The sequence below is a fragment of the Monodelphis domestica genome, chromosome 1 (genome assembly GCF_027887165.1).
Source record: "Monodelphis domestica isolate mMonDom1 chromosome 1, mMonDom1.pri, whole genome shotgun sequence".
NCBI classification, from domain to species: domain Eukaryota; kingdom Metazoa; phylum Chordata; class Mammalia; order Didelphimorphia; family Didelphidae; genus Monodelphis; species Monodelphis domestica.
Window position 1 is genome coordinate 408282361 of NC_077227.1, and position 55712 is coordinate 408338072.

General features: G+C 41.2%; 2 protein-coding genes across 8 annotated transcripts; one reads left to right on the forward strand and one right to left on the reverse strand.

Annotated features, from left to right (window-relative positions):
* Positions 1-20184: 20184 nt before the first annotated feature.
* Positions 20185-35890, reverse strand: POFUT1 (protein O-fucosyltransferase 1). 4 transcript variants are annotated; one of them, XR_008915235.1, is made up of 8 exons: positions 35659-35857; positions 34372-34493; positions 33458-33640; positions 32878-32990; positions 28969-29161; positions 27732-27974; positions 21826-22135; positions 20185-20712 (listed from the first exon to the last, which is right to left on the reverse strand). XR_008915235.1 is itself a non-coding variant. In XM_003339578.4 (7 exons), exons 1-7 carry the CDS (start codon positions 35771-35773, stop codon positions 21947-21949), a joined length of 1158 nt encoding a protein of 385 aa, XP_003339626.2. In that variant the 5' UTR covers positions 35774-35890; the 3' UTR covers positions 20185-21946. The 4 variants fall into 4 exon arrangements, 3 of the variants coding, with proteins under 3 accessions (XP_003339626.2, XP_056667938.1, XP_056667940.1); XM_003339578.4 differs by having other exon boundaries at positions 20185-22135; positions 35659-35890; XM_056811960.1 differs by having other exon boundaries at positions 20185-22135; positions 33458-33637; positions 35659-35860.
* Positions 27357-49278, forward strand: PLAGL2 (PLAG1 like zinc finger 2). Of its 4 annotated transcripts, none has more exons than XM_056811959.1 (3): positions 27357-27469; positions 42149-42518; positions 43859-49278. In XM_056811959.1, the coding sequence occupies exons 2-3, from the start codon at positions 42259-42261 to the stop codon at positions 45078-45080; spliced, it is 1482 nt and encodes a 493-aa protein (XP_056667937.1). In that variant the 5' UTR covers positions 27357-27469; positions 42149-42258; the 3' UTR covers positions 45081-49278. The 4 variants fall into 4 exon arrangements, with proteins under 4 accessions (XP_056667937.1, XP_007474518.1, XP_007474519.1 ...); XM_007474456.3 differs by lacking the exon at positions 27357-27469 and adding an exon at positions 35915-36043; XM_007474457.3 differs by lacking the exon at positions 27357-27469 and adding an exon at positions 38747-38833.
* The last annotated feature ends 6434 nt before the right edge of the window (positions 49279-55712 follow it).

Here is a 55712-nt window from a genome sequence, read left to right on the forward strand (position 1 = left end):
TATTATTTATTCTCATTTTACAGGGAAATAAACTGAAACAAACAGAGATTAAGTATAACCAGGGTAACACAACTATTGGGTCCGAGGTCATATTTGAACTCAGATCTTTCTGATTCTCAAGCCAGAATTCTCTCCCACTGTAACATTTAGCTTTGTCAAGTCTTGACTGACAAATATTAGCCATGTCATATCAATCAATTCACTGAAACTCTCAATGTACCAGGCAACTCTCTGAGATTCTCCATTCCAGATGAGTCACTTAGATACATGGGTAGAAGTTGCCTACCCAGAGTTCACTTGGTTGAAGTTCAGTTGTTTCAGTTCTATCTGACTCTTCATGACCTCATTTGGAGTTTTCTTGGCAAAGTTACTTCAGTGGTTTGCCATTTTCTTTTCAACTCATTTTACAGATAAAAAAAAAAAAAAACTGGCAAACAGGGTTAAGTGACTTGCCCAGAGTCACACAGCTAGTGTCTGAAACTGGATTTGAACTCAGGTCTTCCTGATACCAGGACTTGCACTCTGTCCGTTGTACCACCTAGCTACCCTCCTGCAATGAAATCACATGTCCAGAGCAAAAATAGTGTTCCAGGAATGGCACAGGCCACCAAAGCTGTGGGAAAGTTGAAGAGGGAGAGAGTCTGGGAGCTGTTGGTCAGGGAAAACCTCTAGAAGGAGGTGACATTTAAAGTGGGCTTCAAAGGAAAGGTTGGGAGATAGGTTATATAGAAAGCACCTTTTTCTCTAGTCATGCACTTTCCACAATCCTGTCATTTCTCTATCCAAAAAACCATCTAGAGGATCCCATTGTCTCCTAGATGAAGTGTCAATTCTCATTTCTGGAATTCAGTCCCTTGACAAATAATGCCTCCAACCCACCTTGTCAGACATCTTTTATGCTTTCCAACTACCTATGCCCCATTACTAGAATGCCCATCCACTCAGACGCGTCCCTCACCTTCCTCTGCCTGGTGAAGTCCTTCACATTTTTCAGGGCCCAGTTCAGATGCCACCTCATCCAAGAAGCCTTCTCTAACCCCGCCCCCCAATAAATGAATCAATGGTTCAGTTAATTAATCACAAGAAATGGGGAGGACGTTTGGAAGGGGCAGAGTCATTAGAAGCAAAAATGCTTCCTCCTTCCCAAGGCGGACTTCTTATCCCCACACTTCTTACACCTTCAGTGCCTTTCTGAGGACCTCTGCCAACTACGAGGCTTTCAAACCAGTTTGGGCCTATGACACCATGAGGTCAATTCTTTTTTTTTTTTTAAACCCTTCCCTTCCATCTTGGAGTCAATACTATGTATTGGCTCCAAGGCAGAAGAGTGGTAAGGGCTAGGCAATGGGGGTCAAGTGACTTGCCCAGGGTCACACAGCTGGGAAGGGTCTGAGGCCAGATTTTAACCTAGGACCTCCCATCTCTAGGCCTGGCTCTCAATCCACTGAGCCACCCAGCTGCCCCCCATGAGGTCAATTCTTTAAGAAAACAACACAAACCAACACCTTCCTTCTCCCCAACCCAGCAGTGGAATAGTTTGCCATTTTCTTCTTCAAACACGATGTGTTTGAATTGGAATCAAGGTGGTAAATTTCCCTTACAAATCCTCCCAGGGGGAGCTCTTATCACTGAAAAGAATTCTCATGCCTGAATTTGCCACTCTTAACCTAGGAAAATAGAGACATCAGTTCAATAAAGTAATATTACCTATTACCTATTCCTGACCTCTTACCTAGGCAGAAGAGAGGTAAGGGCCAGGCAATAGGGATTAAATGACTTTCTCAGAGTCACATAGCTAGGAAGTGTCTGAGGTCACATTTGAATTCAGGACTTCCTACTTCCAGGCATAGTTCTCTACCCACTGGGAAACCTTTGTAAATTTTTAAAGCCATGGAATCCTAGATTGTGCAGGAGTCAAAGATCTTGTATCTCAGAGCTAGAAGGTACCATACATGCTTATTATTCAGTCCGGCCCCTTGCCACAAGGATTTCTAATCCCATTTAGCAGATAATTATCCCATTTAGCAGACTTATTATCTTGAGTAATAGATTACAGACTATATGTGTTATCCCCACTTAATGCAGTCCTCTTTCCACTATATCTGCTGCCTCATGTATCTCCAAACCTTTTTTGACAAAGGAAGAAAGAGGTCCAGAAAGGTTAAGATACATTGCAGTATAATGGAAAGAGTTGGACACCCTAAGTTGGATCACTTAAGTTCCTCTTGTCCATGCCACTAGTTATATTACATTGAGCTTCTCCTCCCAAGCCCTCAATTAACTTGCTGTAAAATTTGTGGGGTTAGAAAAGATAGTCCCTAACATCCCCTGGTTTAGAAGACTCTATGAAAAAAGTTTTACTGATGCCTTTCTATACCATGATCATCATCATCATCATAATTTTCCCTTGTAACAAAGAAAAAACATTTAAGCAAAAATAAGATGCAGTGACAACACCTGACAATGAAAGCAAAACTCAGTCTTTGTGGCCCTCCAGCTCTCTGTAAAGAAGAGGTAGCTGTCTTTCCCTATCTGTTTAGGTGACTCTTTAGGATGCACAGTCAAAACGACTGGTTTAATTTGGAGAGTTGGTGGGCTGGTTTGGTTTGTCCCTAAGGAGACTGACTCTTCTTATACAGCTATAACCCCTAACTGTCTTCTACCTCATAGAAAGGAAGGTAGATCTAGAATGCATGGACTTTCATGGGCCCCATTTCAGCTTTGAAGTGACCCTAAAAACCAGGCCACAGAGAATCTCACAACTATAAACTGATGCAGGCTTTGGGTAGGCTGAAACTGTTGGTGTCCTAGAGAGACCCAAAAGGCTGAGGACTTTAATTCTCTTGGATTACTTTGTTGAGATATTTTCCTTTACTCCTTCAGGTCTTCTTTTCCCCATTAGTGGGTGGGGCTAGATGGAGAGAGAGCACTCCACCAGGAGACAAGTGATACTTGTCTTAGTCCCTCCTCTTTCTTTCCTGATGTTAGACAAGACACTTTATCAGTCAGTCAACAAGCATCTATTAAAGAGTTTTCAGGGGGAAGCTGGGTGGCTCAGTAGATTGAGAGCCAGGTCTAGAGACAGCGATCTTAGGTTCTGTGATGAAGAATGAATGGTTTGCAAAAAACTGAGAGGTTTTCCCAACATAACAGTTCAAATATGGCCTCAGATACTGTGATAGAGGCTGGCACTAGAGAAAAAGTGCCAGACTGAAGAGTGTATGAAATAGATCCTAGGGAGGGGCCCTGGGAGTGGATTCCTGAGGAGAGAAGACTCTGGTGAGGAGAGCAGTGAGGGTCTCTCTCGATCTTGAGACATCGAAGAGAGAAGGTGAAAAAAGACCTTCTCCTAAGGGTTACCGACTTTTCCTGCTGGTGACTGGAAAACTTTCCCCACAACACTTCCCAATTGAAGGGACTTTCTGAAGAGAAACCTGAGCAGACTTTATGTCAGCTCCTGTTGCCCAGGGGTGAGTCAACCTGACTTTCTCAGGGGAGCTCAGGCTGATTTTTTAAAGACAGTTGGCACCCCAGATTTAAAAGGACCCCATTTATTTTTTAAAAAAAGCTTTAGTTGCTACTGCTAGTATTTCTAGTACAATGTCAAATAATAGAGGTGATAATGGGCATCCTTGTTTCACTCCTGATCTTATTGGGAATGCATCTAGTTTATCCCCATTGCAGATGATATTAGCTGATGGTTTTAGATATATACTGTTTATTATTTTTAGGAAAGACCCTTCTATTCCTATGCTTTCTAGTGTTTTTAATAGGAATGAGTGTTGTATTTTATCAAAGGCCTTTTCTGCATCTATTGAAATAATCATGTGATTTTTGTTGGTTTGCTTGTTGATATGGTAAATTATGTGGATGATTTTCCTAATGTTGAACCAGCCTTGCATCCCTGGTATAATGATCATGGTGGATGACCTTTTTGATCACTTGCTGGAGTCTTTTTGCTAGTATCCTATTTAAGATTTTTGCATCTATATTCATTAGGGAGATTGGTCTATAGTTTTCTTTCTCTGTTTTTGATCTGCCTAGTTTTGGAATCAATACCATGTTTGTGTCATAAAAGGAGTTTGGTAGAACTCCCTCTTTGCTTATTATGTCAAATAGTTTGTATAGTATTGGGATTAACTGTTCTCTGAATGTTTGATAGAATTCACTGGTGAATCCATCAGGCCCTGGGGATTTTTTCTTAGGGAGTTCTTTGATGGCTTGTTGGATTTCTTTTTCTGATATGGGATTATTTAAGAATTCTATTTCTTCTTCTGTTAGTCTAGGTAGTTTGTATTTTTGTATATATTTGTCCATATCCCCTAGATTGGTATATTGATTGCCATATAATTGGGCAAAGTAATTTTTAATGATTGCCTTAATTTCCTCCTCGTTGGAGGTGATGTCCCCCTTTTCATCTTTGATGCTGTTAATTTGCTTTTCTTCTCTCCTTTTTTAAATTAGATTGACCAGTACTTTATCTATTTTGTTTGTTTTTTCAAAGTACCAGCTTCTAGTCTTATTTGTTAAATCAATAGTTCTATCACTTTTGATTTTATTAATTTCTCCCTTAATTTTTAGGATCTCTAGTTTGGTTTTCTTCTGGGGGGTTTTAATTTGATCACTTTCAAGTTTTTTTATTTGCATTTCCAATTCATTGATCTCTGCCCTCCCTAGTTTGTTCATATATGCACTCAGGAATATGAATTTACCTCTGATTACTGCTTTGGCTGCATCCCAAAAGGTTTTGAGAAATGAAGGCATCAAAATAGGCAAGGAGGAGACCAAGTTATCGCTCTTTGCAGTTGACAAAGAATCCTAGAGATTCAACCAAAAAGCTAATTGAAATAATCAACAACTTTAGCAAAGTTGCAGGATACAAAATAAACCCACATAAGTCATCAGCATTTCTATATATTTCCAACACAGCTCAGCAGCAAAAACTAGAAAGAGAAATCCCATTCAAAATCACCTTAGACAAAATAAAATACCTAGGAATCTATCTCCTGAGACAAACACAGGAACTATATGAACATAACTACAAAACACTCTCCACACAACTAAAACTAGACTTGAGCAATTGGAAAAACATTAACTGCTCATGGGTAGGACGAGCCAATATGATAAAAATGAACATCCTACCCAAACTTATTTATCTATTTAGTGCCATATCCATTGAACTTCCAAAAAATTTCTTTACTGATTTAGAAAAAACCATAACAAAGTTTATTTGGAAGAACAAAGGATCAAGGATATCCAGGGAAATAATGAAAAAAAAATACAAAGGAAGGGGGCCTTGCAGTCCCAGATCTCAAACTATATTACAAAGCAGCGGTCATCAAAACAATTTGGTACTGGCTAAGAGACAGAAAGGAAGATCAGTGGAATAGACTTGGGGCAAGTAACCTCAGCAAGACAGTATATGATAAACCCAAAGATCCCAGATTTTGGGACAAAAACCCACTATTCGATAAAAACTGCTGGGAAAATTGGAAGACAGTGTGGGAGAGATTAGGTTTGGATCAACACCTCACACCCTACACCAAGATAAATTGAAAATGGGTGAATGACTTGAACATAAAGAAACTATAAGTAAATTAGGTAAACACAGAATAGTATACATGTCAGACCTTTGGGAAGGGAAAGACTTTAAAACCAAGCAAGACATAGAAAGAGTTACAAAATGTAAAATAAATAATTCTGACTACATCAAATTAAAAAGTTTTTGTACAAACAAAACCAATGTAACCAAAATCAGAAGGGTAGCAACAAATTGGGAAACAATCTTCATAAAAACCTCTGACAAAGGTTTAATTACTCAAATTTACAAAGAGCTAAATCAATTGTACAAAAAATCAAGCCATTCTCCAATTGATAAATGGGCAAGGGACATGAATAGGCAGTTCTCAGCCAAAGAAATCAAAACTATTAATAAGCACATGAAAAAGTGCTCTACATCTCTTATAATCAGAGAGATGCAAATCAAAACAACTCACTTTATAACAGTTCACACAAGTCTTCCAAAAAAAAGTCTTCCCAGAATTTTTTGAACCATCCTGCTTGCCATTTCTTATAGCACAATAGTATTCCATCACAATCATGTTCCAGTTTGTTCAGCCAACTCCCCGCTTTATAAAAAACAAGTTACACAAATAATTTTCTTAGTTCATATTTTAATCAAATAAAACTAATTATTTAATATGTTTAATGTTAATAGCAGCACAGAATCTCACATGTACAATAACACACAAAGTACAAAAATAATTATTGATAGAATCTTGCAAAGTTTATATTTATGACATAAAACAATAACTATAATATAATCACTTACATGGCATCCATTTCACACACATAAGACAGACCTTAGTAAAATTTATATCAGCTTGTTTGATAAACCAGACAAATCATTTTACCTAAAGCTTTTGTTTCAATATATTAAATATACCTTTTTTAGATGGAATAAAACCAAATGTATCATATTTGTTTATGGCAAATATGGCAAAAAAATTCTTTTTTGTCCATATTTAGAAACATGTAGTTCTTTCTTATAATAATTCATTGCAGAGTTACGAATTGTAACACACTAAGTTGAGGTCTATCCAGTGGTCTACAGTTTAACATTTTCTGATGTTTGTGGTACTATTTTATTTTGGGATTGGTGGGTTTGTTTTTATGTTCTTTTGGGTCGAGATGTATCCATATACAAAGTTTGACAGAGAATACTCTGACTTTTTTTTGGTAGCATTTCAGTCTGCTAAATAAAGGAGCTGAATTGGTAGAGAAATAAATACTGAGGATTTTAAAACAAAAGGGGAAAAGCTTCTATAGATCAATCAAGTACTTTCTTCTATTTCATTTATGAGATAGGTGCTTTAAAAAATTAGAAACATAAAAATATCATTTTGTAAATTTATCTCCCATAGCACTTACCTGTCACGAATCTAGTTATTTATCTTTCTGAATCAGAGTATGAATTTGAGAATTCTGAACTGAATTATTTTAGAGCTCAAAAATCCACCAAATATCAAATTTCAACAGGAAATTTCTGTTATAAATAAATTTGTCTAATCTTTATTAAATATCACTAAGAAAAAAATAGCAATTTCTTCTTTTGGTTCAAATGCCCTTCAAAATACTTTAGCATGAAAAAGCCAATCTTTCTTTCTTTCTTTCTTTCTTTCTTTCTTTCTTTCTTTCTTTCTTTCTTTCTTTCTTTCTTTCTTTCTTTCTTTCTTTCTTTCTTTCTTTCTTTCTTTCTTTCTTTCTTTCTTCTTCTTTCTTTCTTTCTTTCTTTCTTTCTTTCTTTCTTCTCTTTCTTTCTTTCTTCCTTCCTTCCTTCTTTCTTCCTTCCTTCCTTCCTTCCTTTCCTTCCTTCCTTCTTCCTTCCTTCCTTTCCTTCCTTCCTTCCTTCCTTCCATCTTTCTCTCTTTCTCTCTCTTTCTCTCTTTCTCTCTTTCTTCTTCTTCTTTCTTTCTTTTCTTTCTTTCTTTCTTTCTTTCTTTCTTTCTTTCTTTCTTTCTTTCTTCTAGTTCTTTCTTTCTTTCTTTCTTTCTTTCTTTCTTTCTTTCTTTCTTTCTTTCTTTCTTTCTTTCTTTCTTTCTTTCTTTCTTTCTTTCTTTCTTCTTTCCCTCTTACTTTCTGTCCTGGTTAACAACTCTAAGACAGAAGGGTAAGAACTAGGCTTACAGGGTTAAGTGACTTGACCCAGGTCACACAGTTAGGAAGTGTCTGTGATCATATCTGAATCCAGATCCTCCTGGCTCCACTGACACTATCCACTAAGCTGCCTTGCTATCCCCACTGTTTTTCAATAGTATAAAAATGTTCTATACTCTGCCTGCGTATTTTCACAGAGTTTTGTAGAGAACCTTCCTTTTAATTGGTTATTTTTTAAATTAAATGATAAATTTTTAAAAATAGAATTGTTTTACCCTTATAAGATGATATGTAGCTCCTCATTTATTCATCTCTCTTGATACAAATGATTATCCCTCACAAATGATTGTGCTTTCCATGGGCTCCTGGCCCCAGACCACCCAGAAACTACATAGGCTGCTTGACTGCTCCAACGGCATGGATGAGATGAGAGTAAACAACTTTATTATTTCCAGTGAGATGAAAGATCACTAAGCCATCTGCCTTACTACTGCCTCCTAAGGGCTTCTAGGCTTTACCAGCCACTCTGCCAATGTACCTTGCAGTCTAGGACCCATCATTTGCCCTGCTTATTTAATCTAAAGAATATTGGGCATTTCTAACTGCCTTGCACCTGAAATTTTATGGATTATCTTCCCCAATTATAGTATGAGCTTCTTGAGAACAAGAACTATCTCATTTTTACTTTTTGTATATTTAGTTATTAGCATACAGTATTTTTTTTAATTCTATTTATTTTTTAAAGTATTTTCCATGGTTACATGGTTCATATTCTCTCTCTCCCCTCCCTGCTCCTGAAGCTGACAAGCAATCCCACTGAGTTATAAAAAACCAAAACCCAAATCATATACTCGTATAAACAAGTGATAAATCATATGTTTTTCTTCTGTGCTTCTACTCCCACAGTTCTTTCTCTGGATGTGGATAGTGATCTTTCTCATAAGTCCCTCAGAATTGTCCTGGATCATTGTATTCTTATTTGTAACAAAGTCTATCACATTTGATCATCCCACAATGTTTCAGTTTCTATGTTCAATGTTCTCCTGATTTTGCTCATTTCATTCCACATCAGTTCATGGAGGTCTTCCCAGTTCATATAGAAATCTAGAAATTCATCATTCCTGTTAGCACAATAGTATTCCATCACCATCAGATACCACAATTTGTTCAGTCATTCCCCAATCAAGAGATACCTCCTCATTTTCCAATTTTTTGCCACCACAAAAAGCACAGCTATAAATATTTTATACAGTAAGTTTTTAAGAAATGCCTTATCCATCACTCAAACATTCAAGCCAACTGTATATTTGTCCATCACAAAGGAATGTTTTTTACACTTTTAAAAAGTGAGTCAAAAAGTGTAAGACAGTTAAGTCAAAATTTTCAAGTAAATGACAAAAAATAAAAATGACAAATGCTAGGGAAGATATGGGAAAACAGATATATGAATATACTGTTGGTGGATCAATGAACTGTTCCAGATATTCTGGAAAGAAATTTGGAACTGTGCCCCAAAGCTGCTAAACTGCATTCCCTTTGACCCAGGGTTACCATTATTATGTCTATACCTCCAAAGAGGTCAAAGAAAGAAGAAAAAGATGTGTAAACAAAAATATTTATAGTAGCTCTTTTGGTGGTAGCAAAGAACTGGAACCTGAGAGAAAGCTCATCAACTGGAGAATGACTAAACAAATTATTATAAGAATGTGATAGAGTCCTGTTGTGCTATGAGAAATTATAAAGGGGATAGACTTGAGGACACTTGTATGAACTAATGAAGAGTGAAATAAATAGAATAAGGGGAACAATTTCTGTGATAGCAACAATATTGTAAAGACAAACAACTTTGAAAGACATAAGAACTCTGAAAATCACAATAACCAACCATGATTCCAGAGTACCCATGACAAAACATATTACCACCCTCCTGAGGAAGAGATAATAGACTCATTGAGCAGATTAAAATGTATGTATTTAGGTGGAAGGGCAGCTAGGTGTTCAGTGTTTAAAGAGTCAGACCTAAAGACAAGAGATCCTGGGTTCAAATATGACCTTATACTTCATTTCAGAAACAGACGCTTAAACCACCATTGCCTAGCCCTTACCATTCTTTTCCTTTGGAACCAATACAAGGTATTGATTCTAAGATGAAAGGTAAGGGTTGTTGTTGTTTTTTTTATGTATCTATTTGGGACTTGGCCAATGTGGAATTTATTTTGCTTGACTATGCATGCTTGTTGTTTTTTGTTTTTTTTAATGAGGTATTTGTAGAGGAGGTAGAAGGAAGAGAATGTAGATTTTGTTTGTTGAAAAAATAAAAAATTTCAAAAAGTAAAATTTTAATGAATTATTTTGAAACATTGAGTAATTAATTTTTTTTTAAGTTTCAGGCTTTTTAAAAATTAAAAAAAAAGTTTTTTAGGGGGTAGCTGGATAGCTCAGTGGATTGAGAGCCAAGCCTAGAGATGGGAGGTCTTGGGTTCAAATGTGGCCTCAGACACTACCTAGCTGTGTGACCCTGGGCAAGTCACTTATCTCTCATTGCCCAGTATTGATTCCAAGACAGAAGGTAAGGGTCTAAAAAATACAGTTTTTTAGATGATTAAATAAATGATGTTGAGAAATAGAACAGACATTCTGGTATTTTTAACTTCCACACAAAGATTGCTTAACTTGAACTTTACATACTTCAAGTTCAAACTCACCAAGGAACATAATAACACAACTCATCTGTGCCATGAGCCTATGCTGAAATGACTTTGGCCAAGGCAGAGCTCATTTGGGATTAATTCAAAGTTCTCAGAATTTATGTGAATCATAGGAAATAATGACTGCATTGCATTTATCCTATATTGGAAGTACTTCCTCTGGATTAGTCTTATTTGAATTGCTTTTGGATTGAATTTTATTTTCACTGAAAAAATTGGCTATATTTGTGTGGATATTGTACTTGAAAATATCCAATAATTTTGACAGTTGCTTTGTATCCCTGCCCCCACTCAGTCTTGCCCCCTTATAAAAGGGTGTCCTTACAGTTTGAAAAATTCCGGTCTAGTCCAACCCCAATAAGTATGGAAACTGAAACCCAGAAAGATTAATGAGTGTGTTCAAGGTCAGGTAGATAGTAGCAGATCTAGAATTTCTACCCTGTATTCTGATTCTAAATTCAATTTTTTAAAACCATACCAAGCATGCCAATGGATATACATGATTAGCAGCCTGGCAATTTTGATTTTTGCCAAGGTGTAAGCTCCTTAAGGCTAGTTTATTTACCTTTCTATCTTCTCCAACTCGAAGCACAGAGCTGGCCCTTAATTGAATGGTTGTTGAACAAATGAGTTTTGTTTATATGTTTGCCTTTGACCTCTGAAAATCCTGCAACCTTAGTTATACCGGTAGATTCCTTAATTCTGCCCAAGACTGGGCTTTGTTCCTCCTAGCTAATCAAATCTTTAAGTGCTGGGTGGGTACTGTTTGCTCATCCAGGGAGCAGTTAGAAGGATTTTCTTACTCTGTGCAAACAGTATTTTGAAAAAAACTTTTAAAAAGAGACCTTGGAATAGAAAACCAAATGAAAGAATACCAGAAGAAGGGACTTAGAACACAGAATATTAGAGTTGTAAGGGACTTTAAAACATAGAATGCAGAATGCTGGAACTGGAAGGGGCCTTAGTGCATAGGTCTTGGAATGGAAAGTTGCAAATGTCGTCAGACCCAATAGTTTTGTTAGTTGGTTTTGCTTAATTGTTTTTCTTTGAGCTTAGTGGAAGAAGAGCATATTGGAGGATGGCAGAAGTACCAAAACCAAAACAAAATCCTAAAGAATCAACAAAACTGGAGTAGCTAAACTCAGAACCAGTCCTGGAGACAGGAGATGTTGGATTCAAATTTGACCCCATGCACTTCCTTGCAGTGTGACTCTAGGCAAGTCATTTAACCCTAATTATTTAGCCCAGTGATGAGGAACCTTTTAGAGACCACTGTGCTGTGTCTCTCTCCTCCCTTCCCTGCATCCCTTGCATACAGTGACACACATTCCCTTAGGAAACACTGGGAAGGGAGAAATGGAGAAGAGTGATCACAGCACTTTGCTGAAGGGAGGGAGTAAGTGCTTCCTTTGGGCTGCTGGACAGAGGGGTAGAGAATCTTGGTGGAGAGGGGGAAGGGAGCAGCTCTATCTGAGTTCTTGCCTTTCTAGTAAATAACTCTGGTGAGCAATCGTGTGTATGCCTACAGAGAGGTCTGTATGTGCCATCTTTGGCATGTGTGACATAGGCTCACCAGCATGGGCTAACCCTTATTGCTCTTCTGCCTTGGAATGGATACTTAGTATTGTTAGAAGATAAGGGTTGTTTGGTTTTTTTTAAGTATCACTAAAAGTAATTTTTAATACTAAAAAATACCAAAGTTGGAACCTTAGAGCACAGAACAAGGAATGTGGGAACTCAAAGTCACTTTAGAACAAAGAATATAAAATGTTACAACTAATAGGGATTGTCAGTCATAGAAAATAGGGTGCCAGAATAACTAGATTGGATCTTAGAGACTGACAATCTTATTTTACAAATGGGGAAGCTGAGACACAGAGATGAAGGGACTTGACCAACATCAATAGATAGTAGGAGATCCAGAAGGAGACTGGGTTCTAGTCTAGGATCCTTTTCATCATATACCACAGAAACTGACAATCTCATTTTACAAATGGGGAAGCTGAGACACAGAGATGAAGGGACTTGACCAACATCAATAGATAGTAGGAGAACCAGAAGGAGACTGGGTTCTAGTCTAGGATCCTTTTCATCATATACCACAGAATTGAAGCAGGGTCAAGCTCACCAATAAGAATCCAAGAGTTAGCCATACTTATGAGACCAGTGTTCAGCTTTAACCTTTGCAACAAGCACATTTTCAACAAAGAAATCAACAAGTCAATGGATCAATAAACATTTATTAAGTGCCTAGTATGTGTCAGGCATTGTGCTAAGCAGAGAGTGCATGCAGTACACAAAAAAAGGTGAAAGACATTTCTAGCCTTCAAGAAGCTACAATTTATGTAATGGGAAGAGATACAAGTAGTTTTCATTCAATTATATCTTATCATATAATATTATATTATTACATATTAATTACAGGTTCCCATTTAGGCAAAGCCTTAAATACTTCCATTTACATGAAGTTGTTGATGGACAAGAAATTACTGAGGGGCAGCTAGGTGGCTCAATGGATAGAGAGCCAGGCTTAGGGATGGGAGATCCTGGGTTCAAATTTGGCTTCAGATACTTCCAACCTGTGACCCTGGGCAAGTCACTTAACACCCATTGCCTAACTCTTACAACTCTTCTGCCATAGAGCCAATACACAGTACTGATTCTAAAATGGAAGGTCAGGGTTTTAAGGGGGGGGGGGAGCTTACTGATAAGAATTTACAACCCTAACACCCCACCCCTATTCAGGGATTTGTGTTTGATCTTGGGCTAGGGCCTGAAACTTAGATAGCTGAAGGGATAGGGTTTGGACTTGTGATTTCAAATGGCAAAGGGAGTCCCCAGATGAGGAAACTTCCTCTATCTAAATAAATCAACTCTGTTTCTGCAACTTAAAATCATTGGGGAGGAAGAGTTCTTAACCTGAGGTCCATGGACCCATAAGAGCTCTTAAGATAGATTTCAGGGATTTGGGGGAGAAGGAAACAGCTATGAATGGGGAGAATATTCGATTTCTATTTTCATTAACCTCTAAATGAATTTTCCAAAATCAAAACCATTCTGAAACACTGACAATAGTTCTCACAGGACTGTCCAAGTGGACTGTGATACCAAAATGGTTAAGTACCTAGAACACTGAGAGGCTTAATGATTTTCCATGGTCATACAGTTGATATACAGGGGTGGAACCTTGAACTTAGGGGTTCTTGATTTAAAAGGTAGTTCTCTAACCAGGTTACTGCTCAGTAAAAGCAAAAGAAAGGGGAAGATCCAGGGGATGGGGACTTTCCCCAGCACTGTTTAAAACATTCCATATATGTACCCATTTACTTTGCCTGCAGGTAAGATCAGTGCTTGCCTTTTGAAATTTCACTGCTAAGAGAGTCATTATTCATAATCTTCCTGTATTCAAAATACAAATGCCTTGATACTTTCAGTCAGTCAAGTCTTTGTGCGCCCATTTGGGTTTTTCTGGGCAAAAGTGCTGGAGTAATTTGCCATTTCCCTCTCTCCCTCACTTTCCAGATGAGGAAAAGGAGGCAAGCAGGATTAAGAGGCTTGCTCAGGGTCAGATTTGAAGCCTGGGAAGTTGGTAATGCATAAAGAGCTACTACCTTCGTGTTAATGAATTGTAGAGTAGATAGAGTCCTAAATTTGGACCCACGAAGATCTGAGTTTGAATCCCATCTTAAATAACTCAGTAAGTGAGCCTTCCCAGTGCCTCCATCTATAAAATAGGAGTAATAATAACACTTACCTCACCGGAGGAACAAAGGATCATCAATCAAGAGCTAGAAGGGACCTTACTGAGTCTAGATTATCTAGTCCAACCTTTTCATTTTACAGGTAAGGAAACTGAGGCCTTAGATAGATAATTAGAGAGGTTAAATACTTTGCCTGAATCTCAGGAGAAGTAAGTAGCCATGTGGGGATCTAAACCTAAATCCTTTATCTTTGAGCCTAGTGCTTTCTATTGTGCCACCCTTAAAGTGACATTTACCTATGAACTATGATTATAAGGATAATTATTATTCAGGTCACAAGGCTGAAAAAGACAAGGAGCCTGAAAATCAAAGGGGTGCCAGAGAGAGAGAAAAGTTTGCCAAACCTTTTTAGGTTAGGGAGTAGATGATAAAAGATTCCACAATAGACATAACTGAAGCAAATTGACCCTATTCCACTTTTTAGATAAAAAGAGTTGTGTGCTTAAAAAAAAAAAAAGCATTGAGAAGACCTTGGTTCTAATTCTTCTTGCTATTATTTAACTGTGTGACCTTCTGGGTTTTGGTTTTCACATCTGTAAAACAAGGGGCTAGATGCTCATTAAAGTTTCATCTTCTTGAGGGAAAAGGTTCATTAATTTTGTCTTTTTATCCCCAGAGTTTTGAACACTGTCCTGAGCATAGCAGGTATTTAATAAATATCTATTGAATGTTTATTAATAAATATTTGGCAAATTAAAAAAAAAGATTCCAAAGTATTGGGACTCAGAGATGGAACTACCACTGACAGACTGGAGGGGAGCAGTTTCTGTAACACATTCAAAAAAAATTAAAGGGGCAGCTAGGTAGCTCAGTGGATTGAGAGCCAGGCCTAGAGACGAGGTCCTAGGTTAAAAATCTGGCTTCAGCCACTTCCTAGCTGTGTGACCCTGGGCAAGTCACTTGACTCCCATTTCCTAGCCCTTACTGCTCTTCTGCCTTGGAATCAATATTGACTCCAAGACCGAAGGTAAGAGTTTTTTTTTTTTAATTAATAGCCCAGTAACTTCTCTACAGCAGAAATACAAAGACTAAGCCATGGGGTTGTGTCTCACAGCTAGGATGTGTCAGAGGCCAAATCTGAACCCAGGTCTTCCTGAGAGGCTTGGTGCTCTCTCCACTGTGCCACCAAGCTGCCCCTACTAATGTACTGGGGTTTTTTTTAACCTTTACCTTCTCTTTTGGAATCAATACTATATATTGGTTCCAAGGTAGAACAGTAAGGGCTAGGCAATGGGGGTTAAGTGACTTGCCCAGGGTCACATAGCTAGGAAGTGTCTGAGGCTAAATTTGAAGCCAAGACCTCCCAATCTCTAGATTTGGCTATCAAACTACTGAGTCACCCAGGGATCCTCCAACTAATAAACGTTTGGAGACTTCTGGTATTGAGGGGAAAGCCCAGGGTTATGCATCTGTCTGGGGAGTGGGTTTAAGGTTGGATGAGTCACTTACTCCCCCTCTGTCTTGGTTTCTTCCATTGTAAAATTGATTAGACCAGTGATGTCAAACCTTTTAGAGATGAAATGCCATGTCTGCTCCCCTCCCCCACCAGAGACCAGGTGCTATGCCCCTCCTCCCCACTGAATGCTGGGTGTACAGGCCCACCCCCCTTACTCCACATAGGGGAGGGAGAAAGCTCTCCCATTCCGATGCTGGGCAGAGGGGTGGGTGAAGTGAGGAATGTCCTCAGTGAATACAGAAAGGGGGACCAGAGCTCTCTGCTCCCCTGTAGCTCTGCTGCCTGGGAGCTGCCTACCTTATCACCTGTGCTCTCCCATTGGCTACTGGGCAGAGGGGTGGGGCATATGAAAAAATGTCATAGGGCTCAGTGGAGAGGGAGAAGGGAGCAGCTCCACCAGAGTCCCTCTGCCTTTCTAGTAATAAACTGGGGTGGGAGGAAGGGGGAGGGCAGCCCCATGCCCATAGAGAGTATCTGTGTACTATCTTTGGCATTCCTGCCATAGGTTCACCATCACTGAACTAGATGTTTTCTAAGGTCCCTTTTGGATCTACCATCACTTTGAGTCTTGATTTTCCCCATTTTATGTGTTGAGCTCCTTCCCAGCTCTGGGATTCCCTCTTCTCAATTTTGAGGTCCTTTTAACACTGGTATTCTAAGATCTAAAGACTCAAATGAGTCCATCTTAATGGATTTCTACAATATTCAAAGCTTCTTCAGTTATGATCCCTCCTGGGGTATTTACAGTTCAACAGACAACTCTTGAAGACTAATAACCCAAAGGAATGAAGCTTTAAGGTGGATTTTCAGATCCTTGCTGACAGGGGAATGGGCCAGGGAAGGGAAAGGGGGGTGGTATAGAGAGATCTTTTTTGGGCAGGGGACCTCAGCATTTCCCATATATCATCACATCAGGAGAGTAAATGGAGCTTGCTCAACTAAGGTGCCTGGAGATTCACCATGTTGGATGGCATTGTTTTCCCACTTCTAACTGAGCTATTTAGCTGTGGGGGATGGGGAGAACTTCTGGGAAATCTCTTTTGTTTGTCCCCCTCCTGGTGTTTACTCAGTTCTGCATGGGGTCCTCACTTGAGGCTCCAGAGGCCCCACATCCTACACTCTTCATAATGGATTAGATGCTGAAGCAAAGGGAGCCTGCTTGCCCTTAAATAATGTTATTTGAAGGAGGAGGCCTGGGGCTTGAAATAAATCAGGTTTCAGGCAAGAATCTGAATTAACATTGACAACATAATCCACAGTCCTTCAGGCCACTGTTTTTCTCTGTCATCACCACTCTGACGAGGGAGGCAAACCAGAGGGGGAAGTGGGGGTGGGGAGGAGTTTTCAGGCTGGCGGAAGCTCTTTTATTGACCTACCAGGATTCTTTGAACTTAACTGGTAAGACTGTAATAAGCTCACTAATAATAATAGCCCTTGTCCATGGTGCTTTAGAGTTTAATAATAACCCACATTTTATATAGGATTTGAAGGTCTGTAGAGTGCTTTGCACACGTTGTCTTACTTGATCCATAACAATCCTGGGAGGTAAGTACTAATATTATTCCCATTTCACAGAGAGGAAACTGAGGTTCAGAGAAATTGTGACCAGCCCAAGGTCACACAGCTCATAAATCTGAGGATCATAGATTTAGAACCGGAAAGGACTTAAGAGGCAGTTGAAGCCACCCCCTCAAATAATGAGGTACAAGAAGTGACTCTCTGGGACAAAGAGCTGGGAAAAGAATTTGGACCCAGGGCTGCCTGCCTTCCAATTCACAGCTATGTCTGAGGTCTTCCTAACTCCAAATTCAATAGGATTTACTCTAGTATTTTTATGCAGTTGTTTCAGTCATGTCTGACTCTTTGTGACCCCATTTTCTTGGCAAAGATACTGGACTGGTTTGCCATTTCCTTCTCCAGATGATTTTACAAAAGAAAAAGCTGAGGCACACAAGGTTAAAGTGACTTGCACAGAGTCACACAGCTAGTGTATGTGACCAGATTTGAACTCAGGAAGATGAGTCTTCATGACTCCAGCCCCAATGCCCTATCCACTGTGCCACCTAGCTGCTTTCCACCATAACTCCTTCATTTTTCTAACATTTTCCCTCATGACAACCTTGTGAAGTAGGTAGTGCAACGATTTTTTTTTATCCCCATTTTACTGAGGAGGAAATTAAGGCTCAAAGAGTTTAAATAACCTGCTTAGTTAACAAAGTGCTTTCCTCACAACACCTTATGCGGGAGGCATAGGACAAACATGATTATTCCCTTTTTAAAGATACAGACAGGTTTCTGAGAAGGGCAGTAACTTGATTAGGATCATAGCCACTCAAATCAGATCCCAGGTTCTGACTTTTTCTTTGTTCACACCTGAAATTTCGCTGGTATAGAAAATTCCCAATAAGGAGATTTCCTTTACCAGTGCAGATCAGCAACGATTCTGCACCCTATAGTTCCAGAGACAGTGAGTGCCCCAGGAACTCAGTGACTTGCCTAGGATCATAAACACAGAAAGCATCTATCAGGAGAACCTGAACCCAGTTCTTCCTTACACGGAGGATTGCTCTCTTTACACTATTACTTCTCTCAAAGGCTCTTTCTACTACTTCATGGTGCCTAACTATCACCCCACTTCCCCCAACATCCAGCCTTTGTGAGAATGGCTAATTTGAGGGGTGAGTATCATTTCTTTTCTAATCCTTGTATAGACTCCAACACCCCAGAAGAGTGTTGTTTGGTCATTTCAGTTGTGTCTGACTCTTCATGACTCCATTTGGGGTTTTCTCAGCAAAGATCCTGGAATGATTTACCATTTCCTTCAGCTCATTTGACTGATGAAGAAATTGAGGCAAACAGGGTTAAGGGACTTGTTCGGGGTCACACAACTCAGACATGTCAGAGGCTGGATTTGAACATCTTCCTGACTCCAGGCTCAGCACTCTATCCACTGTGCCACTTAGCTGCTCCTCTCTGTACACAGCAGCTATTTAATAAACGTTGTGTTAATTGGAATCATCCTAGTTAAGGCCATATCTCTCACTTAAGAACATTAAAATAGTCTCCAAATGGTCTCCTCACCTCAAGTTTACCATTTGCTTTACAACCAGCCATGTTTCTTATGTCTCTTCCCTTGTCAGTGGTTTTCTGGTACCTACAGGTTAAAGGCCAAACTCCTTAGCCTGGTGTTCAAGGTCCCTCACAATAGTTTTAGCCTATTTTTTTCTAGGTACCTCATACTGGTTCCTGTTATATATTCCAAATTTTGGCCAAACTGAACTTCCTAGTATTCTTCTCCCTTCTCCTACTTCCATGTACACTCAATGTCTTGGTATAGTGAAAAGAGCATTGAATATGAAGGCAGGTGGCTTGGGCTGAATTCCCAACTCTGGTACTGACCTTGGGCAAGTCACTTGCTCTATATGAGTTTCCCTTTTATTTTAGTCTGCAAAATAAGATTGGATTAGATGGTTTCTAAGATTCCTTCAGGCTCTACTTCCTGTGATCCTTTCCTCATATTGCACTCTATACAAAAACATTTTTTAGAATAAATTTGCTCCCCATCTTAGTCCCTCCTAGTTTTGCTTTATAAACATATTATTTTAAGGAATCTTAGAGATTATTCATTCACTTAGTCCAACCACCTAATTAAGAACACCCCCCCCCCAAAAAAAAACCCTTTACCTTTTAGAATCAATACTATCAGTTCCAAGGCAGAGGAGCTATAAGGGCTAGCACACAGGGGTTAATTAAGTGACTTGCCCAGGGTCACCCAGCTAGGAAGTGTGAGGCCTTGGTTCAAATCTAGGACCTGCCATCTCCAGGCCTGGCTCTCTATCCACTGAGCCACCTATCTGACCCCGGTATAGTGCTTGACCCCATTCCTACTATTAAAATCAGTCCAAGTTCCTTTTCCAATCATACATGTCGTTGACATCTATGATCTTTTTTGTTTCTTAAGTCATCATTGGTGATATGCTTTGGTCTACCTGCCTACATACACACATAGAAAGGATTCTGAATTGCTTTTAAAATTAGTTTCTTTACAGCTAGTGTATTTATTTCATTTTATTCTTACAAATCCATAAAATGAGCAATATTAGCTGCCCTATTTTACCAATGAAGAAACAGGCCCATAATTAAGGCAAGTTGTTCAGTGTAACATAGCTGTAACAAAGATGGTGACAGTTCATGTTCATCCATTGACAAATTGGAGCACATTGGATTTGGAGTCCAAAGATCTGGGTTTCAGTCTGTTAGCCATGTGACCGTGACCAAGTAATTTCATCTTTCTGGCTTGCATTGCACTCATTTGTAAAGTGAAGATAATAAGAGTAGTCTGCAGAGGTTATTGTGAGGAAAGAAAAAAGGCCTGCAGAAATATGAGCTACATAGTGACTCACCAAACTACGCAAGCTTTAAGTATGGAGCACATAAATATGTTCTTCTGACCCTATTCTGCTCGAGCACGTTTGGACAGAGCAGATGTTTGGACAGGAGGAGATTGCTAGGTGTATTTACCAGCTTGTTAACCTGCCTGGCTGGCTGGGGACAGGAAGACAGGAATGAGAGATGGTCATTTGAATAATTTACTAGACTTAAAAATGTTTGACTGTATTTTATTGAAAAAAAATAATAAAATTCATTTCCCATGGGATTTTCTTTGCTCAGAAGGATTTCAGAAGGCCTTTTTGTAACTTAAAGAGAATTTGAGCAGCACAAATCTTCCTGAATGCTTTTTTTCCTTCACAGATTGGCATCCTGAGGCAAGTCCCCTGATCGCCTTGTAACCTCTACAACAAATTGCTTCCACCTTACAAGGGGAATTAAACTCCTCCACAGAAGATGAATGTCAGTGTCTGAACCAAAGTGATGAGCAGTAAGTCTGGGGTTCCTCTGTAAGGCCTACAAGCTCCTAGTCTGAACTGCCTTCCCCAAAGAGAAGCAAAGGCAAAGGCACACAGGATACCTCTAGGTGTCAAAAACTAGGAATTTTGCAAGTCATCTTGCTAAATCTTCAACCCTTGGGTGGTAGAAAGGATGATGTATAACACCCCAATCATAAAGAATATGCTGAGAGGGAATGACGTCCTCCAAATGTAGACAAAGCTTTGGAAGAAAATCTCCAGCCCTACAAAAGGAATAGAAGCTAGAGTGAGGGACGATGGTAAGGGTCACTTAAGATTGAGAGGCAGAATTTAGAAGTTCCCTCCAGTGGCTGAGCCACTTGCATCTTGGTCATCACACCCCACTTGCCATAACCTCAGGTCCCGTTTTGCAAAGGAAGGAAGGCAGGAAGTAAGCACAAAGTTTTGGTCAGCACTCTGGAGCCCAGGAAGAGTAAAAGCCATGCTAAGCAAACTTCTTATGGTGAAAGGTTGAGCTAGATGTCAGCAACCTTTCCAAAGTGCTTGCTTATCCAAAATGGTCCTTCTCGGACTTTGGTGTACATGGACTCTCACAAGGAGGAGAGAGATGTGCAAAATGTGGCATGACCATGACAATGTAGAAAGGCAGGGGCAGAAGGGGTAGGTGGCAAGCAACCAAAGGGTTGTCTTTGGCAAGCATGGTATGAGTTGCCAACCCTCAGCCTATAGACTTGTCTGAGTTTCTCATCTGCCTGCATCATAAGAGCCACTTTAGGTCTTCATATGAATGCCTTCCACTGGTATAAAAATAGTTACCTGGAGAGGAAAATCTAGGCTGGTCATGTATTAAAACTAGAAAAGCTGTAATCCAGGATATCTGCTACTCAGAGGATTATAGAGTTAGAGCTGGAAGGGACCTTGGAAGTCACCTGAGCCAACACCCTTACTTTACAGATGAGATAAGAAAAGTCCACAGAGTTAAGGTGACCTGTTCAATGTCACACATCTTGAAAGTAGAAAAGCCAGTGTTTCCAAATCCAGTGCCCTCTCCACTACATTACGTTATCAGTGGATGCTTAGAAAGACCCAGAAGAGCCACTGTACATTAATGATGCCAATTACACAGGGGCCCTATGAAGAAACAGCAGGATGAAGACGGAGGGGCATGGGGAAATATGGAAGAGATAGGGTATTCCATTGCCTAATACTAAGAATTAGCTCAGGAATCACCCAGAAATGCACCACAAAGGCGGTTCTCTTAGAGGAAGCCCTTGCAGTTTGAGGTATTCTGCTTTATAGTCTCTGGAAGTAAGATGAGAAGGTAGCCTATATCCTAGAATTTAGGTGGGGTAAGACCAGACACTGGATACAGCCACCTTTTTCTTTCTTTGCCAGCACTTGGATGAAGCAGGCTGGTGACTTGAGCTCACTTTCTGGCCACATGATGACACCACCACTGGCTCCATAGCTCAGATTGTTTGGGAAGAGAATGGAAGATTAGAATTCATCCCGAACCTGAGGGGGCCGGTCCATGCCAAAGAAGGAGGAAGACCGGCCCCATAAATCCCGTTCCCGTTTCACAAAGGCTGTAAAGGAAGAGACACAATTGCCAATGAAATGGTCTGCCTGGCCAAGGACATATAGGTCAATCTGTGCCACTTCAGGATGGAGGGTCACCACTTTCACCTGCAGGCAGAAAAAGGCAGAGCAGATTAATTCAACAGTTTAATTAACACACACACACACAAAATGCCTACTGTGTATAGAGAAAATGGTGCCTAGTGATGACAGATGCAAAGTTTAACTAAGATACTGTCCCTGTCCTCATGGGGCTTATAATTAGTAGAGGGATAAGATACTAACATAAAAAACTGCCACTCATAACACATGATAAATGCAATGTTCCCCTGGCTTTGAAAAACAGAATACCATAATTTCAGAAGAATCATAGCTGTAGGAGCCTTAAACTGCAATAGTAAGCCACAGAGTGGGGTGTAAACAGGCCCTATATAATCAATAATGATGTGCATCTGGGGAACTGTGTGAAAGACTAATAAATTAATCAATATTTATTAAGTGCCAACTATGTGCAATCTGGGTGCCAGCCTTGATTCTTCATTATCTTTCACCCCATACCTTGCTGTTGCCAAGCCCTATTAATTTCACATTTGCACATCTCTTCAAACACTCCCTCCTCTATGCCTGCCACCACTCTGGTACAGGCCCTCATCACCTCATGCCTGGTCTATTGCAATAACCTGTTGGAGGGGGGATGCAAAGGTGGGGTGTCTGCCTTAAGTCTCTCCAGTCCAATTGATCTTTTTTTTTAACCTTTACTTTCCCTCTTAGAATCAATATTGTATATTATTTCTAAGGCAGAAGAGCAGTAAGTGATAGGCTAGGGTTAGATGGTTTGCCCAGAGTCCCATAGCACAGTGCCTGGTACCTAGTAAGTGATGAATGCTTATTGAATGATTAATGGATTGCCAGGCCCCATGTTAAATACTGAGGATACAAAAGGAGGCAAGAGACAATCCCTACCCTCAAGGAGCTCACAATTGAATGGGGGAAACAACATGTAAGCCAATATATACAAATAAGATAAATACAGGATAAATAGGAAATAATTAACAGAGGGAAGGAAGGCACTGTAATTAAGAGGGGTTGGGAAAAGCTTCCTGGAAAAGATGGGATTTAAGTTGAGACTTAAAAGAAACCAGGGAAGTCAGTAGTCGGAGCAGAGGAGGGAGAGCATTGTGGACAGGGGGACAATCAGAGAGAATGTCCAGAGCTGAGAGATAGAGTAAGGAAGAGCCAGGAGGCCAGGAATATGTGGTAGGGAGGAAGGTATAAGAAGTCTAGAAAGGTGGGAGCTGCTAGGTTATACAAGAATGTCCTGTAAATCAAAGATCATATGTGATCTTGGAGGTGACAGGAAATCACAGTTTACTGAGTGGGAGTGTGTGGGAGTATGACATGACCAGACCTTCAATTTAGGAAAATCACTTTAATGGCTGAATGAAGGCTAGGCTGGAGTGGGAGAGACTTGAGGCAGGCAGACTCCCCCCAGCCAGCAAGTACAGTAGACCAGGTGTAAGGTGATGAGGCCCTGCAACTGGGTGGTAGCAATGGAAGAGGAGAGAAAGGGACATATTCAAGAAATGCTGCAAATAGCTTGGATGTATCCAAGGAATGTTAGTGAGGAATCCAGGATGATTCCTGGGTTGTGAGCCTAGGTGAGAGACATTAATGAGACCATGTTTGACCAGAAAAAGAATCAGGCTGGTTATTTAATGACAAAAGATCAAGAGTTTCATTGGTAGCTGCAAGATACCACAAGAATCAGAAGAAGATATCCCAACAAATTCAGGAGATCTTCTATGGAGATTAATTAATTCCTTAAACTACTGAGGAAAGAACATTAAAAAGGCACAAGTCAGTCTAATGGGAGAAAGACAATTTTTCCCAAAGGGGAAGATCAGGGAAGCCTAATGGAAAAGATAGCATTTGGGTTGGACTTGAAAGGAGGGGTAGGTTTCCAATGGCTGAGAAACAGAGGGAGAATGTTCCATGCACAAGGTACAGCATGGAGGCCAGAGAGATCGAGGTGTGTTTGTATAGCAGAAAAAAGAGCAGTTAAGCTAGGCAGAGATTATAAAAGGGAGTAACATGAGATAAAGGTGGAAAGGTAGGTTGGCATGAATACACACACACACACACACACACACACACACACACACACACACACACACACAATTTGGTGTAGAAATACATCAGACTCAACAGAGAAACACAAGGGAGAAGTGGGGGAGGGCAGTTAAGAGAGAAGATAATACAGAGGAGGGAATAGTCACAAGCAAAACAAACTTCCTAATCCTGCAGGAAGGATTAAAAGGGGGGAGGGGAGGAGGGGAGAGACAAGAACTAAAATGTAAGAGGTTCCCTAGCTTTCTTCTTAGACAACTGGGAAATGACTGAACCAATTGTATAAGAATGTAAGAGACTATCATTGCGTTGGAAGAAGGGATGAAAGAGAAGATTTCAAAGAATGCTGGATTGTGAGAGCAATAATAGGAGAACAATTTATATGTGGGTAGCAATAGTAGAGAAAGACAGCTTTGAAAAATTCAACTTTCATCAAAACACTGACCATTCATGCCTCTACAGGACCTCTAATGAAGCACATTATTTACCCCCTGACAAGAGTGATGAGGGGCACACATTTTTGGACATGACCATGGATTATTTGGTCTAAGCCTTCTTTCCTTCCTTCCTTCTTTCTTTCTTTTTCTCTTTCTTTTTCCTTCCTTCCTTCCTTCCTTCCTTCCTTCCTTCCTTCCTTCCTTCCTTCCTTCCTTCCTTCCTTCCTTCCTTCCTTCCTTCCTTCCTTCCTTCCTTCCTTCCTTCCTTCTTGTTAATGGGGAAGGAGAAGGGGAGAGTAGTAATGGGGATTACAAAAAGAAAAGTGGGCCATTTAAAAATATGCCCAGAAGAGAACAGAAGAAAGTTCAGATGAAATGGTTCTGAAAGTAACCTGTTGAATTTATTATGTACTCCAAAAAGAAAAGGCCAGGCTGTGAAATGGAGACTGATTCACAATTTCACACACAATACTTTTCCTCTCATTCTCCTGGAGCATGGATTGAAATACTTTTTTTCTTTTTGCTTCTAAGCCCAGAATAAAAGAATAAATAATCAAGGGTAAGACAGCACCAGAGTATGGAGGGCCTTGAATGGCAGGCTTCAACAAGAGTTAGAATCAACAGTATCATCTTTCCTAGGATATGAGGTCATGAATGAAAATTTTTAAAGCTGAGAGGTCTAATACAAAGAATCAAATTCCACCTCATTAGTACAAACAAGTTTTTAGCCTTTCCAGTGTGACACACCCATGAACTTGCCAGTTCAGCTGGAATCCATATCTTTCTCCAGCTCTACCTTTCCTCAGTCCCACATCCAGCCCCTCCTCCACTCCTATTAGGTAAATCTCCTGAACATTCCAGAAGGAATTAGGCTGTACCTTCTCTCACACCAGTGCTTCTGATGGAAATGGCCTCTCCCCTCCTTATTACCTCACCTAGATCTAGGCCCAAGTCCTCCAAGATAATAACAAGCTTACATTCCTAGGGTTCTTTTAAAGTTTATGAAGGGCTTTCCTTACCCCTATGAGGCAAATAAGACAAGTATTATCACCCCTACTTTAAGTCACGTCAACTTTTCCTTCTCTGTTAACAAGAACTCCGAGCTTCTAAGAGGCAGTTAGGATGTGACTGTTGCTCTCCTAGTTCCAAATTCAGCATTCTATCCATTGGGCCCTGTTGCCTCCATTGGTATTTTTTTCTTGATTGCCTACACAAGCTCATTAAAAAATGTTTTACTGAAGTCTTTTGGTTTTTATATACCACCATCATTTCTCAATATCTTCCTTCTTTCACAGAGCCTTCCCTTATAAAAAAGGAAAACAGCTGAGAAAAAACTGAATGTGGTGACCACCTTGGAGGCAGAGCCAATGTTTCACACCTATTTCACACCTGTCATTCCCCACATTTCTACTGTAAGGAGAGATGTGTATCCCATTACCTGCCCTTTGGATGCAAATCTTGAACTACAGAATGACTCAAAATCCTGTCCTATCATCTGGTTGTGTGTAATTTAGCACTTTGGTGAATATGGTCTCCATGGTGTTCTAGTTGTTTCCATATATCAGATCTATCTTTTATAACATAACTATAAGCTCTATAAGGCAAGGCCGAAATTGCTTATGAGACAGAGAAAAAAAGTCAGTATGGAGTAGGGAATAAGAACATTAGTTTAAAGTCAAATCATACTAGTTAGTGGCAGACCTAGAATTTAAACTCTGGTCTTATGACTGCAAATCTGGTATTCTTTTCACTATCGCATGATGCCTTGAGAAAACAAATGTCCACCTGCTCTAAAAAGTGACAAATCCACTACTATTGCAACATATCCACTAAGGGTGAAACTAAATGGCTCAGTGGATAGAGAGCCAGGCCTGGAGATGGGAGGTCCTGGGTCTAAATCTGGTCTCAAACACTTCCTAGCTATTGTGACCTTGGGCAAGTCACCTAACCCCAACTGCCTGGCTCTTATTGTTCTTTTGCCATGGAACTGATACTTATACATATTTGATATGGAGATAGAAGGTAAGGGTTTAAATAAAACAATGCATATTTACAAAGGATAGGGGAAGAAGATAGAATTTATGGCCGTTCATTCTTTTCTTTGGAGTGGCACTGACAGTTTGGGTCTAGGGACAGAGAAAGGCGGTCAGTTATTATCACTACCATCAGACCACTCACATTTATAAAGAATGTTAAGGCTGATAAAATACTTTCCTCACCATTATCTCAAAAGGCTGGATGGTACATTGATTATTGACTCCATGTTACATATGATCACAGAGGTATAAAGTAATAAAGTCAAGAATTCTTCTGGGGTGGGAATGGGGTGTTGTTTTGAAACCCTTCTTCTTTTATCTTAGAACTGATACTAAATTTTGGTTCTGAGGCAGAAGAGCAGTATGGACTAGGCAAGTGGAGTTAAGTGACTTGCCTAGGATCACAGAGCTAGGCAGTGTCCAAAGTTGAATTGAGGACTTCTTGTTTCCAGGCTTAGCTCTCTAACCACTGAGCTATCTAGTTGCCCCTAGCTAGGAATTCTTAATCAGCACTTAACAAAGTACCTGGCACATGGGAGGCATTTCATAAATGTTCACTGATTAATCTGTTAATTGATTTATTAAACCAGATGTGGATTCTTGACTCCAACATTTTTTCTATTCTATGACACTGCTTCTCCATCCTTTTCTTGTAAAAGGCATAGCCCCTGACCTCATAGTATTGTGAAGGAAGATAGAATGTACACACATGGAAACAATTAGAACATTACAATTACAGAATCCAGTAAAGAACAACAGACAAGCAACAGAGAAGTCAGAGAGAGAGAGGATTAATGTTGACTATAGTTAGCAGTCACAAATCAGAGCCCTGCCTGAATCTGGTAAGTGTTGGAGAGAAAGACAAACAAAAGGATGAAGAGCCAGGAAAAGCTAGGAGGAACAGTAGTGACAAGCAGGATCTGGTAACTGTGGTATAGGTGTCCATCTCTTAAGGAGCTAGTCCAGCCTCTTCCTCATTAGCCTGCCTCCCTCCCATGTCTCATTTCCACATAAGCCCTGGGCAGGCAGACAGAGTAATTCCAGCTTAGTCTTTGGTCACTTTCTAACCCTGCATGCTCCCCACTCCCCCATCCCATGGCCTACCTTTCCTTTGAACAACTGTTGAATTTCAGAGACATAGCTCTCAGAGTCTGTGGCAATGTAGATGGACTGGGCTTTTATAGTCTTCACCCAGAGCCTCAGAGCACGTTTGATCTCCTTCAGGTCAGGCAAGCACATGACCATGGTGAGAGGTGCAGCAGTGTTCCGGTTGTAGCCCACACACTGGGGTGAAGCCATGAAGTGGGAGCCAGCTGTTCCATCCTTCAGCATATTACAAGCATTTTTCTGAAGAGTCAAGAAGTGGGGGGGGGGGGGGGGGAAGGGGGGGATAAGAAGTAAGAGGAAAAGAAAGGGTTAGAAATATTGCTTTCCTTCTGATGACCTCTTTCTCTGTAAATTAAAAAACAAAACTAAAAATTCAAAACCAACCCCCAAATTTCCAAAGAAAGTAATACAAAATTAAAATAAAAAACATACATTTTTGACAGGGGAAAAGCCAACACCACAATACAAATAACAATATACCTTCTTATTATCTTCTTGTACTCTTCCCTGTGAAGTTTCTGAATCTATAAAGTCAGCTTTCATGCTCTGGGGCGAGGGGGTTGGGGGGCACCTGGCCTTATCTCTGCTTATCTCTCATTGCCTCTTCTACATCAGCTGTCTCAGAAGTCTTTGTGATGAAGACACATTCTCCAAGGTAGGGAGGGTCTTGGGGTACCAGTCATGGCTGGTTCTGCCAGGCTGAAAAGTCTGAAGCACGGGCTTAGCACCAGGACCATGTATCCATCAGCTATGGCACAGCCTACCTTAAGTTCAGAGAGGCTTGTCCACAGAGGTCTGGCCTCACTCACTCATTCAGCTGCTTCCTAGAGCCCAGAGGAGTGATAACCTGCATCTACATGGTATTAAGAACATCCGCTTATAAGAATCCTACCCCAGTCTCTAACAGTTTGTCTTTCATAAGAGTCCACAAGTTAGCACAAGGGAAGGAGGGCCAAGACTCTTGATTTCTACTTTTCCCTGTTACTGGCCTGTTGCCTGATCTTGGGGGATATCACATGCATGACCTCTCACTGCCTCAGTCTATCCATCTGTAAAACAAGGAGAAAAATTTGGACTGTTAGATCACAACTGAGCAGCATCCTGGAGTTCATTCATGAGAGAATGGTAGCAAACTGCAAATACCAAACACATTCATGACTTCCTGCAATTGCACACATTCCATGTGCCTGTGCTTTGGGCCCTGAAAGAGTCACAAGGTAAGGAGAAGAGTTACCCAGTCAGAGCCAATTCGGAGATGAACCCCAACATAAGGCCTGATGAGATGAGCCTGGATCTCAGCCTCCCCTTTCTGGATCATCTCATCGGACCACACCACATATTTCTGCAGGCCCCTGTGTTCCTCCAACACAGGAAACTGGGCTGGAGCTCCAGGCAGGGCGAGTACTGGGTGATTATCTGGGGGAAACCTAGGAAGGAGAAGAAGGCAGGCTGAGTCATGGGCCCAGGCACTTTAAGGAAGAGGGATGGAGGGAAAAGCTATGAGCATACAGCATACCCCCACAGGAAATGGATGAAATTGCGCCAGGACCTCAGACCAGCTGAAAAGTCCTGCCACATGCAACAAGCGCGAGAGGTTTTGAAATCCCAACGAACTGATAAGAGTGCTAGGTGCAGAGCTCAAAGCATTATTGTCTGGGGCTTGGAATTTACAATCTTGTCTGCTTGTTTTATAATTAAAAATTTACAATGGAGTCATCTAACCTTGTGAATGTCATGTTGGCTCCCAGTCTGTGATGCTGTAATTCACTCCTGGGTGTGGTGCTGGACAAAGCTTTGGGCCTCAGACCCAGGCAATAATGAACATACTTCAGCTGTAAGGACAAGTAGCTACTTTTAGAGAAGAAATGGGTTTTGCTCAGGGCCTCATTCAATATGACTGTGTAGAACAAGTCTATGATTCTTCTTTAGCTAAGACTACCTTTAACTCAGAAGGATTTTTAAAAATAGTGCTAAAAAAACCATGTTGGCTTCTTGGAGATTTTCAAAATGAAGACAGAATTATTTCTTTCTTCTGTTGAATTATACTCATTTGCAAGCACCAGAAGCAGTGGGGATGTTACCCAGGACCAAATATAAAATCACCAATTTCAACTCTAAAAGAAGCCTGACTTTGCCATTTCTAACATTATAGAAATCAGAATTTCAGAGCTAGAGGGGTTCAGAGATGTTAGAGATGGGAGAGACCTTGGAAGTCATCTAGTTCCAGCCCCTTCATTTAAGATAATAAATTTTGCAAATTCCATGTTCTTATCAAATCTGGAATATCTCGTCTACTAGCTGGATCTGGCCCAGGGAACAAGGGGATTAAAATGACCACATAGAGCAGAGGCCCACTGTCTTGTAAGGAATGTCAATATAGTTCTCTTGTTCAGAAATAAGTCAGGAAGATTAGAGTCATCAAGTTGTTTTTGTTTTTCTTTTGGTAGGGAAGCAAGCTTAAATAACCACAAAATCCATGGTCTTTCTTTACTTGCTATAGCCCTGAGCATCTTCTGGTTGAACTATTATGGTCATTTTATGAGTGTTTCTGGAAACCTTTATCACATTCTCTTGCATCTCTCCTCTACTTGAATTCCTGTGGTTCCTCTTAATGAAGCCTATACACCTGTCGTTATATTCCCTTAATAGCTACATTACTATCTTAAACAACAATGACACACATTTAAATAGTCTTTACAGTTTATAAAATTCTTCCCTTGAAACAACCCTATGAGGAAGGTAGTACAAAGTATTATTAGCAGCCCTATTTTTTAGATGAGGAAACATGCTAAGAGGAGAGGAGGAAAAGAAAAAAGAACATGGGGGGGGGCAGAAATAATTCCTATTTCTATTGTACTTTTGAAGTCCAGAAAGGTGAAATAACTTGCCCACAGTTCTACATCTAGTAAGAACTCAAACTCAGGTCCTCCAACTCCTAGAGTTCTGAAATCTGCAAATTTCAGGCCTACCAAAGACCCTCAGAAATTGCTCTGGTCCCAAGAGGCCATTCTTTGTCACATACACACAAACATAAGAGATGAGGCTACTCTTTGTGACACATAGAGGATGAAGTTGAAGGCATCAAAAAATAGCAAAGAAATCTCTGACTATGTAAAGCCAAGGGGTGACTATAGAATAATGAAGCTATTTAAAAGCAAACACATAATAGAACTTGCATACCCAAGTGAGCTGTTTCCCTCCAAGTAAACCTCCTGAGAAGTCACACTTATTCTAACAAGGCTCTTGATATATGACTGCTCATTCTGGAAATGGCCTTCAGGTCTTGGCTTCTTTGGAATCTTTTCAATGAGAGCAAATATCCTACTCTGGGGGGTGAAGGGGGGTAGAAATTGGCTTTTTGCAAATGCTCAAGTCATTTGGAGCTGAAGCTAGAGGAGGATATAGTGATGAGGTACATAAATTTAGTCTGGGTCAGAAATGAAGTGTGACTATAAAATAATATTTTTTTATTAATAATTAATAATAATGTTTTTTGGTGGGGTCCATGGGCCTTGCCTAAGAAATTTATTTCCCAAAGTAGAGTTCAAACTCATGAGCAGTTGTTTTGAAGAAGGAAAATACATCTGTATACTGGCTCCAGTGTTTACTAACTATGTGACTATGAGCTAAAGACAAACTCTCTTGGCCTCAGTTTGTCCATCTGAAAAATGGGAATAAAGATACTTGCATGACCTATCTCACAAGGTTGTGGGGAAAGCACTACAGAAACCTTAAAGCTCTTGATAAATTTGAATGAATATGACAAGTCTTGATCTATGAATTAAAAAAGAAACAAAAACCAGTATCTACTTTAGTCCTTGGAGGCTCTATGATTCCACTGACTTGGGTACTCTCAATGCTGTCTACCTCCATCCCTCTGACCCTTAGAAGATAGTGTTCATAAGCTGCTGTGGTGGCCAATAAAATTCAAAGCTCAGGAAGATGACCTTCTTAAGAGTCTGATTTCATTTGGTTGGTTTCAGACCATAGATAACATAGCTGAATGAGTTTTGGGCCCATCTTCAGTCTTTCTAGGTTGGTAGAATGCAATGGGGTTTGGGCTCAAATGAAACCCAAGACTCACACCTTCAAATCCGCATGTGGCTGCAGAGGATTTCAATGGAACATCTTATGCTTAACCCCAAGAAAAAGCATGAGGCTGGACAATCACAAATCTCTCAGCCTTGGTCTGGGTGGTATTACAAACAGAGCTCTGACCATCTGAATCAATGGCATTTGTTTGAAAAGAGAAGGTGGAGACCATGTTCCTATCTGCCCAGAAAGACCTCCCTGCTTTCTGACTCTCTCAAATCTATCCATCCTTCAATGCACAAGTCCAGACCCATTTTCTCTTGAAAATTTTCCTAAGACCATTCAAGATCTCTTGATATTTCTTTCCTCTGACTTCTGCAACAATTATTGTCTTTGCCACCAGGAGACATGTAATTTAGAACACTTTGGATTACTTACATTTTATGTTCCTAACTCAAATGTAAATTCCTTGAAACCATGATGTCTTTTTACTGTTCTATATCTCTCAAACCATCTGGTATTTAACACATAGTAAGCAAACATTTGATAAATAGCTGTCAGTCCACTTAACCTACTTTTTAAAAAATGGTGCCATATGTCTGAGGGTGCTTATTAATTATACTGTATCTGATGATTATCAGGATGACATAATTTTCTCAAGTAGGGTTGAAATTTTTTTCTCCTACAGAAGCAGCTTCCAATTTTAACTTCTGAAGAGAAAGGTTAACTGGCAAGTGATTCTCACACCTTGACCAGGAAACTCTGGTTCACGTGGTTATGAAATGTTCTTTTTATGATGGTCTTTATCAAGGGATAAACTATTGCTCAACCCCATAGCAGGTCAATGTCCTATGGTGTCAGGCTGTGAAATGGGAACAGATCAGACAGCAGATACTCTCCAGACATGTTTGTGGCCATTTCTTGTGGATTATACCTTGCTCTCTGGGCTTTACAAGTTCAACAGATATACTGGCTGCCCCTTCAATCCCAAATAACTGTGTAGTACAGGACAGAATCATGAGGTAAACTGGGTGTTAGCCAGCTACTGCCCTTCCATCTCTAAAACTTGGTGGTCCCAATTCCTCTCTATTCCCACCTCCATTCTCAGTACCTTTGGATCCAATGGTCCTTGTAGGAAGGGTTGAAGGCGATGCCACCAAAAAGTTCTGATTTGTTGAAGCTGACATTGAACTGATCCCAGAATGGGCCAAAAGGGTTCCCTTCCTGTAAAACGATATAATTAGGCATTTGCTGGGATGGGCAGCTAGGCACTAATGGAACAAATGGAGGTCAAATGGAGGTGGGCCTTGAAAGGACAAAAGGAACAGACTAGGGGCAGGTTGAGTTTAGACATGCCAAGAGATCTAATTCCAGATGACAAGGAATGTCTGAATGACCTCAACAAAACTAAGTGAATACAAAGCACACATAGTCGTACAAAATAATTTCAAAAGAAAGCTAGTACTAACAACTGGGGGCATATTTCATAGAGTATACTGCTGTTTGCTGGATGATACTTTTAAGAACCATAAGGGAACTTTGCAGAAAGAATACTACTTCTAGCTGTGTCTGGCCTGAGGAAAAGCAGGAAAGAAAAGTACATAAAAGGCATGCATAAGTAGAAAGAATAGCAGGTTTCAGGTATGGGAATAGGACAGTGGGAGAAAAGGCCAAAGCATCCATGGACACACCTTCATTGGACAGGTCTTCTTGTCAGCACTCCGCTGGGCTGCCACATCAAAGCAGTAAGCCACTCTATTCTCAGGAGGCCAGTGGATAGGTGCCAATTTCTCCATGAATTTCTCCAAGCTGATGACCCGATGATACTTGTTAAGTGGTTCCAACTTGAAGTATGTCTCGTAGGACACATGCTGCTGTAAGAATGAAAGAGGATAGAAATATTGTGGAAAAGAGATGAGACAAAGAAAGAGAAGGAAAAAGAAAAGGTTCAGAGGAGAGATAAGAAAGAAAAGAGGATTAACTGAGAAAGGGAAAGAATAGGGAAAAATTGGAGAGAGGGAAAATTATGGGAGAAAATGAAGAGAGGGGAGAGTGTGATTTAGCAGCCATTTTGAATATTGTCTTGTGAAGGAGGAACCATCTTCTGCCCACCTTTGTCCCTGAGCAGTATCTATCTCTTTGAGGGAAATGAAAATCAGCCATTACTACTGGGACTATGTGTAGGTTGAGTGATTAAAAATATACTATTAGTGAGCCAGGGGCTGTGAGTTTGAACTTAATGTAAGCTGGCTATATATTCTGCTTTGGCTCATAGTCTAAGATTTTTAATATAATTTCACCTTTGCAGCATATGTTACAAGGTAGGTGTGGGGAGAACGAGAATGGTTCAGTGCAATCCATTCATACTACTGGGAAAACAGATACAATCATACTTCCCGAAGACAGAACAAGATACCAGTTAGAAGAATATAGGCTTGCAATGCTTGGGGTGGGTCCAGAGGGTCAGTTTACTAGGAACAATTTAGGGAATCTTCAAATAGCCACAATTTATTGAAGGCATACCAGAGACCCACTGTGGAATTTGTAAATTCCTTTAAAAATCTTGAATGGCATAGTTAGGGCCAGGGCAGAGCCAAGGACTCACATTGGTGTACGGAGGCTTGTGATGTTGGTATTCAATCCAGGGTGGGATAGCCAGGGTCCGGTTTAGTAGCTTTGCAAATGCCAAGGAGCCCAAGAAGTGATCTGCCTGGTTCCCAAACCGCCCTGGAAACATGAAGTCAAGTTGAGAGGGATCATGAGGTACTTTCTGAAACAGTTCAAGGATGCACAGAATAGGCACTTAAATGTTTGTGGAACTAAAGTGAGTTAAATGGATGAGAGAAGCCAGAAGGGACCTTGGAGAGTTTTTCCTGACTCTCTTAATTTACAAATAGGGAAAATGAAGCCCAGAGAAGTGAAAGACCTTGTCGAAAATCACAGTCATAAGTAGCAACACCACCATTTGAATTCAGGCATTTTGACTACAAATATTTCCAAAGGGATTGATTTTCAGTAGGAAAGTGTTTACCTCTAGGGGAGGAGACAAGAAAATGCTTAATTAATAAGATTATAGCTATTTCTTGGCTACCTGTCCCAAACTCTGGAGTTCTAGTTAGAGGTCTGCCACCAACTCACTGTGTGACTTTGGTCAAGACATTCTTTCTGGCCCTCAATTTTCCCTTCAGCAAAAAGGAGGGGAGGTGGGCATTAGTGTCTTCCAACTTAAAGGGTCTAGCAATCTATTTCTCTGAGATCTACTCCTCTAGACAGAAGGCCTAGGGCCCAGAAAGATCCTTGGTCTATCTTCTAGGGAGCTAGAAGAGACTGGGGCTCCCTAGCAGAGAAGGCACTCCTCTTGTAGCAGAGGAGCTGGCAAGACAGCATAACTTCCATCACCTGTAACATCAGTCTGCAGCATCTGCACAACCTGGGGCAGGGTCCTTAGACCTCCCTGGGAGGCCATAGGGGGACACAGGACTGGCTAGGGGAACTGGTGTGGGGAGCTGTCTACGGAGATGGGACAGGTCTCCCCTGGGAATAGAAATGGCCTAATCCATCTGGGACAGGCGGGCTCCCCCTCCGGTCCCACTCCGGAACCAGAACGGACTAGTCCGGGGCCACAGGGCGGGCTTCTCCTCAGGCCGCTGTGGACTGGTCCAGTCCCCAAGGTAGACTCTGCCCATCCGAAGTAGACCAATCTGGTGTGACTAGAGCAGGGATCTCCCTCCCTCCCCCCGGCCACAGTGGACAGGACCACAGAGAGACTCCCCCCGGCTCCCAAGAGAATGGACTGGTCCAGGGCCAGGCTCCACAACCCAGGATTCGTGCCCCCTTGCACAGGCCTGTCTGTAGGAGCCCAGCAGGGGGCGCCCAGTCCGGGAGGCCTTACCCATGCAGGGGCAGTAGAGTAGATAGCCAGCTGGGTCCCAGGCCTGGGCCAGGGCCCACGAGGGCAGTAGGAGCCCAAGTAGGGGCAGGAGGTGCGCCCATGCCGCGAAGACCATGTCTGTCCAAAGCTGGAGGGTACTGGCCCGCCCGTCGCGTTCCCACCAGGCTCCGCGCGCCGCCCCGCTCGAGCCCTTCTATCCATCTTACTCGACCATAGAGAGTCCGCGGCACCACCCCCGCTCCTCCCCCCCCCTCCCCTCGGCGGCCGCTCGCGCGGCTCCCAGAATGCACCGCACAATGGCCCGACCGCCGCCACTACCGGGGCCTGACCGGGCCTGGCGGAGCCGGAGCGCGGCCCGCCCCGGAACGCGGGGGCCCCGAGCGCGGTGAGTGCTGTGCGAGAGCAGGGGGAGCGAGACCGGGGAGCTCCCCCCGGGAGGCGCTAGGGCCAGGACTGGGTGGGCAAAGCCGGCTAACGACCGAGCTCCGTCCCCGCCCCGTTCCGCGCGCCCCACGGGGAGGGAGAGGCCCGGATAATCCGAGCCTACGGGGTGGGGGAGGAGGGAAAGAGGGGGAGGCCCGGATAATTCTGCGCGGGAGAGGGAAGCGAAGGCCCAGCCCCTTCGACCCCTAGGAGGGGGAACGAGGACCGGAAAGCTCCCGCCCCTCTTACTGCCCCCCCCCCCCGTCCCCCAGCCCCGACTCGATCCGACCCAATCCAGATAAATGGGATAGAGTATCTACAGAGGTCCACTCCGCAACCCCGTGAGTGGTGACACCGCGCCCTTTCTAGGTCCTCGTCTTCCCCTTCGTGGGGAGAGTGTGTGTGGGGGTTCCCCTCTGCGTTCCCTACCCCCCACGTGATTCTAGCCCGCCCGCAGGTGCAGCCGCCCCCATTCTGTCCCGCAGTTTGTCACCGTGCGTGCTCCCTCCACCCAGGCAGGCCGACCTCCCACGATCTCTTGGGCGCCCCGGGCTCCCACCACACACACAAACATGCAGCAGGCCCCACGGGTGGGCTGGGAAATTGAGCACCAGAAGGAATGAAACTACTCGCCCAAGGTCAAGGGGGTAACTGGGAATCGAGTCGGCTGCTCTCTTCCAGAGTTAACAGTTTATTACTTAGCCCATACTGGAGACACTAGCTCCTGCCTCCCACGAACAGAAGTCCGAGGGACCTTTAGAAGGCATATCCGGGCCTTGCTAATCCTGTTTGATATCTCTTGGAATGGTGCAAGCCGCTGGGGCTTCTTCGCGCCTCGTCTCCTTTCCACCCCGCATCCCCACCCCCAGTAATGTAATTAATTCTCGAGAGAGGTTAGAGGGAGGGAGAGCCTAACGTAGCTATTTCCATTTCTCTTCCTGCTCCTGTATTTCTTTGCTGCAGGAATGCATCATGAGGATTTGTTTCTGGTGCTGTGGGTCAGAGCTTGATTGCTCTGTCTATTTATAATTTCCTAGCTGCTATTTTGAGCTCAGAGAAGGGAAAGGCGCCTTCCACCCGCTTTGCACGTTTGCCCTTGGTGATGCTTTCAGTCAGCAGGTGGTGGGGCCAATTTCTCAGATCCCTGGGTCCTGGAGCAGAGGGATAAGAGAGTCTTGTGCTATTTTAGGGTAGTCATTGAAGTGGAGACTAATCCTCTGTGGGTCTTCGATTTGGTAAGAACTCACATGGAGGTTAACCCTTTCTTTGCCGCGGGAAGAACCTTAAGGAACTGCCTTTTCTGGGCAGAAGGTGAGAGTAGATCATAAGACTAGTGTACACAGAATGAAGGCATAATATTACAGGAACATTTCCATAAATATTATGAAATACAAAAAATATTTCATCTGAGTGGAACTAATAGCATTTTGAGAACTAAAGGATTGGGAGTATGTAATTGGCTCTGATTTAGATTTCCAGTATACAATTTTGAACTGCACACATGTTGATGAAGATGTTTCAGAGTAATTTCTCCTAACCAGAGGAAAAAATATTGTAGAAATAGTTTCCATTTATGACATCCTCTATCCTGGAATTGGAACCTCATCCTATTTGGTGTGTGCTTTGATTCATTTGGTAACCAGTAGGTGCTGCTTGGAGGAGCTTGTGGAATTTTAGAGAAAGCCAGTTAGGAGGAGGAGTAGGGGCTGCAGAGGATATCCTGAAGGAAAAGGAGTAGAAGCTGGCAATTAATTGTGAGATGGGGGGTGGGTGAGAGAAAGAAAGTGTGGGAGAGGTTGTGAAGGTAACAAAATTGGCTTTGGGACCTGAGGGAAAGAGATAACTTTCTTTAGTGCCTCATTGCAAAGAAGTGGGTAAAATTTAGGCATCAAAGGAGGGCCTTTCCCATCCATTTCCTCTCCACTCCCCCTCTCCCTCCCACCCCCCATCAGACACCAAAAGAACTGTGGAAAATGTTGAAAAACCACACCATGGGGAACCAGCTTACTAAGATGTCTTGTCAACTAGGAGGGAAGAATTGTGTTTGTTTTATGGGAACAGGTTCTGTTGGCTTCTCGGGTTGTTAAGGTCAAAGCACAAGACCAGAAGAGCAGCCCAGAGGGAATGGCAGAATTCTTCTGAAGCTTTTACTGAGGAAGGGAAAACCTGAAGGAGCAGGGGCTCTGAATAGATCAGAGATCTCCCCAGGTCAAAGAGAGTATAGACAAAGAGAGGTTTTTCCATCCCCCTAAAGGACGACCAAGTTACACCTGTTTCGGCAACAACCAGCATGTGACTGTAGGTGTAAAGTAACTTAACAGCCACTTTGAACAGTTTGGCAGAGAGCAGGATAAGGGTGTTGGTTGTTCTTTTTTCTTTGAAAGCTACATTCCCATTAACTTTAGCTGAAGCAAAGATTACTTAACCATGTGCTTTTTTGTATGGACAGAGCCCTTGTGGGCTCTTCTCAGCCCCCGATGGCCTCTTCCTAGAAGCCCATTACTCACTCTTTCAGGAAGAGTGCATTGAGCTGTTTGCAGCTACTGTTTCTGCTTGTTCAGGAGAACTGATGAGGTGGATGTGTGGGAGGTGGGGGGGAGGGAGGGAAACGGACGGTTCTCTTTCTGATTTTGAGTGGAGTTTCCAGAGCCAGTCCTCTCTTTCAGATCACTGAAAACCAAGTGACTAGGACTCATTTCTCTGCTTTTCATCCTCATCTAGACAGCAGGCACCAGTTTGGTTTTAAATGAAGGTAACTTCCAGAACTGCGGATGTTTCTTTTTACTATGCCATCCATGGTCTCTAGTAATCACTGGTATTATAAACAGGTAATTACACACACACACACACACACACACACACACACACACACACTCACACACACACACTCTTGGGGGAGGGATTCACACAGCATGAGAACTCAATATTAAAGAAGTTTGAGGTGTGTTGTGTGGCAAACAAATACAACAGGATCACCCAAGGGCTTAAGTTGGACTGGTTTTTAGTGGACCATCCTCAACATGTGACTAGTTTAAAGACTGCCACCTTTGTGCAGATCTTTCTAGATAGATCTGTACTTCTGATGGGAGAATACTTGTATTATGTTTGGCTATTTATTAAACAAGAGGATAGGTTCTCTAAATGGGGAAGCTGGCTTATTTTGCAGTTAATAGTTCATATTTCTATTGGATTTTGCATTTTATAAATGCTTTACAATAATCCTGTGACATAGGCAAATAAAGAAACTGAGGCTCAGAGAGTGATTTGCCCATTAGTCTTGTGACTTACAGTTAGTAGTGGGAGTTTTAAAATTAATATACAAAAACTAAAGTATTATATTTTAAAAGTTTTGTTAATAGTAACTAAAGTAAAAAAAAGTACCTAAACCCAACCTGGTCCCGAGTAAAAGAGAATGTGGGAGGAGTTACAGCAAACTTAAATATAATCACGTAAAGGCAAGGACGCAGGAAAAGGGAAAAAGGATTCTAGTTAATACAGGAAGGAATTTTGGGTAATGTAGTTTTAGGAGTTTAAGAATTTCTAATTATATAGTAGAGCTGAGACTTGAACTTAGAACTAGACTCCAAGTCTAGTACTCTTTCCTTATACTCTACATTAATGGTGGTGGAAGCTGTCTATCCATCTAGTTTCTTTCTTTAGGCTTCCAGGAAATGGTTCTTGTGAACAGCGGGTGCCGGCATGAGGAGCAAGCATTCAGTGACATATATGCCCTGATCCTTATAAGCTACCCCTTCTAATATAAACCTGTAGCACATATTCCTTCTGTTTATATTCATAAACCATCTGTCTGATGAAATTCCATCCGTGTCAGGGTCAGCTTGATCTTACAGGGAAATCTTCTATTTACATGAGAAATTGGCAGTACTACAGTCTATGTACTAGGGATAATGAAGTTAATTTTTCAACAGCACAGTAGATGGTGGTAGTTGCTACATTACACTCTTCCCTAACTGCTTTTAAGATTAAACACAGTAGGACAGCTAGATGGCTCAGTGGATTGAGAATCAGGCCTAGAGATGGGAAGTCCTAGGTTCAAATCTGATCTCAGACACATACTTACTATGCGACCCTGAGCAAGTCACTTAACTTTCATTACCTATCCACTACCACTTTTCTATCTTGGAACTAACCACACAGTACTGATTCTAAAATGGAAGGTAAGGTTTAAAAAAAAAAGTAGATTGAATATAGTAATATATCTTTGGAGTACCACCATTCCCATTAGTTGGTAGCCTGGAAGTAATCACACAGAAAATCCATTTTATCTCCAACTGTATAGAACCTTGGCATTCAGAACCTTTATCACTTAAAATTATTGGTATTTTTTAATAGCTACTCCATTTCTGAATTTATCCTTCTCAGTGAACCCTATCCTGTAACAAAGTTTTTTAAAAGTAAAACCAACTAACATACCAAGTTTGACAGTATATGCAATAGCTTATACTCATAGTCCCTCTTTCTTTAAAAAAAAGGAGGAGGGGAGATATATTTTGTTAACTTCAGAGCTAAGCAACATTATAATTACAGAATGTACTATATACTATACTATTACATATTATATACTATTTGTGTTTTTTAAGTCATATATGTTGTTTTCCTGGTTCTGACTGGACCAGTTCAAATAAACCCATATGCTTCTCAGAATAATTCATATTCATTGGTTCTTATGGGGCAATAATATCCCATTTCTTTCATGTACTACAATTTGTTTAGCTATTTTCCAATTGATGGGCATCAACTTTGTTTCCATTTCTTTGCTAAAACAAAAAAGCATTGCTGTATCATTCACCATTTAAGTGCCTGCTCTAGGCAGAGCCCTGTGAGATATAAGGGTATCTAAATCTCAGGTTGTTCTACTGCTCACTCTCACAAATTCAACTATTCACCATCTGCTGTGCTTGTTTTGCCCTTTCTGTTGCTTGAAATGGACTCTTCTCCATCCCATGTTTGAAATCTTTCGAGTCTTTCAAAAAAGCCCAGCTCAAGTGTCACTTCTTCCATGAAACTTTTCTTGACTCACACCCCTCCCCCCAAGTGGACTAGCCCTTGGATTTCTCATTAGCACTTTGTCTGGAGGTTTACATCCTTTGTACTTTTTTTGTGCTTATCTATCTTTCATCATGGTTATTTGTGTATGTATTTTATTCTCCCCTCTATCCTTTACCCTCACCAGTTGTAAGTTTGAAAACAGGCATTGCTGTCTTTTATCTTTGTATCCTCTAATTGTTTACATTTCCTAACCTCATAGAACTATGCTAGTAGGGAGATAGTATATATAAATATACTATAGCTTTGCAGTGTGGAATAGAACATTGTAAGGACATCAGCAAGGTATCTTGCTAATTCCTAGGAAAGAAGGAGTGAATAGAGCTTTCAAAAGGTCGCTAACCCTTTGTTCAAATAAAAACTTTCTGGGATTATGTAAATCCCTGGGGGAGCCTCACAGTCAGCATATATATAGCCTGTGTTTGAATGCCCAGAAGCAGAAATCTCACCCTGAGTATACTGGCATGTACACTACCCTATCAATCAATCTAGTTTTAAGGGCAGGTTATTCCAAGGTCTCATTTCCCAAGCAAGAGATTTTCTTATTTTGCCTGTCTTTTGGGGTGCTATATTACCCATTAGCACTTCTCTGATGAAGGAAGAAAATTAAAGAGTGGGAAAGGAGGGAAAGCAAAATCTTTGGTTAGAGCTTTGATGGGAAGATTCATTGATTCCTACAGCCAAAAAAGAAATCTGGGAATGGATTTTGGAGAGGCAGTATGATAGTTGCAAAGGGGCATTGGATTGGGATTCAGAAAACTTCAGTTCAAATTCTTTATTTACTGCTTACCAGTGTCACCAAGGGTAATCCTTTTACCTTTTCAAGTCTCAGTTTCCTTATCTCTAAAGTGAATAAAATATGCTTACACTACTAATCTCTTGGAAGTGTTATAAGGAAAATGCTTTGTGAATTATAAAGTGCCATATCTATTTCTATTAGCATAGATAATTAAGACTACTAAAGTTGGATTTCCTAACCCTAGTTTTTCTAACGTTTCAGGTGAAGATATTCGTCTGGAGACTCCTTTGAAAACTGTGGCAGAACAGAGTTAGCACACTGCTGATGGGGGAAAGTTCTCATTAATATGGCCCTCCCCCATTAGTCCTGCCATGACGGCATTCTTCACCAGTGTCCCTAACTGGATTCAAGATGCAAAGCAGGAGGAGGAGACAGGCTGGAAACTAGTTCCTAGGCCAAGAGGACGTGAGGCAGAAAGTCAAGTGAAGTGCCAATGTGAAATCTCCGGTACCTCCTTCTCAGGTGGGGAGAAGCTGAGAACCCACAGCCTCCCCCACACGGAACAGAGACCATACAACTGCCCTCAGCTGCACTGTGGCAAGGCCTTTGCATCCAAGTACAAACTTTATAGGTAGGTGATAAAATCCATTCTAAGGACCTCTTTGAACCCAGAAATTCTTTTGAAACAAAGCCAGGGAAACCATACATCTTTCTGGGCTCCATATCTGTTAAAGAACAATACATTCCTTGAGGCCAAAGACTGTGTTCTTTATGTGTTTGATGCCTTATGTTGTACACATTCATTAATTGATGTAGTGAACTTTCCTGAAAAATGAGAATCAATCCTGCTTTTAGAACTTGAACAGAACGTAGAAATCATTGAGTTCAACATCTTTATAGAGGAGAAACTTGGGGCCAGAGAAGGTGACTTGCCAAAGATTACACAGAAAGCCAATGATATCCATAACTGAAACCTTTGTTCCTTAATCTAGTCTTCTTTTCACATATATGTTGCCATTTAAAGTATTTTGACTCAGGGTCTATGTTCACTACTTTGGTCTATATAGCTCTCTGCCTTCTTTACCCAGATTATTGGAGAAACCTGATATTATATCTTTTAAATTTTGATTATCATCCATAGTGTCCAGAGTGGTAGTAAATTTAGAAGCCAATCCTTACTGTAATGAATTAGGCAGTTTTTGTTGTAGTAACTGAGTTTCCATTCTCATTTTTATTCTGTTGTTTGTAGAACAAAATTGATAATAGGTCTTTTCGCTTTTAAAATAAATTCAGAAATTTTTTCCCTGTTTATTTGTACATTTACCATTTCATTTTCATTTTTTATTAGTCTTCTCTGTGAAGTGATGGGGAGGAAAGGTAGTGACATAGAAATCCAACATGGGGTGTCAGGAAATAGAGATTCTCTGCTACTGAGTCATCATGTGACCTTAGGCAAGTCACTTCCCTTATATGTGTTTCACTCAGTTTTCTCCTCTATGAATTTGATGGCATGAACCACTGAGCCTCCCTTCCAAGGGAGAAGTATTCCTGTGGTGCATTCTCTTTACAGAATAAGCTACATTTATAATCTTATTAGTCAGCTTAATGAGGCAGAGATATTTTAGCTAAAACTGTTTCTTCTTTAATACTTTGTATAGATTCTTGACAACAGGTGGTTCCTGACAAATACTAAAATGAATTGAGGTAAAGGAGAATGTAGCTTCCTTTCTCTTGAGAATTTGCACAGATAGTATCTGACTGATGTGAGTATACAGTGAGAGAATGTATGGAAAGCATTTTGCAAATCCTTGTAATACTTTAAAGTCAGGTGGAATCTAGCATTCTAGAGGTAGATGGGGGGAGGGGCGCTAAGGCTTACTTTCTTTCCTTTTTTCCCTGTAACCTTTGGATCAAAGAGGATTGTAGGCTGAATGTGGCCAGATCTTTTGATCATCTGTTTTCTTTATCCAGGCATATGGCCACTCATTCAGCCCAGAAGCCCCACCAGTGCATGTATTGTGAAAAGATGTTCCATCGGAAGGACCATTTGCGGAATCACCTGCAGACCCATGATCCCCATAAGGAGGCCCTCCACTGCCCAGAGTGTGGCAAGAACTATAACACCAAGCTGGGCTATCGGCGCCACCTGGCTATGCATGCTGCCACTAGTGGTGACCTCAGCTGCAAAGTGTGCCTCCAAACCTTTGAGAACACCCAGGTCCTTCTGGAACACCTGAAAGCTCATTCAAGGAGAGCATCAGGTGGGGCCAAGGAGAAGAAGCATCCCTGTGACCATTGTGATCGACGTTTCTACACCAGGAAGGATGTGAGGAGGCACCTGGTAGTTCACACAGGGCGCAAAGATTTCCTTTGCCAGTACTGTGCCCAGAGGTTTGGGCGTAAGGACCATCTAACTCGGCACATGAAAAAGAGCCACTCACAAGAATTACTGAAAATTAAGACAGAACCAGTAGACATGTTGGGACTCCTCAGCTGTAGCTCCTCAGTCACAGTGAAAGAAGAGCTGAGCCCAGTTCTGTGCATGGCATCCAGGGACATGATAGGGGGTAAGACCTTCCCAGGAATGTTACCTATGGGCATGTATAGCACCCACCTCCCAGCCATGCCAAGTTCAGGGATGCCTCATTCTCTGGTTCACAATTCCCTGCCAATGGGAATGAGTTATCCTCTGGAATCTTCCTCACCCATCTCCTCTCCACCACAACTTCCCCCAAAATACCAGCTTGGATCTACCTCATACTTGCCGGAGAAACTACCCAAAGCAGAGGTGGAAAGCTTTCTGTCGGAGCTTCCCGGAAGCCTATCTCTCCCATCCAGTGAGCCCCAGTCCTCCTCACCTCAGCCAGCCCTTTTGGATGAAGCCCTGCTTTCCAAGAGCCCTGCCAACCTCTCTGAGGCGCTTTGTGCTGCTAACATGGACTTTTCTCACCTCCTGGGCTTCCTCCCCCTGAATCTTCCTCCATGCAACCCACCTGGGACCACAGGAGGATTGGTGATGGGCTACTCACAGGCAGAAACCCAACCACTGCTTACCACTTTGCAGTCTCAACCTCAAGATGCTCCAGGACCTGGGGGTCCCCTCAACTTTGGGCCCTTACATTCATTGCCCCCAGTTTTTACCTCTGGCTTAAGCACCACTACTCTGCCACGTTTTCATCAGGCGTTCCAGTAGGCTGAAAGGAGGCACCAGGCTTGGCCCTCAGGTCGTAAATCCCAACTCTTATTTCCTCTTTCTGTTCCCTGTGAAGGCTGCTGAGCTTTCAAAGCTGGGTTCAAGATGAAAGGATTCCAGTGTCTGATTGGAGCACTTGGGTTCAACTTCCCACAGCAGCCTTGAGGTTGCTTGAACCCTAATCTCGTGAAAAGATTTCATACAATAGGACTTCAGGTATTTTTCATTTGTTTGTTTTCAATCTGAATCAGGAGCCACACTTAGCATGCTCCCTTCCTAAGGTTTGAGAGCTTCATTTGTCTCTCTGGGGCTCCTTGGAGAAGCAGGAACAGTGAGGTTTCACCTTGGATTATCTCAAGAAAACCAGCTGGAGAGACCCACCTTCCAGTTCACATTTGCAGACCCTGTAACAGTCCCTGCTGATGGAAGAGAGTCTCTGAGAGATCAGTTCCAGTAACCTGCCTTGGACAGAGTGGACAGGAGAAAGGGCTTCCTTGTTCCCTTCCCCCATTGCCCCCCGTCCCTCTGTATCGCTACTCTACTCTGTATCAGTGTTGCCAGCAGTGATACCGTTTACACAGTTGATTCAGACACATCATTTCACTTCCCCTTGCAGAGCCGTTAGAGTAGACTTATTCCAGTGAGCATTGTTTACACACCATGAATCCATTCCCACCAGTACAATCCAGTTGACACCAGCATGAACCTTTTGGGTACCTGGTGTTAACTGGAGCCCTGTTTACATGATGGAGTCAGGTTTCACTGACTTCTCTTCACTTGAGGTCACATTTTTCCCCCATGGGGAAATAAACTGACTTTGGACTACTTCAGTTTCTGCCGTCCTCTGTGGCTCTCTTAGCTCACATTACCCCCATGAGGCAGGCAAGGAGAATGGAGCAGTTTTTAAGAGGTCTGGATCACTTTTGCTTAAGTACATGTTGGTCTTTTGAATTGGAGATGGAAACAAGTTAAAAGGCAAGATCTGGGGCCTCCTACCCTTCTAAGTTATCTTGTGCTATGTCTAGATAATAGGAAGCATCTAGACTCTAGATTAATTAAAGTGGCAAAGGAGAGGGAATGAGCACCTTTTTTTGTTCTGTCCAGCTCTATTCCTAATCCAGGAAGCTGTGGATTTACTGGAAAATTAGTATTCAGGAAGTTAGGATTAGAAAGTCCCAGATTGGTTTGTCATTGAGAAGTAACTATATGTGAACTGTTCCCTCCAACACTAAATTCCTCTGATCCATTCTATCCACTTCCACCTCTATGTTCACAGTCACTGATATATCTAGGATTTTCGGTATGCAGGATCTTTTTAGCAAAAAGCCGCTGGTCTTGCTTCTCTACTCATTTTTCCTTCCTTAGTTTTATGTTAGTACCAAGGAAAGTATCACCCAGTTAGTGTCTGATCCCTTTCATCTTTCAACCTCTCATCTCCATCTATCAGTTCTTTTTTGTATTTTGAGTAAATCTGGTGTATCTTCCCTTGCCACCCTCCTTGCATTGCCCCTTTGTGTTTGTGGCCCAGTGTATGCTCCCACCAGCCTGCAGGCAGGAGTCCTAGGGCCAATGTTGCTGGAACCCATCCAGATATCTCTACCAACCCAGGAAACACACATCTACCTCTTTCACTATTAACTCCACAAGCGCATCCAGTGGCCAGTTCCCTAGGGTTTCATTTTGAGTGATTTTCTCACCTGATTTCTCACTCTGGCTTCATCCTTCAGTTTTTAGGACAAACTACTAAGATGATTCTGCCTCAATTGCTTAAACCTAGTCCACTTTACATGGTATTTTGATTTCCCACTAGGAATTATCTCAATTGCCATTTAGGAGAAGAGCAGATAAGTGATGCTGGGTACCTGCTCTGGCCTCTGGCATACCAGTTTGAGGTGAAGATGTTAAAGCATATTGATGCCCTTAATTGTGAAGGGATGAGAATCGAATGAGCATGTTTAAAACAAAATCAAAAAAAAAAAAACCAGGGTAGTTTGGAATACTGTTTTCAGATATAGAAATGTCTAGTCCTCCTTAGGTTTGGGCTAGGTGGTTTGCTTTCAAGAATCCGCAAGTGAATTCCATGGACTAATTATGTTTCTAAAGAAAGGCTTTGGCCTTGTCCACATAGCCAGTTGTTGTTCATTTCATTTAAGATTTTTATTATGGGAAATGGTAAATGAGGGGTCATTAAGGCTCATCACTACCATTAATGACTTTATACTCATCTGCTATATTTTGTCTTCACCACTGTACCCCCCAACCCCCTCCCTGCGGTCACTGCACACTTGACTAGCAGAGGTCATGGGACCTCTGGCTGTAAAATACAAATTTCTTTTCATCCCAAGCAGGTGGAAGATTCAGATGTGAGTATTCATCTCCATCCTCCCGCCGCATGTATCTCTCAACTCCCTCATTCCCCCTGAGCTTTCCACTTGCCCTCTCTGGCTGAAGTGATATAAATGTAAAAGGGCTCCCAGGAACCTCATGTGATAAGCAAAGCAACTACTTAACCCTGAAACTGGTACCTCATTTTACCCTCCCAAAGTCCTATCAATTCTTTACTCTTCCATACCTACCTCTCCAAATGTCCTCACAAACCACCATGAAATTACTATTTCAGGGTCAGTTTTCCAGTATGTTCTGTGCAGGGGAAACATCGGCAGCTCCTTTTGGCCAATAGTCATTTGATCATTCCATTTTGGGTCCAAATTAGGGAAGGGGAGTTATCCCATTTTTAATAACTGAAAGTACAGTTATTTTAAATATATAAGTAGCTTAATAACTCTGTCTTTGCCCTGAATTCAGCATCCAGACTTAAAAAGATTTTTGTTAAAAAGTGCTGTGAAAACGAAAGACACCTTGATAATAATAATAAGATAATAAGCTATTTTATGCAGCATTGACCAAAAGAGGGCCAAGAATTTGTGTAGTCAAGGGAACTGAGTATCAGGAATGTCAATGGCAGAGCAAATTCCAGTCCTAGTGTACCTTTTCTGCCTCTACCCGTATTCCCAAATACTTTCCCACTTCAACAATGGCAGCTTTTGACTAACCTGGTTTTGCCTCCCTTCTGCAGCAGAACTGGCCCTTCTATTGTCACCTGAACGAACTTCAGTCAGTTTGGCTTCTGCATAACCTGCTGTTCCCTGTTTCTGTTTGAGAGGTGGGGGAGTAATCTGTGGTGTGAGCTGAGTACCTCAGTGAATGCTGCCTATAGCCACAGGAGGTGGAGAGGCAGAGAGGCCCTTCGGTGAACTTTTTTCAGCCTTTGATTAATGGCATTTTTGTTAAAAGTGGAAATCTGCAGAGCAGGTTTGATTACTTTTGCTCGTAGATATTGCCCTAAGTTTATGAAAACCCCCTTACTCCCAATCTTTCCTTAGTGCCTCATTAAAATCCCTTTCCCCATTTTTTTGGTAGTTGTTTTTTTTCCCCTATATCTAGGAGCTGTTTTTAGCACGATTTTTTTTTTTTGGTAACAGTTTATATTGTACAGGATCAATATTTTGCTTTTTAACAAGGATATTTATGTAATAAGAAACTTTGCCTTAGGCAGGTGGTGACCAGAGAAGTCCACAGAGTCTCTGGAGCCCCCACCCCGGCCTCTCCTGAAACTAGTTGAGCTCTGAATCTGCTGTGGGAGGAACACTGCCAGTGACCTTCACAGCTGGAGAGTGGTATTCCCCAAGAGGAGCAAGCAGGTAGGGTCTCCCAGATGTCCAGAAGACTTTTCAAGGGCCTGGGGCAGGGAAAAAAAGAAAAGTGGGGTTTAACAGTGGAGTTTTACAGGCAGCAAAGCTTCCTTAGCTGGCTGCCACTGGTATTTGGATGTTGTTTGACACTCTCTCCACTTCTAGCACACCTGCTCCTCAAACTCCCCTTTCGTAGCCCTACTCCCCCGGCTGTTAAGGCCACAGAGCTGCCCATTTGTAAGGCCGGACTATTTAAAAAGAAAAAAGGAAAAAAAAACAAAACAAAAACTTTCTAGCACTTTGTATACACAGTGAATAACCTCTTTTTATTGGAGTATTTTTGGCTTTATATAAAACAAGGTTTTTAATTGTAAAATATTAAGTGCCATTAGAAAATGCACAGGGCGTATCTTTGTTAAATTAGATTTTTCAATGTTTTACAGAATTACATTTTCAAGAAGAAAGTTTTTATAATGAAGTTGTTTATTAAAAACCTTTGAATGATGTGTTTGGAAGTTGTCAGCCTCTGATTGGGGAAAGGGTTGGAGAAACACTTGAAAGAGTTGGAACCTCTCACCAGAACCCACAAGCTGATCTCTCAATCAGCCAAGCAGGAGAGTGAGTGTGGGTAAGTGACATGGTGGAGGAGCACCATAGCCTAGTAAGATTCTGGATTTGGAGACAGAAGACCTGGGATAAATTCCAGCACAGCTGATTATTCCTGGTGGCGTCGGAGGAGTCACCCAACTTTTCACAGCCTTCATTTCTTCATCTGAAGTTCACGGGTTGGATGAAACGATCTATAAGATTCTTTCCAACTCTTAACCTTGTGAAATACCCAAGTTGTTGGGTTCAAAGACCTAGATTATGCTGTCAGATGGACATGGGACTTAAAATTAGAAGTTCCAAGTTTTGGCTTCAAAGATGGATCATTTGTATGACTGGGTAAAATCACTTTGAATCTGAGAAATGGTACTGTACTGCCTCAAAGGCTCAGGAAGAAAGTTTTCTCAGCCTTACACTACCATAGAAATGAGAGTTGTTACTCAGGTACCAACAAACTCATTGTGCCAGCAGCCAGTTGAATGTGAAGGCAATCCATCATTTCAGTATGCAAATATATTGCTCTCCTAAATGCAGTCTATAATCCTAGACAAAGAACAGTCATTAGCTTTGGGATAATGACCATAGCTGATACTATAGTCATTTTAAATTCTAATCTAATCCTAGACCTGCTTTACTGTGTTCAGAACTGGGCAAATTGCTTCCCTTCTCTATGTTATAAAATTCTATTATAAAATGAAGGGTTGGGCCAAAGGAACTAAAGTCCCATAGCTCCTGAAGGTGCTGAGGAAATATCAAAGATCTCTGATTCCCACCTTAACTGTGAGATAATACTGGCTTCTATGTATGGGATTCAGGACATATTAGCTAACACACAGTTGTGTCTACACTGTTCTGATGGAAGTAGCTCTTGTGAATATGGGAATTCAGGTGAATAATTTGAATCTAAATTTCTCAAAGGAAAGACTACCCAGATTACTAGAGCCATTCAAGAATTATTGAGATGTGCAGTGGAAAGAATAATAAACTTGAAGTTACAGACCCGAGTTCAAATTCTGGCTAATGTTGATGACTACTGTAACCTTGGACAACTCTAGACCTCAGTTTTCTCAACTAGAAAATAAACATAGGCTCATTAACCTTTTAAGACCACTTTCAGTTCTAGTATCCATGACTGAGCTGAGGATAGTTTGGGTTGGAGCATCAGAAGTTTGGTCTCAGTTACATGAAAAAGGCAGGTTGTAGGGTAGGGTATCAAAAGCACAGAATTCAGAGTTGGGATGGATAGTTGGTTTTGAGTCCCAAGTTCTGCTGCTTTACTCATGTGACCTGGGGCAAGGTGCTTATTTGTAAAATGAAGGGGTTGAACTAGATGATTCCTAAACTCTCTTCCAATGTGAAAATCGTATGATCTTGAGGCATGACAAATGAAGCTAACTGTATCATATTATCAGATCTTAGAATAGTAGTGATCTAGGAAGGAATGGAGACCAGGAGTACAGATTTTTAAGTCACTTTCTTCTTTTTTTAATTTCTCCCCATCCATTGAAAAGATGAAATATGATAGCTATTATACATATGTAGTCATGCAAAACATTTCCACAGCCATTTTGCAAAAAGAAAGAAGAAAATAGGGTTTAATCTGCGCTCTAGTCCTTCAGTTCTCTTTCTCTGGAGGTGGATAGTATTTTTCATAAATGAGTCTTTTAGAGTTGTCACAGATCATTTTCTTGATCAGAGTTGCTAAGTCACAATTGATACAATTGTTCTGGTTTTTCATTGCATCTGTTCATGTAAATCTTCCCAGGTTTCTCTGAAACCCTTTCCTTCATTATTTCTTACAGCACGATAGCATTTCATCACATTCATATACCGTTGCCATTTCCCAGTTTTGGAGCATCCCCTCAGTTTCCAAATCTTTGCTCCCTCAGAAAGAGCTGTTACAAATATTTTGGGTACATATATGTCCTTTTCCTTTTTCTCTTGATTTTGTTGAGGGATAGACCTAGTAGTAGTAGTAGTAGTATTGTTGGGTAAGCAGTTCTTGACAATTGAAATAATTGATTCAAGGAAAAGGCAGAAAAATAACATACATATAATCTATTGTTCCATCGGAGTCCAAAGTTATAAAATCTGAACCTCAAGGGTTGTCCCTAAGGTTAGCATCTAAGGTTAAAGAGGGGCACAAATGAGCTTCCTTAATAACTAATTCATAGAATCTCAGATTTGGACCCTTAAGGGTTGTCTATTTTAACTCCTACCTGAGAAATACCTTTTAATAGCACCCTCTAGAAGTGGTCATTTAGAATCCACTTGAAGTTTCTTGGTGCCTGGGGACTTTGCCTCATGAGACCACCCATTCCATTCATGAACAACCCTCACAATGATCTAAATTGGTTTGTGTTTCTCTCTAGGTTGATCCTAGGTTTGTCTTTGCAGGTCCCATAGAACATCATAGGATTAAGAGGACTGTAGAAACCAATCCAATTGTCTAATTTTACAGGTGAGAAGGTGATAACTAGTAGCACTGATATTTGAACTCAGTTCTGATTCCAAGACTAGAGATCTTGCCATTTTACCTACCATGCCCTCTTTTACATGATAAAGGAACATCTAGATGGCTTAGTGGATATTGTGTTGACCTTAGAGTCACACTTGAATTTAAAGCCCATCTTAAATACTGATGGTGTGGCTGAGCTTCATTTTTTTCAACTTGCAAAATGGGAGTTATTATAGCACCTACCTAGTTGTGAGGATCAAATGAAATCTCTCCATCCATTCATCCATCCATGCACGCATCTATCTATCTGTCTCACTTTTCCAAATTTTAAAGCATAACACGTTAGCTAATATGTAAGATTATATATTTGAACAGCAGTTATGGCCCCTAAAGACCCATTATTATTTTGTCCTTTAGGATATTATCAAAGCTCTTCTTGAACCTTACTGTATTTTCAGCTGGGTACCACTTCTTGAAAAGGGTTGGGGGATGGATTGTCAGTCTCTCACTAAGCTTTTCCTCCCATTGCTTTAAAGCCCATTTGTCCTAAAGTGAGCTCTTCCCAGTTTCAAGAAGGACATTTGTTGGAATGTGATGTTCATGTTCAACTTTCAAGTTGAACTTTTTAGACTTTTATAGACTTTGTTTTAAACCCCATCAGACTTCACTTTTTTGTGCTGAAGAGTCCCAATCTTTTTAGTCTGCCCTCATGCAGCAGTTAATGAAAAGAACACAGGGCTTTTAAGCCATCTCCATTACTTAATTATATACTTTTGGGACACTCCATCTTTCTAAAATCCAATTTCCTCACATGCAAAGTAGGAAGCAATGTTTTTATGGCTTACTTCAAGAGGCTTTTTGCCAATTAAATAATATAGGTAAAATAAAAATATGAATTGTTACCATCCTGCTCCCTCCCCTTTGTTCATTCCTTTGTTCGTTTTTATTGCCTTATTGATAAATTTCTGGCTCTGTTATGTCTTTATTAAGGTGTAGTGAGCAGACTTGTACACAGTTATATACATAGGATTTTATTCGGGGGCAGAGTAATGTTTGCTGTTTAACTTCAGAAAATGAGGAGTTGGGTATTTTGAATAATTGGTTTGTGAGAGGAATGGGGAATCCTTGGGAAACTGAACCCAGCCAGGACCCAGAATTGGATTCTGTTCTCATACAGTTTTCAACATAGATTGTCATACCATAGCTATATGGGTATAAAGACCTGGCTTCCATGAAGTTACTGTGTGATCTTGACAATTTGCTTAAAATTCTTGACCTCACTCACTTTCCTCATCTGTAAAGTAAGGGGGGTTGGAGTTCTTAAATTTTTATGTGTAAGGGACTTCTTTGGTATTTTGATGAAGCTATATACCCTTCAAAATTATGTGGTTTTCTTTAAACAAAAAAATCATAATTAAAAGGACTACCAAATTTCAGTGAACATATTAGTGAAAATAAAATGTAATCTCCCCCCACCCCCCAGCCCAAATTCATGTATACTTTGACCCCCTGAAGAGGTCCTTGGATGAGATTATCTCCGAAGTTCCTTTCTGGTCTGATATTCTAAGGTTTCCTTTGATTTCTAATGTTCTATATTCAATGTTTTCTAGTTCTATTATTCCATATTCTATATTCTGATGTCCCTTCAAGTTCTTGTATTATTTGGCCCTATGCTCCTTTCAATGCTTATATTAATGTTGTGTTCTAAGATCCCTAGAATCTTTGAAATTCTATGTTCTAAGGCCTAATCCAGCTCTCACAGTCAGTTCTAAGATTCCTTCCAGCTTTGAATGTTTTGTTTTTTGAGGTCCTTTCAAGTTCTTCTTAGACTGAGAACCTGTTCTCTGCTCTTCCTAAGAACAGAAACTCCCTTTTTTTTCTTTTTGCCTCTTTGCTAATGTACTAAAAATGACGGTTAGGTCAGGGAAAGAACTTTGTACCAGTTCTTTTAAATCTTAGAAAAGTTTGTAAAGAAGTTGTAGTCGTTATTGTAATCAGCAGAGACAAGCCTTAGTGAGTATAATACAGTGGGACTTTACTATTTTCCTCAAAGCCTGTTTCTTCAACATTGGAAAGAAAGGGAGGGGCACAACTTAGCTCCCATCCTTCAGCTTGAAAGCTAAACATTTACCTGGCACTGAGGACTTTGAGTTCCCTTCTGAACAGATCTCAGAACTTCAGGGATTACCAATAGCCTTGTCTCTTAACTCCTCCAAGTTTATGGTAGGCTTACTGGAAAGAATGCTGATTACAGCTTGATGTAAGAGGGGCAGCTCAATGGATAAAAAGCCAGGCCTAGAGATAGGAAATCCTGGGGTTTAAATCTGGCCTCAGATGCTCCCTAACTGTGGGACCCTGGGCAAGTCACTTAATCTCAGTTGCTTAGTCTTTATTGTTCTTCTGCCTTGGGACTGATAATTTAGTATCAATTCTAAGAGAGAAGGTAAGGGTTTAAAAAAAAAATTTTTTTTTTTTGAGGTAAGGATCTTAAGGGGAGATGGTGAAGATGAGTGTAAAAAGTTGCAAAGTAGTGCAGTACAATGGAAAGGGTGCTGAATTGAGAGTCAGAAGATCTGGGTTCAAATCCCCCTTTTACCACCTATTTCCTAAGTGCTAAGACAATGTCACCTCTCTGGAACCTTACTTTATTTGTAAAAACAGGAGAGTTGGACCAGAAATCTGTAAGGTCCTTTTGAACACTATCCATGATTTTTACAGGCCTGTTTCTGGTCTGATTAGGTCTTATGGAGTCAGCAATCCTTTACCACCACTTCTGAAGAATGAAGAAAGTCAAAGATTGCCCAGAATAGCGATGGTGAACCTTTTAGAGACTTGAGTACCCAAACTGCAACTGTCACGCTGCATGTGAGCCCCCTGCCTTACCCCTGACAGAGGAGGGAGGAAGAGCTCCCATTGGACTGTTGGGCAGAGGGGCAAACAACCTGAGAAATGTCCTCAGACACCTGAGGAGAGCAGCCCCTTCTGGAATACTCTGGCACATGTACCATAGGTTCACCAACATAGGCCTAGTGGAATAAAAGAGAACACAGAATTTATAGTTAGGAAACAGTGTGAAGTCCTGGCTGCAACTTTGGCAACTTGCTAACCTTTGTGAGCCTTTGTGAGCCATTTTCCAAAGCTGTTAAACTAGGAAAAGAATACTTATACCACCTAAATTAGCCTCAAAAGAAAACAATAAACAATATGCAGTATTTTTATCAGCATACAAACTAGGAAGCACTAGCCTCTATGCAATGTGAGTGATGCATCTGAAACTGAGACTTGACAAGTGCTGGGCCCCAGGCTGCTATATTAATTAGCAGTTTCATTATCATACCTGGTGTTTTTTTTTTTTAGAAACCCTCCAAACTGCTCAAGTTATTTATTTATTTACTTTTAAAATATTCATTACTATTTTCTCATTTGGTTACACCCAAGAAATAGAAAGGAAGTTGGCAAAACTCATAAGGTGTAAATCTAGAGACCTTTGATGGAAATCATGTGTCCAAATAGACTTGCTTTATTTAATCTTTTTTCTTCTTTATAAGAAAATAACATTTTATTTTTTCCCAATTACATATAAAAATAAATTTTAACATTCATTTAAAAAAAGTTTTGAGTTCCAAATTCTCTCCCTTCTTCCCCCATCTTGAAGATTTTCCCCCTTCTGCCTTCCCTCCTTAGCTAAAGCTTCTCTCCCCAATTCACTCCTATCCCTCTTGTCCCCCCCCTCCACTACTTGAGATGAAAAGATCTCCCCTTGATTCTGTTCACTCACACTCAGCTTGGGGAACAGATAACTTTTAATGTTAACTCAATCAGATGATACAAAAGGAATAATGGGCAGGGAAGAATGGGAAAAGTAAAGTGGGAAAA

Coding starts and splice junctions, on each gene's coding strand:
- POFUT1 (XM_003339578.4), bottom strand. CDS start 35,773: ATGGTCTTCGCGGCATGGGCGCACCTCCTGCCCCTACTTGGGCTCCTA. Junction 33,641..34,371: donor ACAAGCCTCCGTACACCAAT/GTGAGTCCTTGG, acceptor TCATTCTTACAG/CAGCATGTGTCCTACGAGAC. Junction 27,975..28,968: donor TCCGAATTGGCTCTGACTGG/GTAACTCTTCTC, acceptor TTGACTCTTCAG/AAAAATGCTTGTAATATGCT.
- PLAGL2 (XM_056811959.1), top strand. CDS start 42,259: ATGACGGCATTCTTCACCAGTGTCCCTAACTGGATTCAAGATGCAAAG. Junction 42,519..43,858: donor TCCAAGTACAAACTTTATAG/GTAGGTGATAAA, acceptor TTCTTTATCCAG/GCATATGGCCACTCATTCAG.